The sequence below is a fragment of the Odontomachus brunneus genome, unplaced genomic scaffold, assembly GCF_010583005.1.
Source record: "Odontomachus brunneus isolate Ranch 3 - 2012 unplaced genomic scaffold, Obru_v1 Obru_scaffold_081, whole genome shotgun sequence".
Taxonomy (NCBI): Eukaryota; Metazoa; Arthropoda; class Insecta; order Hymenoptera; family Formicidae; genus Odontomachus; species Odontomachus brunneus.
Genome location: NW_022639531.1, coordinates 482319 through 554407, shown reverse-complemented (window position 1 = coordinate 554407; position 72089 = coordinate 482319). Strand labels below are relative to the sequence as shown.

The window sequence follows — 72089 nt, the reverse complement described above, 5'->3', positions numbered from 1 at the left end:
GGCCTGCGAATCAGACCCTCTCCTGGATTTTCCTCCCCCCTCCCCCTCCCCTGGAGCCCAGCGACGAACTACAAGGAAGGGTCGTTGTAGTCGTCGCTCTGCGCGCCGGCTAACCCGGCATATCATTACCCCTTCGCCGCTCGTCCCTCAGAAGCACCCTACGTCTTCCGTGCAGCTCACCGCACCCTGCTGCCCCTCTGCCCGTCTCGTCCTCTTCCTCCTTCCTCCTCCTCCTCCACCTTCTTCTTCTCCTCTCATCCCGATCTCTTCACCCTTCCATCTTCTCCGGTAGCAACCCTCGGCGCTTCGATTCGCGCGGGCCAGCAACCCCTCTGTCACCCCTCCGCCTCACAGTGGGGGCAATATGGCCGCTCTTGCACGCTGGATACATTACGGCCGCGTTGCTTAATTACGCAAGATACTTTTCTTCGAGGGGGGTGAAGGGAGGAGGGATGAAAGGGCGCGGGAGCGAGCACGCGCGCTTGCTTACACCCCGCTACCCTTCGCGCGCAGAAGACGTGCTTCGCTGGAAGCGGAAGAGGCTCGCGGGGTCAAGAGGGTGTTTCACCCCCTTGCGTGTTCTTTATTTCTCGGCTCGCTCTTGTTCATCGGTCGTCGTCTTCTGTGCTTTCTCGATGGACGAGGTAAGACGAGGGATGCGGTGAAAGCTTGACGGAGCTCGATCGGAGGTGAGAGAGAGAGAGTGAGAGAGAGGGGGGACGAGAGAAGGAAGGAAAAGGAGAGAAAGATAGAGAGACGGGGGAAATATCCGTTCGCAGAAACAGATAGTTAAATTTGTTTGTCCGTATCGAGGTGTCCTGTGAGAACGGTGAATTCGGGATAAGCTGTTTCTGCGCTGAATCTATCGCAAAATTTTGCGACGATACGCTCATTTGAAATATAAGCAATTTTGGATTAATAGAAAGCGCTACACGTAGAAATATATATATATATATATATATATATATATATATATATATATATATATATTGTATTCAAGTAAATGTTACTTGTTTCAAATATTTCATATTAGCACATTTGGCATAAATCTATTATAAGTATTGAATTTATTTAACCTATATTTATATGAATCCTAGCAGGTTTAGTATTTTAAGAAGGTTTAGTATTTCAAAAATATTAAATCAAAATAAAGATTCAGTTTATTTGCTACATAAAGGCGGATTGACTTTTTATTCCATAAAATTTTATAATATTCTTCTAAAGAGAATAAATTCTTCATTTTCAGCACATAATAATGAAATTTCATAAAATTTGTGATGCGTAGTATAGCTTAAGAGGTTATTATCCTAACCTATTATCAAGAAAATATTTTTTGTAAAAGATAACCATTATTGAAAAAAAGGAAAGTAAACTGAATAATCGCTTTTCTTAGCAACTCTGGTAAAAATGGATGTAGTTTGAGTGGACATCTGCTCAGTTATTACGTAGTATTAATACATTCTCATTAGTTGTAAAAGTACTGTGTAAAAGCAAGAACTGGATTCAGTGGTTGAAGCAGTTTACTATACAATATGTGGACCGACTCTCTTCAAATATCAAATAATATTAACTTAGTTTTACAATATGCACATATTATAATATCTACCGTAAACAAGTGTAAAACATATTTATTTAGATTGTTAGAAACGAATTGAAAATTTCATTAACAATAAATGAATATATAGAAAAACATAGAACAAGAAAAGAAAAATTTGAGGAAATAAGAAATCTGACAATATTAAGTCCTATGACAGAAATGACAACTAAGGTTAGAAATGAAAGTGAGCAAAAAACAAACGGGATATATGTTAATAATATAGAATATGTTGCCATGAGAACACATCAGGCTGTTCTAATAATAAAGACTGCCATGATAGCTCAGATTTAGAATTTGATAAAATAGTACAACTACAAAAATGAATAAAAGAATATATGTTGTTTGCAAACGATGTCACGTAAACGATGAAAAATATAAAAATATATATTGCGCTTTAAAGATTTCCTACACTATAACTCTCACTAGGATTAAAATTTTTCAATTAGAGATTATGTATAAAGTATGAAATACTATTAAAACGCGCTTATTTTATAAATAGCAAATTTGATTTTTAAACCAAATAATTTTGTGTTTATTTTCTGTTCTGTTTTCGTACGGTAAATGAATTCAGACTTTGCTTATCTCGTACACAATAACTGCAAGAAGAACGTTACACTTTGATTGAGATCCCAAAGTTTTACTTTTCAATTTCTAAATAAAAATAACGTAACTGTCCAGTAACTGCTCGAAAACTATATTCAACTTCTACCAGAGTAGCAGAATGGCTTTTCTTTCTGTATGTAATAATACAGTGAAGATGATTAAGCCTGTTATTACAAAATGACGAGAGTTATATGGCTTTATTCCTTTGAATTTTTAATTATATATCGACAGTACAAAAATCGCTTGCGAACGTTGTATACATTAAATAGTCTGGACAAAAGAAATGAGACACCTTGGAAAATGTGTCGCGGCTCGAAAAACTGCTTTCTGCCCGCGATGCTAGTTTCCCCTGGAAAAAAACGTCGTCGCTGCGAGAACGATTAATCAATCCTTTAAACACTTACACCCCATCGGCGCGACGCGCGTAACCTGGTACCACCCTGGTTGGGACTGCGGACGCATAATACATGCACACGCGTCTAGCTCTCGCGGGGTGCCGAGCACGACTTGCCAACGTCGCGCATACGGCCAGCATTAATCAACCGCCCACCGAGGAGGAGAAAAAAAAACAGAATCCATGACCCATCAACTATTTAAACCACGACGCGGTGCACCCGTCGTCCGATCTCGCGCGCCTCGACGAGCTCGTAAACGCGAGCCGCTGAAAAAAATATTAAAAATTAATATCGCAATTTCCCACCGACAGTGTCTCCCGTGCTCTCACGAGCGGGAAGAATACGACCAACGGTTGGTGGAGGAGGGGGAGGGAGGAAAGGCAAGAGGGGAGAAGGGTGTATTCGCCACGACGTAGAAGAGAGCGGAGTGCTCTCTTCGCGCGACGTAAAGCATAAAAAATAATGTGCGCGTAAAAAGGCTACGCCCGGCTTTTGGGCTGAAAAAGGGTGCGCGAGCGCTGAAGAAGTTCACGGTTTAAGTAACGGAGTATGAATAATAGACAAGGAGAAAGAGGAGAGAGTGAGAGGAGAAGAAAAAGAAGAAGAGAGATCCGAAAAGCAATGCAAGACGGAGCGAGGTTAAATGAGAAGTTATTAGTGAACTCTACAAAAGGTGTCTGAATACTCGAACTACGTTTCATGATCTTTGTATTCCTGCAAAGCGCTCCCATCGGCTTACTTCACCCTGCGATCGACATCTGGTCGGTTCTTTGATCACGAGACTCTCATCTTCCGGAATCGCGACAATCTAAAGAGGAAGAGCTATACATATTTTCGCCTCTTGTTAAAGATATTACATTATTCGAGGATATAGCCGAATCTCCGTCTATCGCCGCATATCTGCCGTAAACAAGCGGCGCAATCCGTTTTCGCCTTTGTATCTCGTTGGACTACCAGTTGGCACGTCTCCAGCCCGACATCTACGACTATCGACGATTCCGCGTGTCGACTGAGTAAATAAAGTCCCCAGAAAATTCGAGGGATCCACGGTAATTCGAATCTCACAAATTGGAATCTAGAAATCGATTGGGATGGATGCGTGGGACACGCAGCCGTAGGCTACGTCGGATCGAAATACTAATTGAAATTCGTTCTCTCTCCGTGGGTCGAGAGACGCATCCGGCACGTGGGACGAACGCTCTGGGCAACCCTTCTTTCATAACAACATCGAAATTTGTCTTAGTTCCTTTGATCGAGAGGCTGCTCGCGTGCGAATCATGTTTTGAGCGAATCCTTTCAAAATATACAGAATATACTGTGTACATCACATAAATAAATTAGGTGCAACGTGCGGGATCTCTTTGGCTGTGAAGAATCAAACGAAAAAACACGGGTCGTCGAACTCTTTCCTAAAGCGGAGTCCGAAGTACAAGAAGCGACACGAGGCGAAAGGATTCGTCCCTTCCATCCACGGACCCACGGATCTGTGCCACGGAGGGGTTGAAAAAAATGGGTTGGGTGATGGTGGGTGAGTCACTACTATCGGCTGGGGTGATAGCGCCTGGGGTGGGTGCAGACTTTTTATCTACAGGGATTTGCAGAGCGGGCCTAGGTCCGGTTGCACCCTCATGCCTAACCCTAGCCGGCAATACAATCGACCCACAGAGAGACAGTGAGTGAGTGAGAGAGAGAGAGAGAGAGAGAGAGAGAGAGAGAGAGAGAACGCAACAGAAATTATTCATGAGATGCGTGCAACTTTTGTGCATATATATATATATATATATATATATATATATATATGTGATCGGTTCGATGAATTAAGGAAGGACTGATCGACAAATTTGCTCTCGAGAATAACAGCATTTCTCATACTTATAATACTCCTCAAAATCGGCTATACCGGTTTTTCGACGCTAAATTTTCCTTAGCTCCCTTCGCGTTTCTAAATAGAAAAAGCGACTTCTTCCTAGCTAGTACTGGTTAAGAATTTTGGTATCTGACTAATTTCTAGCTAGTTTAGGCGACATTTGTTTCGCCAGTAACCAGACCGTAAAACTAATCACTTTCTGGGAATTTATGATCAATTTTTGATCAACTTCTAACCAAATTAATTTTTATACAAAATTCTATCAGATTTCATCGTTCAATTTCATTTTTCTCTATATATATTGTAAAAAAATATTATATTTTATTATTTATTATAAAAATAACATGAAACTAATGTTTTTTACGTATTTTTCGAATTTCTATTAGACTGAGAACTTTTCAGCATTTACTAATTATTTTTATTATCTAATTTCTGATCAGTAATTGGTCAGTATTTTCCTGTCAAGTTTCCGTACAGTTACTGTCTAATAAATCCTAGCTAGTAAAAACTGGTCCTGACTAGTGACAGTTTTTCCTAAAAATTTTCTATTTGATTGTTACTTAATTTTTCTATTTTGTTGTGGAAAAGACGGCTCAAGAGTTGTTGCAATCAGCCGCGTTACCGCGTTACAAACGGTCGATGAGGTATGGAGAGAGCAGCCAGAACTGCTACCGTGTAGACTCTGGAAATTTTTTCTGTGGGAACACGAGTGAGGCCCGTACGCGCGCGAGTTACGTGCGAATACGCCACAGTGGAATTTAAGCGCGGTCGAAATTAAGGTGGGATTACGGTAAGCGCGCGACGAGGGAAAATTATCCCGCGGAAGAGAGGAGACCGCGTTGAAGGTCGCTTTCCGCGGAATAAGTAGCGCGCGGAAGGAAGAAGCCGTCGGTGAAATTATCAAAACGAAAATCCCGCCGGTAATCGCGAGAGGGTCGGAAATAAAGAGGATCAGAAGAATAGCTTCGTAAGGCCTGGCCGCAGCCACTCTCGCTGACCTAGCAGCCGCCGAGTCTCGTCTCGTCTCCTTGGCTCTCCTCTCCTCTTCTCTCCTAAGGGGAAGGCGGCCTCCTTGCCCGGCCAATTGCCAGAAGGAATAAAATTTGGATGAGTAACGAGCCGCTGCCGGCGCGGCGGTGCCGTTTAACATTTCGTAATCAGAGCGCACGTCGCGGGGTGGAAGAGGAGTGTAGGGAGCACAGAGTGGGTGGCCCCATTCCGGTAGCTTTTCCTCAGGACTCAGTTCTCAGCATAAAAGAAGAGACAGAGAGGTAGAGAGAGAAATATGAGAGAGAGAGAGAAAGAGAGAGAAAGAGAGACAGAGAGTATAAGAAGACGGAGAAGAAGAAGAAAGAAACGCACCCCTCGCTCACAGTATTTCTCATCCGCTACCCTATGCCAGGGCCGTTACCGTCTACGGCGAAGCCCCGTGCTCGCCTCGCAAAGTAATTTCGCTTAAAAACGTAATTAGTGTGCGCCGGGATGGGGTTGAGGAAAAAAAATCGTTAGGGGTAGCCGAGTTTTTTTTCATGGCCTGGGGTGCGGCGGGCAGGGGACGGCGGTGCGCGAGGGTGCCCTTCGGTATGGAGCAGCGGGACTGCCTGCACGCTTGCTTGGGGTCCCACCCTTGGCCCCGCGCTCCACTTCGTCGGTGTGGATCTCTCTTTTTTTCTTCTCTCTCCCCCTCTCCCCCCCCCTCTTCCTCCCCGGCTCCTTCTCTCTCTTTCTTTCTCTCGATCAAATCTTCGGGGTGGACTTCTCGAGTGGAGCGCCGCACGGAGTAACTCGGCCGTGGGCCGCGTATCGAGCCGCGTCTTCGCCGCGCCGTAAGGAAGTTGAAAGGATAAAGGATAAGGAGAGGTGGAGAGGAGTCAGCGGGAGAGCCGAAGTCGGAGTCGTCGGAGAGTATAGATTGATAGCTGAGGAAGAAAAAGAAGAGCGGTGCCAGGGAAGACCGGCAGCGGATCCTTCAATTCCAAATGACCATCGTTACTCTTTATCCCGAACAGTCGCGAGTTTGATATTGTGTTTTTTTCGTATTTAGAGAAACGCACGGTAATTTGTTTGAGACAGTCCAGTTAAAGTCCGGCTTTGTGTAAGTCGATATGTTTCGTATTAAGAGCATTCCACATCCTGCCAAGTTATCTCCTCCGAATTATATTCCGTGGACTCCACTGAGAAAAATCGTGATAAATGAGTTAACGTCAGTTAAGACTTAATTGTGACTTAATTGATCTGCCAATTTTTATAGACAGTTTTAAAGATAAACAATTATTTACAAGCCGCTTATAGTAGCCAACGAATGAAATATTATTAACGTAAAACACGATAATACACATATTTCATAATTCAGTAAGATAAAAATAACAATGTCCAAGTACTAATCCTGAATATTATTGATTCTATGTTTAAATACAAATGTTTAATCTATCAACATAAAAAATATATATATATATTGAATATATAATATTAAAAATGCAAATACTTGTATTTAAAGACCACAACAATAAGAATGTTCAGAATTAAATATCTACCTGAGAATTGGTACTTTTACCTTTTAAGAAAGATGTAAAGCTTAATGTTGTATTAGTAACGCATCAAGGGGACTTATACATTTATTATTCACCGAATAAAATTACGTTTCCATATATTCATTTCGTTATTTAAATAATAAATGTTAAGTTGAGAGATAAATTTAAGATATACATGTATTACACACTACAAGTACGAAAAGTATTATTTTTAATTTTTCTTGTTAATGCGTTTTCTTCATTCATGCGTCAGTTGATCTAATTGTTTTAGTTGTGCAAATAATGGAAAGAAGAAAGTTATATATGTGTTTAAATATTGAATATGTATACATACCTCTCGAGTATTACTATAAATTATAAATTTTCCATTGTTGTATACAAACGATCAGTAATTTCGAAATTCGTATATAACGTCGAAATATTAATCTTTGATATCATAATAGTTCTTTATTAAAACCCTGATTTTAGTTTAAAAGAAATTAAAAGTAGCACAAACAATCTCAAGGGACACGTATAAAAAATGTCAACTTCAAATATCTGAACTCTCGAATGACCAGTTTTTTTCTAATTTTCTAATCACGAACAGTTAGATAATATTCCAATTTATATGCAGTACAAGTTTCAATGAATTCTCAGCGAACTCGTTTTGCCTTACAACCTGCTTAAGCGGTGGTAAATCCTGTCGCGATCGCAAAGTATGAAGATCACGATCACGATTATTAATAGCGAACGCGACACGTACTTACATCACGGCCGAGCGGACGATATCACGGGGAATAAACCCCAGTCTCGAAATCGCGGGTGGGCGTGGATACCCTTTAACATCGTTTTTACAACGCCCCGAGTGTTACGTGAGCGTGCAGCCCCGTGACACCCTCTCTCGATCGAGTGCAGATCGATTTGACACAAAAAGCCCGATACGCCGCGATACCCCTACGCCTCTTCAAAGCCACTCCGAAATCATTTTCGTGACTTATTATCGTCCCCACGGTGCGTGTCGGTGATACTAATCCGGCGCGCTTTCGCCGTAAGGTTCGCGATTTACGTCCGACGAAGCTCTCGAAGTAGACGCGACGCGAGAACGCAGCTTTTCTTTTCTCTCTCTCTTTCTCTCTCTCTCTCTCTCTCTCTCTCTCTCTCTCTCTCCTCGTCTTCGGCGAATTCAATTATCCGATGGTGCACGTCCGTACGCGTCGTTAGAAGTTCATTACACTTTATGCGTCACCTGCCTCCCTCCTTTGTCTCTTTCCACCACCATACGAATGGGACGCGCTGTACGTATAACGAAAGAGAATAAATTTTCGGTAAAAGCAAAGTGCTACGGGCTACGGCATAAACACCCTGTCGGGCATACAACACCTGAGGCCAGGACTTATGCGCGTGTCTGTGAGAGCGCGAAAGAAAGAGAAAGAGAGAGAGAGAGAGAGAGAGAGAGAGAGAGAGCCCTTAGCTCTAACGCTGGATTTACGTACGCACTCCTGTTTCTTACACGAAGCGTTGCTTGCTGCAGCGGCACAGGTGGATGTGAGGTATTAATTTAACCTGCGTTTAATATGCTCGATATTTAGTGCTGTTTAACGAACGACCACGTAGAGCTCACTTTAACCTTTCGCTGTCCGCTGTATCTTGGGGCAACATTTAACTCAAGTCGATGCAGACGGCAAACTGATCGATATCTTTCTTCACCAAACTGTCAAACGTTGTTAGCAACATTGTCTCTCATGATTCTAGGCAGGACTTTTATCTTATCATCGGTTGCAGTAAAAACCAATGAATTCTCGGCACCTGTCTCTTCTGCTCCGAGGTTGACACAACTTCTCAAGTAAGTGCAATTTATTAATATTACACTTACTTCTCATCAAAGTGAACTATACAATATATTCTCGTGTATTATTACAATGTATGAGAAACAGAAGATTATTATCATGCAGGATGTAGTTTGCACTGAGAAGGTGATGCAAAGCATAACAAAGAATTCATTTCTCCGCAACGTTCTAATTTCTCCACAATGATTGATTGGAAGATTATTAAAAAACTCAGTCACCTATACTCTATCTCAGTATATTTCTATACTGCTAGAAGCGATCAAGAATAGAGAAAAAAATGTTTGCGCAAATGGAATTCGAGATTAAGCGACGATCAAAGGGTTAAACGACCGCGTCTTTCGCGTCTTGAGGAACTCGAGTCGAACTCTTTCAATCTTCCCGTGTCAATCTATGCATCTGCTTTCTCAGTCACTTCCGTAAGTTGCGACGAAAGATCCCGAAGTGGTAGCGACAATAAAGAAAATCGGGAACGAGAACTTGTTACACAGATTTGTCTTCTCTTTCTCTTTGCAGAGAAACAGATCGCAGAGCAAAGAACGCGACCTTTTAAACTCACTTACGCTCATCGTCTCCTACGTCTCATGCCTCCCTCTCGGTACACCGCGGTGTCGAAGGGCATTCGGCGGAAGCGGACGAGCATAGTGGAGACGGTGAAAAAGGAAGAAACCGGTCTCTCTCTCCGGAATCGCGCCGGCTACAAGGAAGACGAAGCGACGAGGAAAAAGAGAAATCCAGAGAGAGAGAGAGAGAGAGAGAGAGACGAGCTGATTGAAGCGGGCACGATGTTTAATTCAACGAAACCGAAGACACGCCCCGCTAACTACGGAGCGAGCCTTGCCATCGACCCCGAAGAAAAGCCCGGTGGAGGCCTGTGCGCGCGATATTCCTCTCGCCGTTTCTTAAATCCTCCTGGTAATTGCTTCTTCACCGCTACGGCGACGGGCGAGCACGAGCTCCCGCGCTTTCGAGGTCAGCGAATGATTTGTTCGACCTGCGAACGGCCAGCCTGGCGGGGTGAACTGTGATTCAGAAATTTGCGCACCGAAGACCGACCAAGCGGCAATCGAGCACCCACTTATCGTTAGCTGAACGAATTTCCTCTCACTGTCCGTAGAGGAGACCGAAGCAAGATACTACATTTTGGAGAACTTCGAAGTCGCAGCTTTTCAGACAATTAATTCTTGTGATTGACTGCACAGACATGATAAAGACAACTTTTCTTTGTGTTTAACTGGCTTTAAAAAGAGGAGATTCTCAGCCTGTTCTGTACGTATATTTATTTGTTTGTATGTTCCCTTTCATAAGTCAAAAATCGTTAGGGAGAACTTATCTTGGAAAGAAAGCAAAAAACAGAAAGGCAGAAGCCTTGCAATTAGAACTTGTGCTGGTGGTTTATAGCAGTCGACAGTTTCTGCTTTTCTACCAGCTCGGATTCTGATTGGCTTCTGCCCTTCTGTTTTCTGTTTTTCTACCAAGATACGAATTCTCCCTTTAAGACATTAAGAAACTTTTGTAACTTGTTCAATATGTTATGCACATGATTCATAGATTGATCATTATTTGAGTTTGTTCAAATGATCTAGAAATTAGAAAATTTAATTACTTTTTTGAAAATTCGAGGATACCTTTGGAGATACCAGACGAAACTTTTAATTAACTTCTCTACCATTTTGCGAATATCTACGTAAAATTGTGAGTTATTGATTAATTAAATAAGATTGGTGAATAATCGCGCGGGATAAGGTGCATAGTGCGACGGTAAGTATAATTTGCGTTATATGCTTATACATTAAGTCAAACCGAAAAAAAGCCCTTTACCATTGTGCAAATAACCAAGTAAATTTTTTAATTTATAAATTAATTTTTTAATTTTTTAATTTAGTTAATTAAAGAGGATTGAGGCGAATAATCACGTACGATCGTTTGCTTGATTTCCTTTAATTAATAACTCAAAATTTTACGTGGTTATTTGCAAAATAGTAGAGAAATCGATTAAAAATAAAAGTAATTATTTGCAAAATGGTAGAAGAATTTTTATTTAGTTTGACCTAATCTTCACGTAACACATATAAGAGTTCATCAGACATCCTATGTAACTATAAGGAAATAAATAATAAAGAAAAAAATATGATTATTGATTCAATTAATCAGGTTTTAGCGTACTTTTTAGGCCGGTTGAGGTTTTTGAAGGAGCGGTTTATTCTTTTTTAAGATTTTTATTACACCAGCAATGATTTTATGAACTGTACATAATGTTTTGTATTAAAGAAAATAAAAAAAAATGCGTTGTAGCATGGCCATCTTGCATCTTGAAAAATATTTTATCATTTTGGACGATTTTGTTATAAATAAGGTTTATTATTGCCATTTTGTTTCGAAAAAATATAAAAACATGTTTCTATTAACTAGAATGTAGAAATTTTTATTTTTTATTCACATTAACGTAAGACCAACTTTATCTCGTCCACCCATATGCTTGATTCCAATAATTTTGTAAATGAAAATTACTGGTATTGCCCGAAATGACGCTTGTAGAATACTTCATTCTAATTAATAACATGTCACTTAAGTTTATTCTCATTCAAAATAACATTATGAAATGAAATATGATATGAAATATCGAGCTCGAAAATGTATTCGGCAACTCCTAAATCAGTTTTTTCCTCTTTCTAACTGTAATATTATTCCGAATTTAAGGACCTACACCAGAGAATTTTTTGTCATAAAAGGGATAGCTTGCCACTGTTGTTTTCTTCAAATTCTTTCTTTTCAACTAACAAGAGTTTAGATCACTGTCGTAATTTAATGAAACTAATGGGAAAGTATCTGTGTTCTCTAAAAGGAACATTTTGTGATTTTATCTCTCCACTGTTCTTCTCATAATAACTACATAAGCAAAATATAAAGCCAACTAGACCCGATCTCCCCTACACACGTCGCGAGTAAGTCTCTGATCTCGAACGATGAATCGCGAGACTGGACTTAATTAACCCGGACTATCGGTGCAACAGGACTTACTTCCGCACATAATAATTCCCGTGTTGGTGCAATCTACATTAGAAATGCTATTACGCGTTCGCCACTGGACATCATGTGTCACATTCTGCGTATTCGTGATGTGTCGATAACAGATTATCGTCGCGCTTTCGCACGCGCACTGATGCGCGATAGCGACTATCGATGCCAAAATACGCGTCGCGCTCTTTGCGACAAATGACGTGAACAGCGTGCGAATTTAATTCATTTTATTAGCCCATTTCGAATTTGATCGATTAGTCTACTTTTACACACCGAATAGACTCCCGTTCTATCTTTGCCTTTCGTTTACGAGAGTGACGCTCGTTACAATGTCAGAGGAAAATATCCAAATATGAGTTACTATTTCTTTTTTAGTTTATACTTTAAAATGTATAAACTTATTCTGGGCGAACATATGTGCTGTCAAGCAAGTAGGATGTATACTTTAATATTTTTAAAGGGAATTTGGTTAAAATGTTTGGATTTTTAGTTGTTTATATTTTTCTGAAAATATAGATATTTGTATTGTCCAGAAAAGGGGTCCAAATATGGGCTACTTTTTAAAATTTCAAAGTAACATAGGATTCGAAGTAAAGAAACATATTTTACTTCATTTCATTTATTATGTGCTCACAAAAGCATATAAACACTGTTTACATAAACCTACAATTTTTCCTTTGTTACACCAGAGAATTTTTTGTCACAAAAAGGACAGCTTGCCATTATTGTTTACTTCAAATTCTTTCTTTTCGACTGACAAAAGTCTAGATCACTGTCGTTGTCATTTATTAGCCTATATTAGGACCATCTACAGTATTCGCAACATCACATCGTGGATGATATAAGATTATATTAGCGAACAGAATGTATATATTTTCAATGAAATTAATTATACTCCTTAATATATTCACTCTTATACTATTCATACCTCTTAACCAATTATACCAATTATACCAATGGTATATATATTTCTACATAAAATATGAAATACGTAGATACTTGTACAACTTTACAGATATTGAAAGACAGCACGGAGAAAAATAATTTGCTGACCCAGAAAATTTTCTGGTCTAGCAAAATCTTTTCGTTATTATATGGACAGCAAAATTTGCTAAGAATACTAATCACTATTTCCTAGATATAATTCGCTGAATTTACAAATTATTTTGCTATAAGAACCATGATAGATTTATATAAGCAGTTGCAGTTTTACTCCGATAGCAAATAAATTTACTAAGAAAACGTTATTTTATGTGATTCTTAGGACAAATACACTCAACAGATTTATTCTATCCTGGCAACGAAACTACTTCTACTCTGATAACGAATAATTCGTAAAATTAGTTACGTTAACTAAATTTTTTTGATGTCTCTACGAATATGCAGTAGCAACGACGATTTTGCTAAAAGAGCAAAATTATTTTTCTCCGTGAGATATCTTGTTCTAAATCAGCTCAGAAGCAACTGTGCAATCAAACTCCAATATGCATGATTGAAAAAAAAGTATCCAAATGCTTCTGAGTAGAGTATAGTACCATACAGAGCGACCAAAATACTGATAGTATTTGTATTATTAATATCATGACCGATACGTAGATTTTTTCCTCTATTCTCGAGCGAGCGCGCCAGTCTATTTTCCACATCGGGGTCGGAGGTAAATCGCCCGCGGAGTTTGCAACTCCATGAACGCGAATTATTCACGCCATACCTACAAAGGACAAGCCTGCCATTTTGTCTGGGCTGCAGCAATTATCGAGGTTGCATTGCGACGTTCGCTTGCAATGCGCATGTCCTCGAGAAGGAAAAGGGTTAAAAGGGTTCCCCTCCCTTATTGCCCGGAGGGCAGGTCTCCGAGGCTCTCCCATGCCACGTGTAGTATGATCAGGGTGCACGCAAGATCCGCAAATCGACGTCAATCAAGTGCACGCGCGTGCGACGAGAAAAGCACGTTACGCGGATTTTCGACCGCGCGTCGGCATGCATTTTTCATTAAGCTCCCCTCTCTCTCTCTTCTTTTTTTGTAAGCAACCGGAGCAAGCGGAGCAGCGCGCGACGTTCAGCCACCCTCAGGGTGCGCAACCCTTTTTTTCCGTCGTCGCCGACGTCGACAGCGATAAAAAGCGATCCGGGTGGCGCGGAGTTACGCGGGAATGATGGTCGCGTGCGTCCTGTTTTCCACCGTGGCGAGACGTAACAAAACAAGCTCGTGAACGCACGCCGCGCGGCAAGAAAAAGTTTGCCCAGAGAGCCCGAGACAATGACGCCGGCGCAGCTGGTTAAACGCGGAAGGGTTGCCGATTAGCATAAAAGGGCACGATTACATGAACGCTGGGCGGAATCGGATCATGCCGGGCTAGCTGGCTAGCAAAGCGAATGACTTTTTTGCTCCCTGAAATTATATGTATGCGACAATGAGTGGCTCGATCCTGCTCAATGTGTCGTACAAATAAAAGCGAGATGGGCGCTATTAGCGAAAGGCGCAAGCGAAGGCATCGTGAAATTACGCGCCCGAAAAGCGCCGAGAATCACTCCTTCATGTGAGAAGATAGATCAGGCGGGAGGGCGTGCGATCGATTGCGTCAAGCGAAAACCGTATTCTGGACGCATACGCGCGGAGAATTTTCCTCGAGGATATACTCTCTAGAGTACAATCAGCGTATTCGTCGCTGAATAAAATTTGTCTTGATAAAATTTACTTTCGCAACACGTACTGTCATTCCAGTTCCTGTCATAACCAACTAGACTGCGCAATATACCAATAGACTACCACAAAGGGTCAAGTAATCCTTATGCACTAAATTACATCTTTGTCTAAATAATTTTGACATCTTAAAAAATGTTTTATTCCGTGAGCAGTGCCCCCCAAATGTGATTACTTTAAATAGATTATTAACTCCACTAGAAAAAGAAACGATTGTTTTGCTCTTGACTGCACAAACTAATCATAGAAGTTTCAATTATATTTACTATTATCCAGAAAATATAACTTTACTATTACAGCTATATTTAACAAGATTTATCTTTGGTGAATAGTTTTTTACAGACGAAAGTAACTTTTAATCTTAATAGATGTATTTAGATCTTAATAGATTATATAAAGTTTATTTCTCAACTCTGACATATCAGGTAATCTGTTTAAGTGGTAGTAATATAAAAATCTATAAATATGAATGTTCTCTTTCTTTTATAGGATTTATTACTGGAAAAGTTCTGTAGAACATATTTTTATTATTTCTGCAAAGAACAGGGATTTACTTTGAGGAACTACTTGTGCAAGTATACAATAAAAGTATAGTGATTATAAAACTGTACTTGCTGCAGCTTAATACATTAAATATATTATATAGTATAAAAATAGAAATATAAGTATGTTAATAAAATTAGAAAATATATACACCATACAACAAAATGAAAATTAATGAAAAGTATTTTACTGTTTCGGAATGTGCGCGTAAAATAGACTGTAAACTTGTATAAATGATGAAGTGAAACTATCATAAAAAATCGAGTAGTTCTTATACACTGAATTATATCTTTGTTTAAATACTGTATTTAAACTTTGTTTAAATATTGTATACTTGCACAAGTAGTTCCTCAAATCCCTGTTCTTTGCAGAAATAATAAAAATATGTTCTACAGAACTTTTCCAGTAATAAATCCTATAAAAGAAAGAGAACATTTATATTTATAGATTTTTATATTACTACCACTTAAACAGATTACCTGACATTTTATAAAATGTTTCATATACTTTATGAAATTACTAATTAAATGGCGCGAGCCTGTTTCAGTATAAATAAAATTTAACTTAAAACTAAATAGTAGAGGGTATCTGTTATGTCTACAGAATATAATCCTATGCTCAAATAAGATAAGCAACAGTTACAGCAACGCTTAATCGATCTACGGCTGTCAAGGATTAGACAAGAATCTGTCTAGTACTAAATAATTATTGATAAATAATCGGACATTATCTGCTCATATGGTTCAAAATTTATAATATTTGTAATTAATTTCTCTTTACGACAATTTTAGCAACGTAATCTATTTCACGTGAATTGAATACTGTTGCAAGCAAAAACTATCCTTCCATGAAACGGACTGTAATAGATCTAGAATATAGAGTAATAAATCTTTATATATTCATATAATTGTGAAAGATTTATGGAAGGTATTCATATAATGAGGCGTTAAATGAAATAGTGTATAAATTGAAAATTATAATTCATTCTTATATTTCAGTAAGACATTATATTATCTAAAATACGATTTGTTTCCTTCTTAAGCTCGATTTGCTTAATCAAAACCAAATTATATTCTTATGAATTGTTATTGGAGATAATCTTAAGAGAATCTTAAATATAAAATTCGGTTATGAATATTGTTTTATCGTAGATTGACTTTTAGCTTCAGAAGATGATTGATTTATTAGGTTAATTATTTCGCAAACAATATTGCTAGAAAGTTACCTTAAGTAATGACTAATACAATACGAAAAAGCTCTATAAATCTCTGTGCTAAACGTTTATAAATATAATTTATTATATACAGCTTTGGCACCATACAGAATATTAATCAAACTTATATAATGTTTAAAAAACCATAAAGAAATAATTGTTTTTTACACTCTTTGATGTATTAATACTTTTGACTGCGATTGCCTATATATGTCAAGCATATGTTTGTGTATATATCATATGTTCCGCGATAGACGCACACTAATGCACGTACTAAAAAAATAATCGTGATGTTGGGTTTCATTTTACCATGCATTTTACCGTAATTTTCGCATTTTTATATATTGATCTGATTGAATATTTATATATTCATTTTATATATTGATTAAATATTGATTTAAAGATCTTTAAGATTATTTAACGATCTTATCTTTAAGAAGATATTTAACTGAGGGATATCACGGGAAATATAATACATAAAATATTGCAAAATGACGAAATGCTATCAGTTATATACTTCAACTATTAGATTAGTTGTCATATATTTCAATTATTATCATAAACTGTGTATTTTACATATCAGTTTCTTGAAAATTAGATGGTCAACTATGTACTAATTTTTTTGGTTGCTATTGTTAGATTAGTTTGCTTAGTTTAGATATTAGATTAGATTGCTGTATTGTTAGATTAGATTGAAAGTTATGGTTCAACTTTGATCGAATGTTGAACCAGTACGGGTTGCCAGTACAGAGCCAATGTCAAAAATTTGACACCTAGTAATAGCACAACATAAGGCCGCTCGTAAAGCCTGTATGGATGATCGGAAATTGTGAAGAGGGAAACCGAAAATTGTCGATGGAGTCATAAAAAGTGGGCTCCGTGGTCTCTCGACGCCCCTCGCGGCCCTTCGTACCCTATGCTGCAAAAAGCTGACGTGGGGTCACTGGATCCCGAAATACGAACAACAGAGTATTATTTATGTGTCAGTCGGATGACACTGTGTGTCGGCACGCGCCCGCTTTTCCTTTGGGAAAGATGATTTAATTAATGTTGAGGTGAGATGATGTTACTGTAAAAGCAAATTTCTAAGAGTTACAAATAACTGCTTGTCTCAGGTCACCCTCAAATTAGTTTCTTCTAATTCTTCTATTTTCGATTTAATTTGTTTTAATTCCTTAATTCCTTAATTTCTCTTCTTTTTATTTTAATTCTCTTCTTTTTATTTTAGTTTCTTCTAATTCTTCTATTTTCGATTTAATTTATTTTAATTCCTTAATTCCTTAATTTAATTCCTTAATTTCTCTTCTTTTTATTTTAATTCCTTAATCCTTATTTTAATTCATTAATTTCTCTTCTTTTTCTAATTTTCTATTAAGTAATATAAAGGCGATCATTTTCTGCGCGACTCTTTTGCAAGTGTTATACAAGAACAACGAACATTGAGAACGACGATTGGGGTGAGATTCACTGGAACGACCGTTGCGAGAAGATCGCGGAATCCGAGTCAATGTGTGTATCGTTCGAATTACAATCTATCGGGTGCTATTCTAATTCTCGAGCTGTTGCGTCACGTCATGCACCCTCTGACACATGAAACGAGCCATCGACTCGTTTGCGCGTTCGACTTTCTCACTCGCGTTTTTTCATCTTCGTTTCCGTTGCAATTCGATCGAGGAAGAAAAAACACGATGAACGTAGCGCAACGAGAAGGAACCGCTTTATGCAGAGTAACAGAAGAGGAAGGAGACCTGGGCTTCGCCGTTGTGCATTCTCGCAAGCAGCCTCGGCGATGGAAGAAAGAAAGGTGCTCGTTAAATTATAACAACTACCAAATTCCGTTTCCGGATGAAAGCGGCGTAACGGAATGCGTAAGAAGGAGGGAGTGGACGAGAGATCGCGGGATGAAAATAAAAAGAAGAGAGAGAAACAGGGAGAAAGAGAAACAGAGAGACAGAGAGAGAGAGAGAGAGAGAGAGAGAGAGAGAGAGAGAGAGAGATCACGCAATGGAGGGCGGCTCTATATGCATACGAGAACATTCAGGTGTCAATCAAGGTTCGGGATCTTTGGACTTTGGGGTGCTGTGCTCGGAACACGATTTTTCCGCTAAAAATTTACGTATTCATTCACGCGAGGACCGCGCGAACGAAGGACGATGGTAGGCAGGGGCAGATTACGAACGGGAAGTCTGTTTGCTTTTTCATCACTCTTGACTTCATATTCGAGAGTATATTTTTTGCGCCAACCGTCACGCATTGTTAACGTCAACTCACACTTTTTTTCATACGTCGCTGCCAATAACGGCGGAAAGCCGGAAACGAGTTTATATCGCGGTGTAGAAAGTTCGACATCACTATGAGATCCTGAGCGAGAACACGCTCGTCAATCTGTACTGGAAATTCGTTTTGCTCGGAGGGATTTTCGGTAAGATATCTTTCATTAATATAACTCGTGATGTACAAGTTATTCTTGGTATATAATGAATATATCTCGATTTATATGGTAAGAGATGAATATCATATTGAGAAGATTATGAATGCATGAGACGTCTGTCTGATTTACTGGAGTCTCGATTCACGAAATTTCAGCTTGTTATATTTTCAGGAGTAGTATAAATCGGGCTTTCCATTCTAGAGAAGACTTTATTCTAGCAATCCTGATTTTCTCATGACACAATTGCAAAACGGTTTAGACACATTGAAAAATCATTAAACTGCCGAAATTAAGTCATTACTCAATGACAAATTTTTCATACATAATTACGTAAAATTACATAAAATTATATATAATTTTACATTATTATATATAATTATATTTGAAATTTGTCCATTCATGATAATACATGTTACTTATATATATATCATGTATAATTATATATATAATTTCATGCATAATTTTACATAATTACGCATACAATTATATGAAATTATACATATAATTATACATAATTATGTATGGGCAAATTTTATATATAATTATGCATAAAAATTTTTTTATCCGTACCGTGATGGGCTCTTGCTCAGTAATTATATATTATTAATTATTACTTTTCATTATTATTGATATTATTATTATTTGGTACTATTTAGCGTTCCTGATTATATTATTATTGCGTAAGAGTACGTCCGTAATGATTCTCAATTCTGACAATTTGGTGAGCTCCCAACTTCATAATATCTAAACCGTTTTACAACCCACTGTACACGATACTTTCTTAAATATATACGTTTTTCCTGTATTTTCTAAAAAAGAATTTTCAGATAACGTCCTTTCTAAACTGACAAGTTTAATTTTTAAGATAATTATGCCAAAACTACTTTTAAATCTCCATCGGCTTTCTAAGTTAATCGCGGCATTAAACGATCGATATATGATGAGCGATTATAGAGAATAGGAGGAGAGTCGTATTGTTTAATAAATTCTTTGATTTATATTAAACTGCGCATAATTTATTGTGGCTTGCAACGATATTGTTCCACACAGTAGCGTGAATATACAAGAGCGTGAATATACAGGAGCGTGCATAAGTTCTCATACGCGGCAATATACAATAACGTAACGGAATTTTTTTATCACATAAAATTATCATAATAAAATTTCTCATGGATCTAAGAGATCCATGAACTGACAAAACGATTGAAATCGGTAGGATCAAATCACCGGCAGATCAGATCATGTCCTGCATTCTTCGCGATCGGCGTTGGCTGGCCAGTCGCAGATGGACTTGGACGCGTTGAAAATCAAACCTGGTGCGCATTTTGTCTTCACGGGTTTGCCGTGGTTGCAGATGTAATACTGTAAAGAGATAAACATAATGACGTAAAGAGTGTGCGAATATAAAAAAAATCTATTTTTCTATATCTATAAAATCTATGTGTATGTGTGTGGGTGTGTATGATTTCGCATGATAATAGTGACTCAACTAAAAAATTCTCATCTAACTCTAAATTCATATCTGAGTATCTCAGTTTTAAAGTTTTAAGCAATAACTATTAAGAGAATGCAGAAGTCGATGACGAATTTGAACAATGTTGATAACGCAGAGGCGATCGTCACTAACATAACACTTATCATATTTTTTATGCATATAGAACTAATGTAAATGTGTGTTGCTTTGTTTTACCATATTCAGCGGAAAATCTAATCCCACACATATGTAGAAATCTTTCTGCAAACTTTTCGGATATTCTTAAGCTTCTGAATTTAGATGCGAAGGTACAACAATGTCCTTCAAAGTTTTTCTGTTTAGAGCATCCATACGGTATATACAAGTTGCGGAACTTTTAGATTAGGTAAATATTACGCTGACAGCTTGACATTTTACATTAAAAATTTTTTTTCGTTTTTGTAATATATTGAGCAATGTTCTTATTTATTTTTGCACGTACTTTCATTGCGTAAAAGCATTTGTAATTCTGTGCAATCAATACGATGTAAACTTTGCAGAAAAATGTCAGTATTCTGTCGGTAAAGTTTTCAGCCTCAGCATCCTCTTAATATGAGCCACTGTCATATAGTAAAGTAAAAAACATTTGACTCGAACGATAATATAGCGAGACAGTTGAAATTCTCTACTCGACTTCAACGTGGATAAACGAACTTACCGTTGAGCAATCCTTGCTGGGGATGAAAGTATTGCCGTTGCAAACGACCTCGTCGTCATCAACTGGTTTCGAAGTAGATTGGGTAGGTCTCTGAGTTTGGTCGGTGGGATTAGGAGGTGCCTTAGTAGTTGGTTTGCTGCCGTCCGAGGGTGTTGTGCTGGGAGGTCTGTCCCAATCGGGCTGAAATCAAATCGCAATTGTCACACTCGCAGAGCGCTTTTACGCAGCCCAGCGATATTCTCGTCACCCAAATAAACATGTGTACGCAAATTTGACAGCAACTTCACTAGTCAAAGATTGTGTACCTTATCAGTGATTTATCTAGCACTCATTTATCACATAAAATGATAAAATATGAAAGAAATATAGCAAAAATGACCAAAATTTCCATTAAACAATGTGTCATGTAAAACGTAATATGAAAATTCAAGTGTAATTTTTACTAAATTTGTCCTGCATCAATATAACAAAAGAATTACATTATTGTATGATGTAAATTTAAATGATTAAATCAATTCAGTATATTTGTCTCATAAATATAATTGAAAAATTCTTAAGTTTCCATCATCGAGTGTTTCACGTCGTGATAGTCATGTGAGTCTATTTGGATATTTGATTTTCCCGCGAGTGTCTTACCCTGGGGGTGGTCTTGTAGTCCTTAGGCTCTACGGTGTAGCCTTGCAGGCCCTTGTAAATAGTGTCCATGAGATGATTCTTGGGACCACAAATTCCATGGAAATCATCCATATCGATGGCCCAGACCATAGCACCGCCATACTGCTTCTCCTTGATGAAGTTTATCTTATGGACGATACTGTCGGCGTCTTCATAGCCAACCCACTGAGGTGCGTTACCTCCTGCTGTAAATCAAGTTAAATATAAATTATCAACTACTGTCACACCGGATTTTTCATAAGTATCAAATTGCAAACATTATGTTAAATGTATTATAGTTAGGATCTCAGATATTTAGTCAATTAAAGTATAAAACAGCCAGTAAACTGTCATGGCGGATCTTGGCGCAAAATTGGGACTTTATTTTCGGGAGGATAATCATTTCTAACAGAGAGAGAGAGAGATAGATAGATAGAGAGAGAGAGAGAGAGAGAGAGAGAGAGAGAGAGAGAGAGAGAGAGAGAAAGTCAAATGCACACTCAGAAGAATTCTCAGACTAATATCCATCTTTTAGTTCTCAGACTAGAATCCATCTTTTAGTTACCCTATATTAAACCTCGATTTAATATTGAAAATAATTTTACCCGATAGTATCTGCCTCTACAATAAAAGAGAGTGTATATAAAGTGTCAAAATAAGATTGATGAGTATGTCACACATATATTGAATATGATCATCAAAAACTTATTTTTGTGTACACAATCGCGCAAAGTAATTGTACTTTCTTTAATAATTCAGATATGATACTTGATTCTATCAGAACTCTAATTGATGTCCGCCTCAATTGAAAAGTAAGGATGCGTCTCACAAATGATATTACTATTTAATAAAGAGATCAAATTACAATATTTTCAAACCAATCGTTCATTAGTACATTCACTCTATAGAAACTCCGAACTCGCGCCAGGAAGAACAAGTGAAAGACACTTTGTCCTAAAGCCGCGAAGAGTTTCCGTTTCGCAATATTTCCTTGAAGCTAAACTCACGCTTGTATGCGTAGGGCACTTTGCCGATGTCATCGTAGTCTTCGATCCATCCGTTTTTGTCTGGCTGTGTAAACTGCATGCAGATCTGCAAATAGTAATATCAACGTAATAAATGTGACTCGACTTGCTCTCATTTTAGCTTATCTCAGATCGATTACTTACCTCGTAGTAAGACAAGAATCCTGCTGCCTGGGTGAATTCACCGGGCGCGCCGCCACCGGCTTCCTTGTTGATCCAGGTTCCAGGCTTATAGTTTGTGTTGCCCTGACTGAGGGTGAAGGTACGTCCGTACAACGGAATTCCTACGATGAGTTTGTGAGCGGGGCATCCCTTGTCTTCCCAGAGTTGAAGACCATCGTGCTGCAAACAAGGACAGCAATCGGCCATTGATAACGAGACCATTAGTCTCTTCAACACGAGACAGATCGTCAACGAGTGAATTGATTGTGTTACGTTCGCGGCGTGAGAATGTAAGTTACGCTTTTGTCGAGATGAAGAGATCGAGTATCAAAGTCATACCACATTCAGTTTCTCGTAAGCGTACTGATCGTGAGGTCTTTTGTACAGCGGACTGTGGACATCCGCGAAGCCCGCCCAGTTGCCACGAAGATCGTAAGACATCACGTGGATGGCGTCACATAATCTGCGCGTATGTAATTAAAATAATTATACACATGGAATAATTATATTACATGGAAAAAACAGTATAGTCAGCACACATATAAATCTGGTTATGCCAATCAGATTCAGTAATATAACTAATTATAAGTAATAAATAATTGGTAGCAATCACGGACCAATTATTGAGTTACTGGCGTTGCAACAGTGATGATATTTTATTGCTTCAACCAGACTTTATCTATAATAAATGTCAGTCCAACTGACTTCTGATTGCTACAACTGAATCACGCACAACTACACTGAGAAAAAAATAGTTAATCTAACTAAAATTATAATTATTTTGGTTATTTTAGTCATATTTTCTTGGTTGTTCTAACACGAAAATAATAGTAATAGCATGTATATAAGATTATTATTACTATAATGTTATGATAAGACTAATAAAAAAATGATTTTTTACTATAATTTATAGTAATTATTTCTCTATATGATTCAAGACACAAATAACAAACACGTTTTTCTCAATACACATTGATATAGTTGATGTACCAAAGTAACTGTAAGTAAGTGTCAATCATACACATTGCCATCACATAAAGGTAAGTAGTGTCATGCAACTATGCTACTCATAATTAAATATTTCTGGTTAAGTGTTAGTAATTTTCTTGTCCGTACTTACCATAAATTATGATTAAGTGAACCATTTTTTTTTTATTAAACTCTATTATAACGTTATAGTGATAATAATCTTATATGCATGTTACTACTATATCTTCATGTTAGAACAACTAAAAGAATATAGTTAAGACCAAAAATAACTGAAATAATTTTAGTTAAATTAACCATTTTTTCTTAGTGAAGTTGTGCGTGATCCGGTTATGGCAACCAGAAATCAGTTATTATTTATTATTTATAATTAATTATAATTAGTTATGCGCGCATGCACGAACTTTCGTGTCAAGCATTGTATATTTTGTTGCTCGAAGACGTTAAACCATTAGCAAAAACGATAAGCGGTCACTTACTCGCATAACTCCGGCACATGGTATCCCTCGTTGAGACGGAAAGTGGCCATCGGCACCGCCATAGTGATCTCCCAGCCCTTCTTCCTCTTGTCGAATGCAGTCCTCAACTCTTCGACGAAATAGAAGAAGTTGTTTTTGTCACCGAAATTGCCGCCTCTATCGGTTGCACCTGGATATTCCCAGTCGAGATCGAAGCCGTCAAAGTCATATTTATCCATAAAATCTGCGAACGAAATCGAGAATTAAATTCTTCGCTTAAGAAAATAGTATATATACAATTTCATATAGGATATTGTATTTGGTATTATTTTTTTATTTAGTTGTACACGGAAAAAAAATGTATTTGAATTAACTAAATGTCTGTTGAAACATGAATATGATGATCCGGTTGAAATTACCAATTCTGTTAAAGTTGGAAGAGTTCTGTTAAAATTAACAAAATTTCTGATTAACCAGAACTTGCAACTATTTAAGTTAACCAGAAATCTTGTTAACTTGAACAGAATTTTGGTAACTTCAACCGGGTTTCTAGTTCGTTCATATTTCACCAGACATTTGATTAATCCTACCAAACTTGTTTTCCGTATATAGTAATTGCAAATGCTTATACAAAGTAAAAATATAAATGTTAATGAATGACAAAATATCTCAAGTTATATAAAAGATTTATTTAAATTTCTTATTTTTTTACAAAATTTCTTCTGTTTTTTGTATAATATGAAGTACTCCGGAATTGAATTATTTATACTTTTACTCTGTATAAACATTTGTAATTCTATATAACCAAAACAGTGCAAAATATCAAAAGTGCATGTCGATATCCAACATCCCTTTAATCCACGATAGACGTCAAACTTAAATATCCGTGAAATACGAGGTATTCCCTTCATCTCATTTTTAGGTGTATTAAAATTTGCAACACACAAAAAAAAGAAATTATGTAAATTTTATTCAGCGCATTTTCATTTACTCATGACTTTCGGAAAAATTATCAAAATCAAATTCTTTTCTTTTTGAATCAGTGTATAAAACAACAAGGGATATGGATCTCTTTCTATTCATTGTTTTGCGATTCAAAGTTAAAGAAAGTTGTAATAAAAAAACAAAACACATGTTTTTTAGGAACAATTACGTTTGAAAAGTTAGTAAATGGTACTGGGTAAATTTGATTTGTGCTTAGAATATTAGAGTTAAAGAAGATGTTTGTAATACAGTGTGTCTGACAATTATTAATATTTTCATTGTAAACAGGTAGAACTCATGAAACAAAATTCCTCTACTATTTCGCAAACGACCACGTGAAATTGTAAGTTATTAATCAAAGTAGATCAGTGAGTAATGCGTGTTACAATAAATGAGCTGTGATGATGGCGTCTCTCGCTACGTGTTTGAATATTAATTCAAATTGGGCAAAACTGTCTCCTACCATTTTGCAAATAACCACGTAAATTTGTAATTATTAATTAAAGAAGATTGATACATTATTGATACATTACCAATCTACACATTATCGTAGCTCATCTACCGTATCATGCGTAGTCATTCATGAATCCTCTTTAACTCTAGTACCTTAAGCACAGATCAAATTTATCCAGCAAACTTTTCAAACGTGATTGTTCTTAAAAAAACATGTGTTTTGTTTATTCATTACAACTTTCTTTAACTTCACTGAATCACAAAACAATTAATAGAGAGAGATTCATGTCCCTTGTTGTTTTTTACACTGATTTAAAAAGAAAAGAGCTAGATTTTGATAATTTTTCCGAAAGTCATGAGCAAATGAAAATACGCTGAGTAAAGTTTACATTTCTTGGTGTTTAGAGGATTCTAGAGTTAATCAATAATTCAAAATTTCACATAGCTTTTTGCGAGATGATAGAGGAATTCTGTGTTCAATTTGACGAGCTCTACCTACTCATAACGGATGTGTCAATAATTATTAAATACCTTGTACACATGTATATGATTCAACGAGTTTCCTTAAATAAATGTCACAAAAACCAAATCATGTTTATTATTATTAGTTTATTTTTCATATTTAGCGCTTTATATCATGAAGACTTACCGCAGATGCCGTTGATGAGTGAAGTTCGCTTGCTTCGATCGGCGACCATAGAGCTGTACTTTCTGCCACCCTCGGCCCAACCACCGATGGCGATCTGGGTCTTCAGATGCGGATGTTTATGCTTTAGGGCGACGAACTTTTCGAAGCCGCCGTTTGTTACGTCGAGTTCCTCATCGAGGATGAGGACGCTCCAGGTAACGTTGCTCACTCCAATGAAGGAGTAGACAATGTGCGTGCACAGTTCATTAGGAATGTCGTCGATGCCATAGCTGCCTATGCCCGGGCGATACACAGCCCAGTTACTGAAGTAGCAGACTATCCTTGGTTTTTCTGAAACATAAATTTTGTAATTAGCATCGCCTCCAAATTACACGATCCGAATGGACTTTCACGATTTGACTTTCGACTTGCATCGATTGATGGCAACTTAAACACTTTTTTCATTATTCTTATGCAGACAAATATATTCTGTATTGAATCATAAATTATTATAAATTTACATCATACTCAGATAAATGGATGCACGTAAATTTTGTGGCTGTAATCCGTATTGTTTCCACAGGTAGTACGAAATGTATCTATATTATTTTACATAAAAGTGGCGCAGCTCATAACATTGACAACTTAAAGTCCAAAGCTCAAAACTTATCAGTTAATGAAATTTTCAAATGCGACATAAACTGAATCAGTTAAACGGTACATAATTAAGGACAATATAGTAAAAAAGAAATAATAAATAGAAAGTATGATTAAAAAAGGCAACGTGAGAACTTAAGCACTCGTGATGGGAAATAATAATTTCAAATAAAAGAAAGTAAATATCTCATTTTATTTCGTTTGTCATCTACTAGTATAATAAATACTTATTATCTTGTCCTTTTTACAATTAATGAATGATTTACTCAATCAGAAAATAATTTTCTCGAAATAAAAGAGTATAACTGCTTGTTTTAAGAAAAGTCGTTTACAATGTATTTAAATTAATAGTTTACTTAATGCATATATATCGCATATGTGAATCCTAAGAAAGCTTTTATCATCATATTATGACACAGACTTGAAATTCTTTTATGTTCAATAAGAAAGACAACATCCCTTATAGAAATATCATACTAAGAATCATTAATAATTACTTATTTTCAGTATTAAAAATACTGGATAATAAGTAATTATTATTATATAATTATTATTATCATATAGTTATTATTATTATATAATTATTATTATAAGTAATTATTAGTATGATATTTCTATAAGGGATATCTAAATTTATTTCTATTTTTCAGTAAACTAATTATGAGACACGTAGATAACTTTGTCGATAACATTCATATATATTACGCGATTCAATACGGAATAAAGTTGCTGCAAAATTTACGTATATCTGTCTATATGGAGATAGACAGTAAATTGCTTGAATTATTAATAATCTTGCTCCTAATTTGTGTCTACGAGAAATTCAATTTCTTCAAACATTAGTTTGCGATACAAAGATCGTAAAATTGTAACGTAAAGCGCAAAGTGGATAACTGCAAGGCCGCGTTATGATTAAAAATAATAAAGAGCAAATATTCGATTTGTATTAACGCCGATATTTTTCACGATAGCGCGAAATGATATTTCTCGTTCATTCATCTTTATCTTATCATTGAAAGAGCAGATAGCTCACCAGTTAATCCGCACGCCAGGAGTGCCAGGAATAGAGGAACGGAAAGTAGCAGCTTTCCCGCAGGTATCATCTTGGAGCCTGCAATTAATCCAATGAGAAATGCCATTAAATATAACTAATTCATAACAACAATTTGTAATAATAACGCACTGGACTCGCCACTCGCGCGCTTCTATATTACATCGTTCCGTTTCTGCCTCGTAGACATTATCTTTCATACATATTATCAAATTAATAATGTTATTTCAGTGTTCCAAAATGATAATTTTGAGATTTTTATACCGATTTTTTTTACTTTCTTCTCTTTTTCTCTCTCTCTTTTAAGAAACTAGCCGCACTTATTCTATTCGAAAATACACTTTGAAGTCGCGTGTTCGAAACTTCGTGCGGTTTCCCCGGCAATCGACACGTTTCTGCATCGCGGCCGGTCACCTGAGCGCTTCATCGGACCTCCGCGGAAACTCCTTCGAGCGTAAACCGATCGATTTATCGCGGTGTCGTCGTGCTCAAGGGGAATGATCTATAACGACCGGTTCTCTGGAACGGGACAGTGAACATTGACACCATCGTGAAATCTTCAAGCGGATATAGTGACGATGATACCGGCTTGTTCGTGCATAAACGTACAACTAACATATGATACGCGGATCTCTCGGGATCAGCGATATCGATCTGGAAATTAACGTAATGCGAATATAAGAAAACACAGCTTTCAAATAATCTTTAGATAAAAGGCCAGAATTTAGTATTTAATGAATATCATATCATATTTTCAGCTTGGAGAGAGAGAAAGAAAGGGAGAGAGAGAGATATTATTTTTGTATTTGATTAACAACATGAAATAAATCTTGAATGAGCTCGATCGTTTAACGCTTATAAACGGCTGCATTAATAAATTTATTAATGTAAAACAGAATCAGCACGGTGTGCGACGAATCTTTTATTATAGTACGTATATATATATTTCCCAATAGTGCATAATAATTATAGCGGCTCGGTCGCGTTATAGTCATCGCTTTAATCGGCGATATGAATCTTGAATATCTAACTGTTTCCGCGAGATTATATATTCAGCTATTCCAGTCCGACGAACTCATCGATCTATCCTCGAATAGAATTAAGCGAGTGCGCGGATAACCGTTATGAGACCGGTCATATAATTATGTTATTTTAATACATATCCATTAATATCAAGTGCAGATTAAAGCAGAGCTGCACGGGAAATTTTTTTTGTGAAAATTACGTGGAAAATATGTCCCTACGATATTTTTTGTAAAACTAAAACTGTAATATGAATCACCGTGAAAATAGTAAATTTGATGAGCTATCAAATATCAAGAGAGATATAATTAAAAATTAAAATACAATACAATACAAATTGTACCACCAATAAAATAATTTGCTGTATTCTTTAAATTTCTAAAAGTGACGTGACTATCGAGTCACTTTTCATTCATATAGAATCAATTCTCTGCTCTAGATTCGTTGAATGGATATTTTCACTCGAAATTGAAGAGCGAATCTGGTGTACTTTATTGTTACATAAACATATTTACTCGAATTGATTAAAACATTTACTCATATGAAGTAAAAAATATTTCTAGTTTAATGAATTATATCTTTATTAAACTTGCTACATTTACATTATATTTTTCGTTATAAATATAATATAACTACTTCCGTATTAAATGTAATTGCACAAAAATTGCAAAATGTCTTTTTTATTGTAATAAAATTTAGTTACTTTGTGGAACAAAACATTAAAATAATTATAATAATTTTGTAATAAAAAGTCAAACAATCAACGGATTCGAAAAACGTTTGAATCGCAGTTTAAATTAATTCTCGCGTTGCGCAACGATTTGTCCTCCCTGTCGCTGCTTTAAGCTGGATGTTGACGGGTGGAACTCGAGTTACGAGAATTTAGTTGCGAGCAAGCAGAGAAAATCGTTCAGATCCCAATGAATCACCAGATGCGACACTCGTCGAGAGACGCGCGATTAAAAATTCCCGAGAACACACTTGACTACTTTAAATGAGATTCCGTAATTAAAGCCGGCAATCGCTATTGCTGCACGTCGCGTATCATGTTCTCTGCTGAGAAACATAAGATTACGCGCATCTGACGTCGCCCCGAGAATTCCTCGGTGCAATTTTCGCGCGATACGGAGGAAACAGAATTACGACTGTAATACAGTTTTGTGGCATTATAAAACGTACTGCGGGAAACCCTGGACTTATTCCTGCGTAAAATTGCGCAACGCTCGTGACTGCCGTTACCATGTAAGAAATGCAGACGGAAGTAACAGACGATCTCGTTGGTGACGCGCTCGCGCGTTTTATTCACGACTTCAAACTTGGGCTTCGCGACGAACGAATAGTCGTGCGAGTATTATGAAATTGCAAGAACTGAAAAGAGGAGAAGGGAGAAGGTTTTTGTTATAGAAATTAATCAGGACAGGTCCTATAAGTATATAGTGGTCTAAGGATGTTTCATAATAGGCATTACCCCCATTACAGCTCAGCTACGACCACAATAGACAAATTATGCATATAATTTCATAAATAGGCCATGAATTAATGTTGACGTGGTGTCTTAAAATAGGGTGTCTTAAAATAATTCTTGATTCAAAATAAGTAGTTTTGAATAAAAATGGATAATAATGGAATAAATTAGTTAAAGAAAAAGAGAAAGATGTAAGAAATATTGTAATATAAGCGTGTTAAAAGAGAATTTAATTTATTATATTTTAAGAGATCACGCCACTCTGGAGGAGCTGAGAAAACGTCAGAAATTTTTTCCAACGTAACTATAAGTGATCAACAATTTTCTTTAATTACAATGTTCAATATATAGTTTGATGAAAATTATATGGGAATAGTTCGAAAGAGTATTAAAAAATAACTAAATTATAGAATGCCCCGCAAAACTGTTTTGTTGAAATGTGCACTGATAATATACTTGATATCTCGAAAACTAATAATCTCATTGATTTCTAATTTGACACGCATATTCTTAACAATATTATTTAGGGCGCAACGTAGGGATCTTGAGAAAAATGAAAAATTGTAGAAGTTATAACAAATTGAAGATAACAATATTCGATTTTTGTTTAGAAAATTTAATTTTAAACATTTATTATAAAGAAATGATTAAAACTGTATCTAAAAAATCCTGTGTTGCATCCTAAATAGTCTTGTTAAGAATATGTGCTAATTAAAAGTCAATCGGATAATTAGTTTTCAGGATAAGGTACAGCGGGATAAATTGAATAACGGGGGAATTTAGATAATATTAAGCGTTTGCGACAATTTCAGAAAAATATGACATATAGCAGAAAAATATGAATATATAGCATGCTAACATAAAAGAGGGTGCCTCATATTTTTCTGAAATTGTCGCAAACGCTTAATATTATCCAAATTCCCTCGCTATTCAATTTACCACGCTGTAGCCTATCTCTCGTGTAAATCATCATTACGCTTTTCAGCAAAGGAGTTTCGCAGGATATCCTGTAACTTGGCTATTTTTATTGAATGTACAAAATTCGAATGTATATGTATAAAAAATATTATGTTAGAGAAAATTGTTCATAATTTATAATTGCGTTGAAAAAAAATTAATGATTTCTGACGATTTCTCTTGGTGACGTGCGATCCCAGTTTACATAAATATGTCAAAATAAGATCTTAACACATCACTTCAATCAAGGTCTAGTTAGACATACTAAGATAGAGCCTAGTCAGGTTTACAATGCTAGATGCTAATTTGTAAAAACGTTATATCTCTGTGTAAGACATAAGTGGATTAGTCTTTCTCTCTTCTTATAGGATCTTGATAAAAATAATATAAAAATTGTCAAAGTCCTTTTTAATCTTCATTTTAAATTTCTACCCATGTTTAATTGCAAGCAGAAAACGAGAGAGAGAAAGACAGAGAGAGAGAGAGAATCGCGTTTGCGTTCTACGCGTGTTCGACAGTAAGGAATACCGGTGTTACGAGTTTATCACGAGGCGTCCATAAGAGAGATTAACGACCAGGGTCCGCGAGCGGCAAAGGGGAGGATAGTGTTTTGAAGTTATAAAATCTTCGTCGAGGTTCCTTCTCTCCTCTCTTTTAGGCAGAACCGGCGCCGAATAACGATCCGGATTAGGCGACGGTGGAACGGCGCGTGAGCGCGAGCCCCCTTGGGAGGAATCAAAGACCGTCCTTCGGATTCTATGGCCACCGTGACAGGATAAGGAGATGGGTAATGTCACGGCGGCGGTTAAAAATAAACGAACGCACCGCGCGCGAGCCATGGATCCTCCTGGCATCGCGCGCGGGCAGATCCTCGTGTGAATTAAGATGCGCAATGCATCGGTACCCGCGACTTCTTGTTCCGCCCGTTACACTTTGAATACAAACTCGCCGCGCCGGAGCCGACGAGCGAGTCCTCGGAACGTCCGTCGTTGCTCCACGGCGTGTGCTCGTGTACTTTTGCAACGCTACGATATTGCACGTTTAACCTCTACATTGTTATCGATTAGTCAAATTCGCCGGCTTGGAGCTAATTTGTGCAGCGTGCATTAATATCGTGGGCTTTTTTTACAGGGTGAAGATTTCCAAATGAATCGAGTAATTTGATATTCATGTTTCATTTTTTAGACGTCCACCCTAGAAATACGCGAACTATTATCGACGACCCAGATAGATTTTCATGATAGCCACGACGTGACACAGTCGATGATGGAAAAGTGTGTGTGTTCTACAATTATTTTAATAAAATTTGTGAAGCAATAGGTAAATCATTAAATTTATACTTACGAAACAATATTGAATTAATCATGAAATTTACATTTATGAAGCAAATATATTGAATTAATCATTAAATTTATACCATACAGTAATGTAAACTCTTTGTTATATTGATGCAGCAATAAAGTTATTAAGAATTTTATTCAGATTTTCATGCTTCATTTCACATGAAGCGCGGTATGCAGTATGTAAGCTTAAACTTCCATCTTCATTTCTTTTCAAACGTAGTTTACGTGAGTTGGTTTATAACTTGTATAGTTATAGCCAATTTACGTATAGGAGAGAGTTGTTTACTAGGAAAAGCTGGCAAAACTGATTATTTTTGCTATTTTTTAACAAGTTACAAAATTAAGCAAGTAAAATTTTTAAACATATCAAAGATAGCTTTGAAATTCTTGCTTGGTTGAATCTGTCGAAAAACAGTAGAAATAATTTATTTCACCAACTTACTCCAGTCAATTAACATCGGTCTATCCTACTTGTCTATCTGGGAAGCGAGAAGATTTGATTTTTGTAAAATAAGAACCGTCTTGCGGTTTCTGTTTTTATCTTAGAACTCGAAAGAATCGATTGGAACAAACGGTATGAATCGTTTGGCCCGCGAAACTATTATTGGTGATGAGACGAAGGATACACAGAACGACATCCGTATTTGAAGAATCGCATGCCAATGGGATGAAGTTACGGACGATTCTCAGAGAACGGCCCTCAGAGAAGCATCCTCGTTAGAAGTATCCTCGCGTGCTACGACCACGTTGTTCGCTTTGTGCGAGACAAGGTAACGGTTTGATCCGGTCGCCCGATGTTAATTAATGTTTTGTTATTCGACATCGATCACGCAGCTCGCTCATCGGTAACGGTGAACTCTTACGAAAATCTCAGTATTTCTTTTTTTTTGTTATGATAATATGGCCGAAGGAGTAGTCTCGTGACTTACGCAGGCACACCTCCTGGTCTGACCTTCGCTTCGACCGTTGGAAAGAAAGCAAACGAACCTGAGCGAGTTTCGCCACACGGCAGATTCCAATAAAAGTATCTAGAACGACATCGCGTCTTTCATACGGAAAAGAAGAAGAAATCTAACCATAGAAGTGACGTTTTGGTGATGAGAAATTTACTTCGTGAACCGTTTTAACCGGAGTAGCGATGTAACTTGTTGATCTGAGCTAGTTGTCAACTACTGTAGACTAGATTAAATTTTCTAGCTTGTCATTAGTTTGTTACTGACTGATTATTCACTGAAATGTAGAATCGGTTTTGTGAATCTAGCAAATGTCCGACTATTTCATATAAAATATAATAGAATAGATATAATGCTGTCTATTCTAAAATAAAATCTAGCTACTCTATCAGCATTTCAAATTAGGTAGCAAATTAAAATTGAAGTTCTGTTATTTTATAAAAGCGGAAGTGAGCGTTACGTTACTTAATTGGCAACTACATAGAAATGAATATTCTGGTTTGAGAAGTATCTTTATTTTTGACATGTTAATCTTCAAATGAGATTACATAGTATTAAACGAAGATAAATTACTTGAACGACTATATTATTTAACACATAAAAAAAATCTGTTTTTATTATTTAAAAATAAGTGTCGTTAATAGAAAGTACAAGATATAATGTTGATCATCAATCAACGAAATTATTTGTGATCTTATATATGACGACTGATTAATATAGATTGTTGATTCTCCGATTATTTCAGCTAAAAGAAATTTTAATCGATTAATCGCCCGACATTGCTAGCTAGTGGTGGCAATGTTAGGCATAAATTCACCACCTTCGATAACCGTTCGATAACCGGCACGGCCCTAGCGAATAACGACAGCGCCGAAACGACGGACACTCGTAAATGACAAAGAAAAGCTCGAGACGGAAATTTAACGAGCCGTTGTCCCAAGTGTTTCCGACGTGGGTGTTGAACGGGTTGACCTTCGTTTCGGTCGACGAGGGGCAGAAAGAAAAACGAAATAATTAAGGAGCGCAGGCTCGGTAAGCGTCCCCGTGTCGACGAACCCTTCGAGATTCCATCAGATTCGCGCGTAGGCAGAGCGGTGTCGCGCGAGTTTTACGATGGCGCGATATCGTTGATGAACTTGCTATCGACAACGGGACCGGCGGAACGTGGCTTAATGGAAAACGACGATCGAGATGACAGACGCGATCGTAAATCGGTTTTTAATGAGCGATATAACTCGCAGTAAAAGAGCGCGCTCGTTAAACCCAGAAGGATCGTTGGCCAACGTTCTCTGGCGCGAGAAATAGTATTGTCGTAAATAAATTAAGATACTTGGATAGGTATTATTAGCACACATTGTCGGTTGAGCTCGGCGTCGCCATCAAACTATCGTAGGTGAAATAATGGACTTCAATGGCAAACCCGTGTTCGTAAAATATAATTACATTCGTTTCTCTCTCTCTCGTTCTCTCTCTCTCTCTCTCTTTCTTTTTCTCTCAGTTTCAACAATTTTTCACGTTAACATTAATCAACTAGTGCGCTAAATAAACAACTGCTATAGCTCGCCGCGTTATGAGAAAAAAGAATATCGTTCAAAAAAAGAATATCGCATCTTAAAATTGCAAAATCGGTGAATTGTCCAAACTGGTTGATTTTTTCACGAGGTTAAACCACTTCACTTCCATTGCGAGTATCGAAAAGCAAATTAAATCCATCGCATGTTGTATTTAAACTGATATATTCTTGCATGTCCCCACAATATAACTCACACAATCCATTGCTTCTATTACTTTTCCGCGGTAATACGCGAGATCCACGCAGTGTCACGTGTATCAAGTCTGACTATTATCTGTTGTCTTCCAAGGAAGACTAGCGATCGATGGAGTAAATTGGCTGTCATGAAGCCGCGAAACTAATTATAGGCAATGCAATGTTTAGATGCTGGAAACAAACCGGTAAACAAGTTGTCTGTTCACATAATTCTGACTTTCTCACCGTTTCTAACGACCGTCCCCCACTGTGTGCATCTCGCTTAAACTTTGAAGTAAGAATTATTAATTCACGTCATGAAAGCAACGCGGCAATCGACGGGCTAGAATCAACTAGTTAAAGAACGGGACGCGATGATCGTCCTGTTGAATGAAGAACTTAGTGAAGTAATGAAGTATTTAATGAAATAATAATATTTATTTCGATTTTTGCTCAGAATAGAAACGCTCGCGAAACGATAATGTTGTTCATCGATCACACGAGTGCGCCATCGTCAAAGATGGATTTTATTAGAGAATATCGCAAGGGCTGCGAACGAAGAGAGAAGAAAATGACTCACCTGTGCGACGGACAGATGCCTCAGAAAAATCGCGACTGAGCCCGTACGAGCTTAAGCTCATATATATCCAAGTGGGCCTCATTAGAATTCAGGTGCACGGGCCCCCGCACGATTGGCTGGTTCGTCGACCCTCTACCTCCCGTTGACGACGTCTCGGCCACGGGGACGCAATACGATCCCTCATCGCGGCCGCTCGTCATTCGCATTTTTGCAAAGCCAAAATAGACACCCCACCGGCACACAAACGTTATGTAGACGTTTGATAGATGTTCGAAATGTAATGTTCGTAGAACGTGCGAATGTCCACCTGGTCAAACGTTTGCTCGCAAACGGTTATCGCGGAGCGTTTGACAAACGTCCTTGCGACGTTTCTGAAATTTTCCTAAGTAACGCGTCCCGCAAAAGACGAAACGTACATAGCAAGACTTATTTTAATTCGTGTATTTAAATGTAGAAGCCTAACCGAGGGCTAAAATTTACTTAGGTCGACTTTCTAAATGGTACTGTTTCTAAAAACTGTTTTGTGTTTTGTTTTTCCCTTATAACCTTTTCCAACTTCATCGACTCGCAAGAACATTAATAGATATATATTTCTCGACATTGTCTACAGCAGTTTAAATAAAAGGCGTTGAATTTTTATCGTTTTTACGGAAGTTATGAGCAAATAAAACTGCGTTCAGTAAAATTTATCCGTGTTTAGGATTTACGTAACTTTTTGATGCTTAGGGTTTTAGAGTTAAGGCAGAATTCACTTTAAGAAACATTTTGTACGACTGACTTTCGGACTCTGGGATCACATAGCAAAAGAAGAACAAGACACTTCAAGAAAAAACTTCAAGAAAAAACAAAAGAAACAAGAAAACAAATTTTGAGAACAATAACTATCTGTAGATAAAAAATACAAAAAGAAAATGATTTGCTACTCAATATTGGCAACAGCATTGTTCTTGACAAATTTTCTTGATTTCAACCAGTCGTTTATTAAGTCTTGAACTGTGTCTGTGTTCACATCATTGCGAAGTTTTTTTATTGTAACTGCGGACAGGTTAGCTGCCAGTAAGGCGCATTCGTGTCGTTTATAGGAAGCAAGAAAGAACCAGAGAGAACTGGCTCTTTACTCAGAGCGTGCAGATGATTCCCTGGTATGGAAAAATATCTTAGAATTTTTTATACAATTTCTTCGAATTTTTATAAAAATTCTTTTATAATTTTGTAAAAAAGAGTTTTTCTCAGAAATTTTACAGATTTTTTTATACGAATTATAATGTACTTTAAAAAAATTCAGATGGAAATTATGAAAACAGTGCAGTATATATATTTTTCAGCATTTCTAAGATATTCCCAGAGTTCTACATTCCTAAGAAAATCTAAAATATTTTTGTGAGGTTTCAAAGTGGCTAATAAAAAATATATATGTCTATGCCCGAAATTCGACGATATGTCACACCCACGTAATCCATGTGTGCCCTTTCCTTTCTCGCCGATAGTAAGAAATCTTCCCTTGTAATTTAGGAGAAATTGAACGGGGGAAACGCTCGCTTACCATCGAACGTCCACGAACGGTAAACATCAGAGAGCGAACGTTTGGAAAAAATTGCAATAGCGCGATATACAGGTAGGTTGTTCTCGATAACACCCACTTTATTTGACACGTCATTCAGATACTGTGTTATCGACATCAAAACTTCACGCTTAGCTTCTAAATAGAGCACAGTGTCATGCGATACAATCATCCTTGCAATTCTTTCTTCTATACACGAGAAGTGTTGTGTTATGATTTTACCGCAAAATTTTCTTAGCAAATAGTCTTATTTCTTAGTAAAATCTTAAAAGCCTTGAATTCTAACTAACAATAGAAATAGGTGGCTTCCACACAATAAAGCTCTTGCGGTATATCGTTTATTAATACATTATACAATTATTGCGATTCAATTCGATCATATATACTATACCACTTTTTCTTTAATAATAGAAGTATTATATGTGATATTACCACAAAGTTTTCGTATTAATTAATTTTACTAATTAAGCCTTGAATCTTGACGAATAATAGAAATATGCGATTTCTTCAATAAAGCTTGCGGTATCATATATTAATATCTTATTTCATTACTGCGAGGTAATACGATTACTATGCGATTCTTTCTTTAATAGGAGTTAAGTTACGATATTAGAAATTTATTATTAATTAAACTTACTAATTAAACTAAGTAGGAATTTACTACTGACATCAAAGTGGCCCAGTACCAATTTATGGTAAACGTCACTGGCATAGTACCAGATGTAGTAGTAGTGTGATAGTACGGGTTTAGTATTGGTATAATACTGGGATGATAGGAAAGAGCCAGTATCGGAAAACAGTACTGTCACAGTACCGAAAATCAGTACTGTACCAGTAAAAAAGTATTGATTCCTAGCACTGGGGAAGTACCTATTCCCAGTACTGGGCCAGTATCAATTACTAGTAATTTTTATTATTTGTACAATTGTTAATATCACAACTATATAGTATGGAAAGAAAGATCAGACCATGGCGGGGCTGTTCTCTCATTTATACCTATATATGTCTATTTTTAATAGTCATATGAGGAAATAGTCTTTGGGGCGACGGCTGGAATCAAGAACTCGAGTTTTCCGCTTCTTACCACTGAGCTATCTAGGTTTCGCGTTAGTGAACTCTTCCATTTCCCCATAAAGGACATTGGTATCGTCCATTTTTTAGTACCGACACAATACTGGCCCAATATCCTCTATTGGCAGATTGTATACGATTCTTACTTGGATATCCAGTATGGACTTCTACGAACAGGGCCAGTAATAGCCTTTTTAATACTGGGCCAGTACTGAAAACGACAAACACTTTTCAGTAACGCCCCAGTACACGTACAGTACGATTATCCAGTACCTAACCTTAGTACGGAGTCAGTACCAATAATACAGCTTTTTTATATTAGGCTCAGTATTGAGCCAGTAAAACCGGACATCCGCTTTTCGGTATCGACCCAGTATCGGACCATTTTTCCGTACTGGTTTCCGTACGATTCCTACTTGGGAAGTGATTTCCAATAAAGCTTGCAGTATCATTTATTAATATCTTTTTTAATTATTGCAATGCGATTTGATTATCACGCAATCTTCTTTTCAATATGAACTGTTATGTTGCGATATTATCGCAAAATTTTCTTAGTAATTAAATTTTCTAATTAAGTTATGAATTTTGATGAATGATAGAATAGAATCAATATATATATAGGTGATTATTTCTTTAATACGCAAAAAGAATTATATTGTGATATTACTACAAAGTTTTCTTATTAATTAATTTTTAGTTTTTTAATTAAATCGTGAATTCTGACAAATAATAGAAATAAATGATCTCCAATAAAGCTTGCGGTATCATTTATTAATATCTCATTTAAATACTTCGCGTGCGAAGCACCGTCGCACCATTGCTTTCAATTTCCATCGGTTTGAAACAATAACAGAAATATTCTTCATAACCACCTGGCAGGTAATCAAACAGCTGTTAATATTGACGCATTCGATTGTCGTTTACCATTACGCGTTAATGAATGCGTTTCCAACAACCAATGGAACCGTGCAAATTCGGAATGTTATCTACTGAGGTGAAATATGAGCGATACAACTTGCAGGTGTATTCTTCTCCTTCGTGACCTCTTATGCAAGGTGTGTTCTTGCTATTGTTATCAACACTTTTCGTAACGCTTATCTTGTCAAGTTTGCAAAACTTCGCGTGAAGTACTAATTAAAAAACACGAATAACAATTTATCGTGATTAACAATCGACGAGTATAAAGGAGTTGATTAACAGTGCTACATTTTTCGCGACTGTTTATTCGTTCTCGAGTCAAATACTTCTCACTTAATTGTCCAAATTACGCAAGCGATCATATAATGTTGGTACAAGTGAAAACATCTTTGACCTCCGTGGTAAGACATTATTTCAAGGCACCTCTGTTATTGAGTTATGAGAATTACGTATTTTGGCTTCCGCTGCATTGTTAATGCATTATTGATTAGCACAAGATGCGGAAGAGTCAAGACACACATATAAGCGAGCCATAAATTATTAAATTCTATTTCTGTAATTTTGTTCCTACATAGCCATCTATAATTACACGTAATCATACATGAACACATGTATAATAAATTTCAATGTTTTTTAAGTCTGAAACTTTTCCGCTATTATCTTGATGATTGATTTACTATTTGGAAGTAATTGTCCCTTAACGGATGTTCTGCTGTATCACATTGGATATCATTGTAGATGGCAGAGACGAGATCAAAAGATTACAAAAATTTAAGAAATTCGATAGTTTTTCCTCAATCATTTCAATAAGGAAAAAAGGTACTATTGCGTTCATTATAAACTTTATAGCCAAAAGGACATGCACGACATTCTGCAAGTATCTCGAGAGTAGTAACCAGTTGTCACAGTCATGCCTGAACAAAAAAGAATATATATATATAATTACACAGAAAAAAAAGTTTAACTGTGTTCACATGAAATTGGTTGTAATGATATATATCTACACGGAAAAATTGCTGTCTGTTTGGAAAAAAAAGAAAATAGTTTCTTTCAACTAAACGTTGACATCACGCGCTGCTACAAACATAAGCAGTTACTTTAATTGTACTTGCACAAGGATATTTCTTTCCATGTATACATATATATGATTATATATAATTATACGTGACCGTGTCGAAACAAAATTACAGAAATAGACGTATAGAAATTCACGTATAATCATATGTATAATTGTTTTTTGCTCGGGTAGCTCGAGATTTCCTATATTTCGAGGTAGTGTGCCCACAGAATTTTTGGCCTATAAATTCACATGTTCATTCACGCGTGGATCGCGCGAATGGAGAATGATGGGGACAGATCGCGAGCGAAAAAGTCTCTGTTTGCTTTTTCATCTCTCTTGACTTCATATTCAAGAGCGCGTTTTTTGCGTTCAACCGTCACGCATTGTTAACGTCGCTCATGTATTTTTTTCCCTTCCTTTTCTTTTTACACGTTGCTGCCAATAACGATGGAAAGGAGAGAACACGAGTCTATCGTGATGCACGACCAAAAAGACATCGCGGTTTTATCGACGTCAATTTGAGGAAAAAGGATTCGACGGCGATACCGTTCGACGCTCGGAGGATGATCGCCCGGCTGCTTTTCGCGCATTGACAATGAGCAAATTTGTCAAATCTCACCATGTTGTATGGAAGATAAAATTATACAAAGTAACATCGACAATTCCAACGCGTTAAGAGATAAAGAGTTAACAATTGCAATAAAAATCGCGTATAATAAAGAAACTGTATGTTAAATGAAGAATAAGATGCGAATTTGGTTGAAAATGAAAGAATACTTAAAACGAAGAATACATGAATTTGTGCTAGCGTGACATGTTTAAAGAGAAATGTTGTTTAGAGTTAAAATTTTGTAGAAAGAATTAATAAGCGTTTAAATGTGAATGGTGAATAGTTCGAATATTTAATAAAATAAAAAAAAAAACGAAAATTATGAAGCCTTTTATTTAATTTATGATTTTATATCATTAGTTTAAATACACTCTACTCTAAAGTTTAAATGTTTATAACTTTTAATAGAATCATTTTTCAAAGAAATGTTCCAGATAAAATTTACTTCTTTTTCCGTAAAATTCAAATATGTAAAATTTTATAGGAGATTTTATTTGAAATTACAGTTACCCCTCGCCGACCTTGAATACATAAAACTCTCACGAAAAACTTTTTGATACGACAAATATTTTTAGAATATTTGGGTTGTCACACTTTATGTGGGTCACCCTGTAAATATATATATATATAGAGAGAGAGAGAGATAGATAAATAGATAGATAGATAGATAGATAGATAGATAGATAGATAGAGAGAGAGAGAGAGAGAGAGAGAGAGAGAGAGAGGAGGAGAGAGACAAAATATATATATAATTGTATGTAATAATTTTTCTCCGGGAATTGAATTGAACCACTGCGTGACTCCGGGGGAGGATATTCCACCGCTGCGCTTTGTTACCGCCAACAGCACAATGACGTAAATGTGGTGTGCGGGTGTGTTAACGCACGATATCGCATTAAACTTTCTCGATTAAGAATGAACGGAGAGTTTAACGCCGCTTCGTTCCACTCCGGAAACATAATTTGTAATCGGCCGGGAGGGTGGAGCGCTTTCCCGATTATCCCGAGAAGTTTTCGGGACTGGACACATTATTATCGCGCGCGCGCGCGCGATGCGTATTTTACGACAAGTTGGAAAAGCGGCTGACGGGCCGACCTGTGTTCGTCTGCCACGGACGTTTTCACGGGCTTTTGAATGTGGGATGAATATCGGCTCGCTCGCTCGCTCGCTCGCTTCTCAACGCCGCGGAGTCGAGCATTATATCGCCTTCGCATTTACGGAGCTGTCACTGTCGGCTCGCGCTCACCGCGTTATGAAAGGGGTATTATGTTTTAATAATGGACAACATCGCGCGTCGAATTCATCCGGTAGAGTGAAAACGCGTAACATTTATGTATTTTGTTCGACCAGCTTCGAATCGCATCGGCGTGATACGTACGAAGTGTGTGTACCTATGTGTCGGCCTTCGTTGCTTGTCGAAAGTTACGACGCTGGAGCGCTCTTTTTGTAGCCGCGCACATAGTCGCTCTCGTGGTTCAAAGCGGTAAATTAATTGTAGATTTACAGGATTAGCGGATGCGCCCACTTATTCACGCCGATGAACACCCGTTACGCAGTTGTTGAAAATATAAAGAACTCACGAGACTAAATGTTACTTTCTAAATTTCTTGGAGTGAAATTCTATTCGAAAGGCAAAGTAAAGGCAGGATCATTTGAATTTGAGTGATTTTTCGATCGTATAAAATGAACTCTCCACCCTGAATCGTCGAGTGAATATTTTCACTCAAAATTGAAGTGCAATTTTGATATACTCTCCACCGTTACAGAAACATGTTCGCTCCGATTGATTGAAACATTCGCTCATATCAAAATCCACTCTAAGCTTGAGTGCAACATCAACTCTTGCGATTTCTAGTGACAGTATTTTCGCTATCGCTTTGAGTGAAAATACCACCACTTCTCACTTGTTTTCAGTGAGATTCCGCCCCAAGAAATTTAAAAAATAACAGGAAAGAATTAACTAAGCAGTAAGGTAAATGTACTAATTTCCAAACACTTAATTCTGGATATTCTTATTATTTTTATTTTTAAATACGAATATATTTAAATTTTCAACACAATGCATGTATATATTTAATGCTTGTATAGTGGCGTAGTCAGAGGAGGCTGAGGGGGCTGCAGCCCCCTGAAATTAATTGTCTGGGTTACGCTAAGTACAAGAAAAATTTTTTTGAATGACCTTTTTTTTATTCGAAAAAAAATAAACAGCCCCCCCGAAACCTTTTTCTGGCTACGCCACTGCTTGTATATATATTTTATGTTTAAAGTTTAAATATTTATATTTTATATAAAAGCAAAACAAAAGAATGTCCAGGATTAAATATATGTCTGGGCACTGATATTTTTACCTCAATATAGGCGAGTTTTTTAATTCATCGATGGCTCTATCGCATGATGCGTAAATACAGCGAAACATTGCATTTGCGTATCACATGCGACGGATCCATCAATGAATTAAAAAACTCGACCTATATAGGAACTGAAATCGCAGATGGCGTGTGCAGAATGTACATATGACGTAATGGATGTCCGAACATTCTCTAGATCAAGAGTTACAGGATTTTTAGTTTTATATGTGTACTAATAAGATTGAAATTGTTATAATTAACGCCATTATTAATCGTTATAATTAACCCTATCATTATAATCAGAGTTACTTATACGATTTTCAACCTCAAATATTATATGTAAAGCTGAAAATCGTATAACCCTCGATCTAGTAAATGTTCGGGCATCTACCGTGTACATTGGAATAATAACTAATATATAATTATTTAATGCGAAAAGTTTTATCCTTGTATTTATTATCAAAGCCACATTAAAAATACACGCTTCAAGCGCTACAAAATAAAGCTCGTTTCAGAAAAAATATAAATTACAATATCTTGTAGTATTGCTATAGTTATCGCGTAAATGGCTTAGTAAATATTAGAAAAATAAAGTATAATGTACGTGGCTAGAATAAATAAATTACACGATAGTAATTATTAGAGATATTTTATATTGGGAATACTCAATTGTGTAAAGATACTGAGATGATGTTGCAGATATTTTTAAATCAATATCATTAGTTAAAGCTTTTAGAACAAAGCTCTGGAAACATAATTTTATATTTAATTGATTCAAGCAATATCAAATATCCAAATAATGATAAATAAAATTACTAGTATTAAAATTTAAATACTACTCAATACAGAATAATAATGATTATTTTCGCGATGAAGAAGTAGCGATATTGTCGAGATAAAACCGTAATTCTCCATATATTATAGGTTTATAAATAAACTAAGATTTTCTTGTATATAAATTATTATAGACCATTTTGTACGGAAGTTAGGTATTCATTGTATTTTTTTTCCTGTGCCTGTTGCAGCTTTTGCAGCTTCTTGAGTAAACCTTTACTTATCTCTTTACCTTCGGCATCGTGCGTTGGCAATCCCTACATAGAAAAAAAATAAAATGAAAGAAGTAATACGTATGTCACAATAATGATATCAATCTATATACTAAGACGCTCACTTTATCATCAAATTGAGAATATTTGTCCTTCTCTAATCTGAACATATCACTCGGTGATATTTTCTTTTGCGCCTCCTTTGTCGCCGCTGCAGCAGCAGCCTCCGCCTTCCTTCTCTCTTTTTCCAAGGCTTTCTCGTGTTCCAAATTCTTCTTCATTTCTTTCTCCCTTAATAACTCCTCCTTATTAACTAATTTCACTTTGCAAGTTTCCTCGTTGCTATCTTCCAATCGCACCCCAACATTCGGTAAAATATCGTCACGCAATGAATCACACTCTTGCAGAATATCATTTGCCTTCAAAGTTTTCGCGCAATTTCGTACTTTCTCCCGGAAATTCGCGAGGATTTCAAGGTACGGCATAACTGTCTCTTCAACCTGAAAGATTTGTACACAGAAATTTCAATAATTAAAAGCTTCTCAATGTGAGTATATGTCAATGCATTTGTCTTACATTTGCACCAACTGTCTCATCATCGATTGGAAATCCGATAGGATCGTATGTTGAAGATATGGCTCCAAATATAGCAAATATTTTTGTAATATACACAGCAATATCCCTGAGAAGAAGCGTATTCGGATTTTTATTTTGACTCATATACACATTGCAATCCGTCACCAATTCTCGTATTACATCAAGGACAGTTCTTGTATCAATATTATCTGTAACAGATTATATTTTGTTACTATATATTTAAGGCTCTTGGCCTCTCGCATTGTCTATCTCTTTTTAATGACGTCAGAAGCGAGAAAATGGAAGCTAAAAATTCTTGCAAAATACATTAAAATAAAAATATATATATCCATAGAGTAACACTTGCAATTAATTAAACAAATTTGTAAGATATTCCGTGCACTCCCCTTTTGCTCTAACAATCAATAATTTATTATAAATTAACCTAAAAAGAAATAGGCGAAGAAATAGGTTAAGAAGATGAATTATATATGTTATTGGAAGCCAAGGAGCTTTAATAATATATTTAATATTTAAATTTATCTAGAACTATTATTAAGGGCACAAAAATTACCGAAATATCTAAAAGACTTACCACACAATGCTTTATGTACGGAATGCTTAGCAATATGAAACTTCTTATTGAGTTCCATTTCAGAATCAGTCCATTTAGCAAAACTATCAATAGAAGTTTTCCTGCCTAAACTCCTAATTCTACATTTGACATTTAAGAAGAATTCCTGGAAAAAGGAGCATTGATATCGTTAGACGTTCACATTTCAAAAATTATAAATATATCAATAATGAGACATTAAATACACATTGTAACTTACGTTAAGGAACTTTTCATATTGTACAGCCATACTCATAGTGTTATCGCTGTAATCTAATGTGTCTTTCCACGAGTGCAGGAGGAACGCAAGTCTCAACTGTCTCGCCGAGTGTTTCTTCAAAACATCTTGTATCGTCACGAAATTCTTCAGCGACTTGGACATCTTACAGCCGGCTATTGTTAAGTGGCCCGAGTGTAAGAAATATCTCACCCAATGTGAATTGTCAAAGTATGCTTCCGCTTGAGCAAGCTCATTATCGTGATGGGGAAATTTGAGATCCACACCACCCGTATGAATGTCCAGACTCTCTCCGCAAATAACAGACGCCATAACTGAGCACTCGATATGCCAACCCGGACGTCCTTTGCCCCAAGGGCTGTCCCACCAGGGCTCACCCGCCTTTGAGCTCTTCCAAAGTGCGAAGTCCGTCACGGATCTTTTCTCGGAGAGTTTATCTTCCGTAACACTCAAGTCGCCTGTCCGAATAAGCGAAAAAATAATATTAGAAAATAACAATGAATTAAAAATACAAAGACTATCTCAACTTAAAAACTCTAACTTACCTTCACCTTCCTGTAAGCTCGACGTATCACCGTATGCTTCAGGTACAAGCTTAGCATAAGAATGCTTCTCCTGTTTGTCGAACTTGCTCACATCAAAGTATACCGATCCGTTACTTTCATAAGCAAGTCTATTATCAATTATTCGCTGTACAAACGCTACTATCTCGGGAATATATTCACTAACTCTTGTCAGGACATTCGGTTTTAATACCTGAATAATTATGGATTAAAGTTAATATTCATAAATTAGCTTCGTCTTAAAAATATCGATATTGTATTTAATCTTACATTTAAAGCATCCATATCTTTATGAAATTCTGACTCCCAATGTTGAGACAACTTATTGAATATCGAATGCTCTGTGATAGTACTGCCTTTCTCTTTATCCAACCAATCAGATAACAGATCTTTAACCTCTTTCAACAATACCTACATACATACAAATAAAAAATGCAAATAAAATTAATATTATAGAATATTATAGAAAAAATAACTTTAGAAAGAATTATATATATATATATATATATATATATATATATATATATATATATAAAATTATGCATTATAAATTAATCATTCTTACTTCCTGAAGCAACACAATTTGACTTTCATCTTTTTCTGTTACAGCTTTCTCTAAATTTTCAATAACTTTTGTTAGTTTGCTGAGCATCTTCTCTAACATGCACTTCTTGTCGGAGTCAGTTATAGTTTCCATAGTATTTTCAAAATTAGACATTACTCGTTTAGCATCGGCTAATATATTATTAAGGTTGTGATTTTCTTTTACATACTTTTCATACAAATAATTCTGCCTTGCTCTTTTGATAATCTTATCATCTATATCAGTAATATTCATTACATACAAAACATCGTATCCAAAATAGTCTGACAGTACACGACGTAGAATATCAAATGATATATACGATCTGAAAAAGAAAAAGTAAATCTGGATATTAAACATTCTTTTTTTTTCTATAAGATTGACATATCAAAGTCTATAGACTATCGGCAAGACTTATTATGACTCCTATGCTTTACGAATGCTGCACTGCCTCAAAGAAGTTAGTAAAATCTTCTTAGTATATTATGAATACTTCCTCAAATGCAATCTTTTTCTTTCTATAGTGCAGAATTTTTGTGAATCATATATGTCTCATAATAATACTCATACATAGTTACATATATTATGTTATCAAACATTTTACTTATATATTGAGAAAAATATACGTATTTAAATTATTACATCTACAATAATATAAAACACAAATAAAAGTCACATAAGAAATACATTGTATTAAATTAAACCATATAAATACTTTTAGGAAAAACAAGCAATATATATTTGTGATACCTTGCATGGCCCATATGTGATGCATCATAAACAGTAGGTCCACAACTGTACCATAGTACACGGTTTCCAAATTGTGGGACAAATATTTCTTTTTTTCTAGTTAAACTGTTGTATAATTGGAGCACTGTGGTATCTTTTCTGTTTGGCAGATGCCAAGCTGGTTGCGTCCGCTTTGCCATCTTAAATTTCTGAAATACAACATATTGTAATTTTAATAAAAATATCATTTATCTTTGTAGTTACTGCATGAACTCCTAATTAAATTAATATGTTTTCTTTGAAAACTATAAAACATATAAGTTGTGCTTTTCCAGATGTTTAGGAAATTATCTTGCAGTTTTCTTTAAAAGAAAACCTTAATTTATTATAAATTAATTTATTTTCAAATATATTTCCGAAAAAAAAATTAAAAAAATATTCTTTTATTCAATATACATATCTAACATACCACAGTTTATTCGATTTCACAAAAATCCACAGTTGACGTATATGATGTTATAAAGTAGGAAGTTGTACATCATACTAAAAAGAAGGAAAGAGACTGAGCTCATAGGCTGGTTTTAAGGCCCTTGCACAATGCCAGGCTACAGGCAATAGAAATAGACATTAGCCAATAGGAACAGGGAATAGAAATAATTGACCAATCCGAATTCCTATCCCTTTTCAATTGCCTGTTTCCTGACATTCTGCAAAAGCCTTTAGCCACTGAAATATTGCTGCGTTCCGAAATTCACTGCCAGTACTGAAATTCTATAATATACGTAACATAAACTATAGATTTTCAGTACTGGCAGTGCATTTCGGAACGCAGCCATATACTACCTGTAGAATCCCTATATAAAAAGGAGTGTGTGGCACACACACTTACATCAAAAAAGCTTCGGCTGACCAGCATGTATTACTACTTATTCAGTATTACTAATCCACAGGAATTTAATTTGAGTTACCTAGGGATTTTCGCTGGTACCAACGCTATTCTCTTCCTTTTTATGGATTTGTCGTGTAACCGTTGGATTGACAGTTTTTCTAACCTTAAAAGTGATCAACTTTATCAATTAATATCTCGCTTCACCGTAAAGAACAACGATTTTGGCTTTTAGATTCGGTTTCTACGTGCAAAAATATATTATCCTATATAATTACCACTTACTTTCCTTCTTAATTACCCAAAAATATTTATTTTTTAAGTAAAAGTATAAATGAATTGTATATTATTAGAAAGTGTGTGAACATATGTCTGAGAAACAAAATAGAGAATTTTTACTATATAGTCTTTATATATAGTAAACGTTAAAGCCAAGTCTAAAGACAAAACTGTATATTTATGGGAGTACAAATAAGTCTTCGCCGTTTGACAAAAGATGGCCCCACCAGTAAGTTATGATTGAAATTGTCAGATGTAAAATCGTAAGGTCTTATCGTAAGGTTGGACATCTGGCAACACCATAACCTTGAAATATTAGCGATTTTGTATCAGCATCACATAATTTTTTTCGTGCGAAAATGTCGAGTTTTGAGCCGAATAAGCGTCATTTGCGGGAACTTTTGATTTACTTCTTTAATTTGAAGAAATCTGCAGCTGAGGCGCATCGATTGCTTGTAGAAGCATATGGTGAGGCTGCTTTAAGTGAGAGAAGTTGTCGTGAGTGGTTTCAAAAGTTTAAGAACGGTGAGTTTGACGTCGAAGACAAAGAACGTAGCGGAAGACCGAAAATGTACAAAGACGCGGAATTGGAAGCATTGTTGGAGGAAGATTCGTGCCAAACGCAAGAAGAACTTGCACTTACACTAGGAGTGACTCAACAAGCAATTTCACATCGTTTAAAATCGTTAGGAATGATTCAAAAACAAGGACATTGAGTTCCATATGAACTGAAGCCGAGAAACGTTAAACGCCGACATTATTCATCATAACACTATTCAGATAATGTGCGATATTACTTCTGAGAGAACAGTGTCCAGAATGTAATGCTATAATATTTAGCATATTTGAAAGATGATGTTGCAAAAATTTTCTGATATTTTTATGCTTAATAATTTTTATTCAATTTTAATTTTAGTTCAATAATTTACTTGACACAGTTTATTGTAAAGGAGGTCTACTGTTTTCTCCAGATAGGTCATCAGTTATTTTTCTACCTATGCAAATTCATGATACATTTAGACTTTTACTTTCAACTAATTACAATAACGACAGTGATTTTAGTAAAATTTGGAAAAAGTGCCGATTACTAGATAATACGTACGAAATGTGTTAGTGACAGGTCCTAAGTACAGGACCTATCTTATTACAGTACTTTCCTTAGTAACACTATCGGCTGATATATAATGACAAAAAATAGGAAAAGTATCGGAAACACAATTCTGCTGTAACAATCGATCTTCTGAGAGTATGTCTTACGCGATTACGTTATTTGGCACTCAACATCCAGCTACACTGTTGGCAGTAGATGCCGATTGCTGGTTTGCTTGTTTTTCGGTTTAGTCGCGTAAACAAATTGGTCCTATGGGTAATAGAATTACAATTTATGACTTAAAGAAGTAAGTACAATGTAACTAGTACAATGTACTAATGTTTATGTAAATTACAACTTTAATTGTATATTATAGGTTATTATACAAAGCAAAGGAAAATTTGTGATACAAGTGATATAAGAGCGTATATTTTACAGAGAGTTTGCTACGAGATAATGATGTAGAAGGGGAAAAGGGTACAGAAGAAGATGCTGCAGAAGAATGTTCTTGATGCGGCTAATGAAATCAAAATGCTAGCTTACAAGAAGTTGGCGCGTCATTACTTAGCAGATGAGCCTCGAAAGTATGACAAGGATGTAAGACTTACTGCAGCTGCCTATCATCGAGATACACATATATTGATTGTTGGATTCAATAATGGTTTCTTTTATTTATACAAAATGCCTCAATGACGTCAATGTGATTCATTCATTGAGATACGAGATAATATCTAATTCTTAAAGGAAAAATATATAATCGATATAATGTTATCTTTATATAGAATTATATTGTGTTATCATATGTACATATATATGTGTATGTATATGTATGTATTCATATATGTATGTGTATGCATATGTACAACTTATACAGGATGAAGCACATACACATTGGAATTACTTTGATAATACTATAAATATTGATTTTAGCGAAAGTTGATTTAAATGAATATTGTTTAATTTAAAGGGGACTATGCAATGTATTATTTTTGCAATGTAAATTTTTTGCTTGTAGTTTTCAAAATTTTAAAATCATCCATTTTTTAAAAGGAAAACAATTTTTATTCTGTAACAAATGATATAGATGATGTTAAAACAAATTCAACCATGTTAAACATTTAAAACGCCCCGATTTATTGTATTTTTAAATATAACAAAATTTTTGAATGTAACCATCGTCACTTCTAAAACAAAGTGATTTCAGTTGTGTGCTTCATCCTAATAGATTTTATTTATATCGTTTACACTCAATTTACACTAATGAGTTACATGTTATTATTGGTTTTGTCTTACAGTATTTCTCGATTTCATCAATTGCTCTAAATTCTACTGGTGATTGGATAGCTATAGGATGCTCTCATGCTGGACAATTATTAGTTTGTGAATGGCAGAGCGAGACATATGCCATGAAACAACAGGGACACCGAACTAATATGAATTGTCTGGCATATAGTCTTGACGGCCAGTACATCGTGACTGGTGGCGATGAAATGAAATTATGAAATACAGTGAAAAAATGAAATTATGGAATTATGGATACAGTGAAAAAATGAAATTATGGAATACCAGTGTCTGGATTTTGTACGCTCACATTCCACGAATATACCTCGGCTATTTCGGATGTGCTACTCAGTCATAATCGTAAATTCATCGCGTCTGCTTCGCTAGACGGAACTATTCGCGCATATGATCTAGTGAGGTACAGAAATATTCGTACTCTCACTCCGTCACGATCAGCGTAATTTACTTTTGTGGCGATCGATGCGAGTGACGAGTTTCTCGCGGCGGGTGACCAAGATTTCTTTGAGGTGTTCTTGTGGAGCATGAAACTTGGAACTCTCTTAGAGGTATGTATAATATTAGTAATCTGGATATATCAAATTATGATAATATTATACTAGACGGTTTTTTCGGTAAAATCTGCTGTAAACTTCAGGTATTAAGTGGTCATACGGGACCCATTGCGAGTTTGGCATTCAACCCCAATATTACTATCACAGAATTAGCATCTGTATCCTGGGATAAAACGTTGAAAATATGGAATGCCATTGAGCATGATTCCGCACATGAAACTATGATGTTAATGACTGACGCGTTATGCGTAACTTATAAACCAAACGGGGAAGAAGTCACGGTCGCCACGTTGGACGTTCAAATTTTATTTTTCGATTTAGATATTGGATTGATGTTCGATTCCTTCGAGTTACATCAGACACGGTAAAGGAAACGCTTGAAAAGCAAGACTATGCCAAAGGTATAATTTTATATTAGATTAGCTTAACATTAATAATAATAATAATAATTATACATGCAATCAGTGACGAGCGTAACCAACGATATTTTTCTTTTAGCATTGATGATGGCGTTGAAGTTAAACGAGCAGTTATTGACGCAACAAGTTTTAGAAACTGTTCCATACAAAAGCAGTAAGTCCATACATGAATATCTTTGAAACGCGCTATTGATTTCATTAATAATTTCATGCACGATAGATATTGGTTTCACCGTTTTACTATTACAGTTGGATTAACGACAGCGAGTATACCAGATGTTTACATAGAGAAGTTATTGAAATTTATAGCATCCGAACTGCAATCAACTAGACATATACACTTTTATCTTCTCTGGGTAGAAGTAATCCTGACAAAATGTGGGTCATAGATTAATACTGCGCTTCAGATGCCAGTGTTGTTAATGTTGCAGAAGAATATGCAGAAGAAATACGACGACTTGAGTAAAATGTCGGTTTTACTGTATATTTGGAATTATCTACTGCACGTTAATATTAAACATTGGATAGATTTGGAATATTATTCTTGCAAGTGCGATTTTAACCAATATACGTTGAATACTGAGTGTAGGAGAACTAAAATCGACGGAAGACGTATCCGAACATACATGGAGTGACAGTGAGTCGGATAATGACGATTCGATTAATATCTTGAAAGATTCTTCCACGGATCTAGTAGATTGGAGCGAAGAAGAAAAAGAATAAATATTTTGGAAACATAAAATAGATTCAGCAACATGAATATTCTTAGCAGAACGAAGTGAGACAGAGGATCACTGATGTTTTGTCTCCTTTTCCGTTCTGCCAAATTCAATTTATTTCCTAAAGAAGTATATATGATATGTTGCATCTATTTATGTCTATGGAAGAGAAGTCACCAATTAGGCTTTTCATTGAAATTTTATAGAAAACGTTCTTTAATACTGTATATATATAATGTACATATAATAACTTTTTTATAAAATATATTTATTTTTTTTAATAAATTTTTATAAAATATAAACAACCCGAAAGAGAGAAAGAGAGAGAGAAAATATATATTTAATTTTTCTACCTATGCAAATTCATGATACATTTAGACTTTTACTTTCAACTAATTACAATAACGACAGTGATTTTAGTAAAATTTGGAAAAAGTGCCGATTACTAGATAATACGTACGAAATGTGTTAGTGACAGGTCCTAGGTACAAGACCTATCTTATTTATTACAGTACTTTCCTTAGTAACACTATCGGCTGATATACTAGTATAATGACAAAAAATAGGAAAAGTACCGGAAACACTACATTCTGCTGTAACAATCGATCTTCTGAGAGTATGTCTTACGCGATTACGTTATTTGGCACTCAACATCCAGCTACATTGTTGGCAATAGATGCCGATTGCTGGTTTGCTTGTTTTTCGGTTTAGTCGCGTAAACAAATTGGTCGTTCCAGACGCTCCTCTCCGTTGACGTCAGTCGCTGAAAATAAAATTAAAAAAATCCGAATGAAATTTACACAACACATTTCTCAAAGGTTTTGCTAGTTAACTCATTTTTGCGTAACATTATTTAGTTGATATCGTACGAGACTTTGAGATCGGTGAATAGACTCTTTTTCTATAATGAAAATTAGACTAAATACCAAGAACGAGCGAAATTTCACGGAGCTCGAATCATTTTTTACGTGTTACAAGTCGAGCACTTTGACTACACGAATTCGTCCAGGGCCGCGAATACAAACATCATACTGCCGGCCATCCAACGCCTACACGAGTAGTGTGTGAAGCTTTGTATCGAAGGAAAAAGTAGGTACTTACATAAAAGTAGAGATATTCAGCGCGTGTAAGGCCATTACAACGCTGGAGTACGTGCGTAAACTTACCTTGATATATGCTACGGGCGGGATATTGCTCTTAAGACCCGTGAACATCGTCACCAGAGTAAGGATGCTCAAGATCAGAAGAGCCACTCGACTAGGGATTGCATCCAGGCCCAGCCAGAAGCTGAACCAAGAGAGCATAACCATCAACGTCGACGGTGCGAACGTTTGTATTAAATGATGACCGATCTGTCTCTCGAAACGAAAGAAGACAACCAATCTCGAAAAATTTTCTGTAAGAATGATCTCTTAGATTTGTTTTTCTTTTATCTTCTCTCTTTCACGATCTTTTTATGATTAAATATTTATTACGATATAAATCATCGTGTTTTCCCACATAGCACAGAAGTTTCAGAAACATTGAACCTTTCTGAAATCTTCTTGAAATCTTTCTGAAAGCTTTTTGAAACTTCTGTGCTGTGTGGGTTCTTAAATTTTTTTAATTATACATGAATATGATAATACGCGTATGTTTATTGTACTAAAAAAAATAGTCTAAAAAAGGTATCTAAAACAAAAAATATTTAGAGTAAGTTACTAATAATATATTTACTTGAATCTTTTATCTAAGGTCCTTTTATCTAAATGGAATAAACATTTGGTTTTATGAAAACTACAGTTTTAAGGAAGTTCTTATTTGAACAAAACTTTTTCTTAAAATGTGTAATTACTGTATAATGTACCGTTTATACATCCGCGGAAAATAATTTTATCTGTTGTCTTTCTATATTTTATTTTTAAGTATCTTAATATATAGTAGTGAAAATACTGAATATTCTTGATTTTTCTTTCTCTTAATGTAAGAGTAATTATTGATAACCGAATTCGCGCAAGAGGGCGAATCCAGTTCTCGATTGAATCTCTTAAATATGAACTAAACAGTACGTGAAAATTAGATCTTAATTGCGCAGATATGTCGTATCGTTTTTTTTCTAGCATGTAATTTATAGTATCTTCGTGTACTGCAGGCTTCACAATGTCGTATTGTAACAACTTTAGCTCGGGATTCACTGTGACACCATCCCATTTTAAACGTCTTCTTTAAGCTTCTTCTTATTGTAGGAAGCTGCAACAGGTAACAACTCGACTTATTGTAACAGACGAGCGATTTATCGAGTTTGAGGATACGTTTTGCCTCATACACTTGTTGCGCAGGAAGAATTTGCACTTTGGAACATTGCCCACTTTTTCCGATTTCTTACAAACGAAACGAGGCATGTAAACTTGTAAGTATATGTAAGCGATAAAATACTTCATTCCAAATAACAATTATCTGCACCAAATTACAGGAAAATGATAAATCGTAAAGCGAGTTTATTGATCATTTCTACAAATGCAATGATAAATTTTGCTGTAAACCCTAATAGCACAGATGTCCAGAGACATCCAGAATATATTCTGAGGAAGTCCTGAAGATATTTCTTCGTCCTCAGGACGTCCTTAGGACGTCCTCAGGAGATTTTATGCTGTCTGGGAAAATACATTCCTTTTAACAAACGAATGATGATTCGTCTAAACATCTATCGATGTTTACATTACACCGTTTAAATTTTGCAAAAATCTTGAAACACATTTTCGTATTACAAAATTTTTTATCCAGTTGGAAAAAAGGAAATATTAAAGTCGAGTATATATCCTGCTTAAAAAATCCGATAAGGAGAGAAACTGATAGAAATATATATAAATTTCATTGAAATACTATGTGACTTTTAATTTGAATTCAAATTATTTTTATTAGAAATTTCAATTTCTCACTTTTCCGTTCATATAAAAAAGTTTCAAAAATTTTTCAATTGAAATGAAAGTCTATGATAAGTTTTAGAAAAATTTTCTAACATATAAGATAACTAATCTGATATTAATGAATAAAAAGCACGATTCGGTTATATTGATTTTTTATATGTAACTATCCGACTATTTTTTAAAACAAGATAGGTTTTTCTTGTGTAATTCTATCAAATCTCTTTTCAGCAGAGTGAAGTAACATTTTATCTAATATACATAGAAAGTTTGTGCATCACTGTTTGATTATTGTATAAATGCATTTTTCACTTTCGCGCTCACTCACAGCTCTCTATGTAAATCGGGCAGATCTGAATGTTCATTGGATACAGGTGAAACTCCATTTGGTAAGCGACAATGGCGTTAAGTTGAGTATAAAATTTTACTCCGAGACCAGAACCATTGGGAGCAATAACATCACCTAAAACAATCAAAATCAAGGTACACCTACCTCAAAATTCGCAAAAAATCATCTTCCACTCACTATATTTCGAGAAAAAAAATATTAAATATTTTTCCAACGCACTTTTAGTCGGTATATTGGATGCATTAGGAAAAATATTAAATATTTTTATCTCGAAATATAGCAATTGGGAGATGGTTTTTTTTCGTTTTATGCGATTTTTGAGATGATTTAACATAATTTTGATGTGTTTTAGGTAATTTTTTTGATTTCCTATAAAAGGACCGGTCAGAAATTCTAGCGTATTTTTGTGATGGAACAAGAGTGTTTTTGAGCGTTTTCACAGTATAAAACATTGCTTTTTTTAATAGTTTTGCTCTATTTTTAAGCTCTAATTCTTACAATAAAATAATTATATTTTTATCTCAATATATATCGATTGGGAAATGGATTTTTCTTAGTTTTTACGATAATTTTGAGGTGATTTGGCATAATTTTTGATGGTTTTTAGTGATTTTTATTTGTCTTACAATATATCGACTAAAAGTGCGTTGGAAAAATATTTAATTTTTTTTTCTCGAAATATAGTAAGTGAGAGATGAGTTTTTCTTAGTTTCTTTGTGAATTTTGAGGTAAGTGTACCTCGATTTTGATTGTTTTAGGTGATTTTATTGTACCCAATAATTCTGATCTCGGAGTAACATTTTATACTCTACTGTGTTAATTCGCGCGGAATACTTCACAGTTTTGTTCTGATATAACGTAACCAAGGAGAATTTATGACTTAAGGTTGCGATCTCTGAAAAAGAAGCAGCTAATTTTGTAGTTTTCGCTGGGACAACTTGTTGCATTATTTGCCATTATATACTTATCAGACACTTTTGAATTCAAGAAGTACGGGTCCGGTTGCCAAAGATTGTCGAAAAATTTTGGCGGCAGTATAATGTAGTCGTTGTCTTCCTCGAATATGTCCCAAGGCGTGTTAAGTCGAGACTCCATCCAACTCTGACTGACGAACATGTCTATACTAATACATGTATATGCACGATAAAAATAATTTTGTCAGCGTAACTGAATTTTGCGTTGCCTGGTAAGAATAGAGACCAGATAAAAGAACTCGATTGTAGGAACAGGAAGATTTCTGTAAGAGGTTTCTATTCAGTCAATCGTTCTCAATTATTGCAACTGAGTTTTAATATAGTTCAAAAAAATATTCAGATAAATTTGATTGTGATGAAAGAGAAATCATTTTACGTTGCTGAATTTCCATCTGGTCTTTATTCAGTTGCGCGAATTGAAATCTTTTTCCGTATGTTTATGAATTCCCAGATAGTACGGAAATATTTTATGAATGTTCTATGAATATTTTTTACGAATATTTGTACTTTCAATACATGGAAAAAACAACTTTATCAGTGTAATTAAACTTTTTGTTATCTGAAAATATGATAAAAAACGTACTTAATAATTCGCTCTTTTTGTTTCGTATGTACTAGTTATGTAATTTAAAAACTGAAATATGCTATTAAAACGCTTGTTATGTTTTTAGTGAGACCTGCAATGTTCCTAGAAAAAGGAAGAGGATCCCTAAGGCCGATTCATTTTATTATGTTCCGTAGCAAGATAGATTTTACTGTCTATTTCTAGACTACTAGAAACTAAAATTGAAAAGAACTCATATGAAAAAAAGAAAATATAATATGCCGTACACTCAGTCAATTGCTTTAAGTACCGACAGAAAAGTACCGACTTTTAATGAGTCTGAATATTCAGACGAATGTTTTATGTGTCATAGTAACAGAGATGTTTTTTCCTGGTCAACGAGTTTTTTTCGTCTGACTGTCATACAATTACACGAGCTGAATTTTTTTCTGTGTGAATATACTAAAAACACTGTTATACGTTTATAGTACATTCATAATATGTTCGAATGACAAACTATAAATATTCTATGAATGTGCATAGAATATTTACAAAATGTATTAGATGTACAAATGAATAATCCACATTTTTCGGAAAGTTTACTTAAAAAAAAAAGTAAAACAAGTTTTTCAATCGAAGTATTCGCCGTTGCTTTTTCTAATTTTAAGCCATCTTTCGGGCAGCTTATGAATTCGGAAATATGCTATGTCTTTAGACACAATGAAGTCGTCAATCCATTCTCGGATTTTATCCATTGATTGAAAGTGTATATTAGACAAGGCGTGTCGCATTGACTGGAACAAGTGGTAATTGAAAGGAGATATGTCTGGTCAATGCAATGCTGCAAAATGTCCTAGCCAAAATTTATTATATACAATAAAATAAGGAAAAAAAAGAGCATTTAAGAGCCAGGCACAATTGTAAGAGTGTAATCTATATGTTACAATAACGGCGGCAAAAAATTACAAATATATATTTTACGTTTCGACCCGATTTGGGTCCTCTTCAAAAGTCACAAAAAGAAAGATAAAGGTACAAGCGCAAGAGTCAATCTTTGCGGAAGATCAAATCTTAAAGTTAAGCAACGCAAATAAAGTTAAACGCTAATTAAAATATAAATCAAACTCAAAATTTATTATAGAGTCTTTTGTGTTAGAAGTAATGTAAGTAGCCTGACATTGTCATGCAGTAATTTCACAGAACATTTTCCTTTGCTAGTATACAAACGTTTTCATTCAAATTCCTGTTTCAAGTGGATTAATTGGCGTTGATAGCAGTCCGCAGTAATTGTTTTATTCGTTTTTAAATCACGCTCTTGATATTCTACCGAATGCAGAGCAAAATTTTCTTTCCAAAGCGTTCGGGGTTTGCGACCGATGTTGATGATTCACCGGGATTTAATTATAACTTTTAACATTTTAGATTGTTATAGAGTATCTTTTTATCACCTTTAACAATTTTCCACAAGAAAACTTTCTACGCTGCTTATTAAAAAGAGAAAAACATTTTGCCATTCGTTGATTTTTGTTGACTTCAGTGAGTTCATGCGGAACATGCATTTTCCTTATTTTTAGGTTTTTTCCATCTTGTGTAGATGTTTGGTAATGGTTTTCTTCGTTCCCAATTGTTCTGCTCTTCTTATGTTTGTGCCAAATTCTCAGCGAGCAATTACTTTAAATCATGATTATCGCATTATTTTGAAGGGTGTTGTTTGTCGATCAGACTGAAATTACCGCTTTTAAATCTCTTAAATAAAAATGTGCATAAATCATACGATATAACACATTCGTCAAAAAATGAACAAATCGAATCGTATACTTTTGCAGCATTTTTCCTTGTTGGAATTCGTAAAGAATGTATTGTTGCATAGTGACATTTTATCTTATTTGTTGCCACTTTTTACGTTTTTTACTAAATACTTTTTAAGATTTTGTTGGATCTTCCAATAAACTAAATATAATTTTGAATAACTATATCACACTACATAACCGCAAATAACGGGAAAATTAATTGATTTTAAAATTATCTTCTTTAACTATTTTTAAAAATTTTGATTATTTATACACCTATTAGATTAATATAAATATCATAGATTTTGCTTTCACAATTATAAATTAATAATTTAAGATTTCTATTTTGTGAATATATTTTGATATTAAATTGTAATAAATATATATTACTATTTGGAACATTTAAAAAACTTTTCAGTTATATGAATGCATTAAGTATATGCACATGCGTAATAAGTAGATTTTATAAACGTTCTAATAAACATTTTTTTCTATTATAAATATATGAGTATCTCTGTCAGAGAATATTATATGTATATTCATAAAATATTTGATTGAAATATTCTGGAATTGAAAATATTCGTATTTTATAAGAATATTTTATCTGTGTTTTTATGCTATTTGTGCTATCTGTGTATTTTGAGCAATTGAACTTCACATCCCGAGTAAACAGTTGCACATGTAGATATTTTAATTAAATTTTACATTTCTAGATACTTTTTGGAAATACTTCGGCTTATCGGAAATCCATGTCTTCAACATTGATTGAATTAATGTCAACCACTAAAATGTTAAAGTTCACAACTACAGGTGCGCCTTTTGTTGACGGTGATTTAACCTCTGTGTATTGTTTTATTTTCTTATTATTTATCATTATTGTGGTTAAATTCCCAGTAAACATAAAATAACAGTAACATAACATCAATGTTACATTTTCCTATTCAACAATGTAACTGTTATATAACGCACGTGTTGTATAACAGTTACATTATTGAGTAGGAAATTATAACATTGATGTTATGTTACTATTACTGTGTGTTTATTGGGTTCTTAAAAAGTGTTTACTGCGTTCTTAAAGAGAGATAAGTTTCCTCCTATATGTTGCGTATTACCTTCGACATAATGTTCAGGTAGAATTAGTCTCGACGTCACAGTGCAATTGTTGACATCCTCGTTGAACAAACTACGAGAGAGATCCTACGTCTCATTATTGTTTAAATTGCCTTATTTGTCAGCGTCGAATAAATATGCCCATTTATTACGCACTCGTTTTTCTTTGAATTTCCATAGTGCTTGTTTACTCGAACCATATAAAAGATTCTTTTCCAATAACTCTACGCAATTCATGTTTCGTTATTCATGTTTCGTATTGACTCATTGCAAATTCTGCAAATTATATTAAACACAGGAAAAGAAATAGTTCCATCCGAAGAAAAATGCAAATTATTCAAACAAAATTAATAGCGATTCTTTTTATCGCGACATGGAAATTGACAGCCGTTATCGTATAATTTTCCAGTAATCGCACATGAGAAACTTGCTAATTTTTTTATTTGGTTATATGTACAGCTCATTTGTGACAGTGAAGTCGGGAATATGTCGAAATCATCAGTTATTTCGAACTTATCCTAACTTACTTAAAATATTTGAAAGAATTACATAAAAAAATCTGTAATATCTGTAATATTGATAAATCTGTAATATTGAATTGTGTTTCCGGCAGAAAATGATAAAATCTATTTAAATCTTTCATTTGAATGGAATAAATAACTGTTTCATGAAAAGCTGCAGTTTTAAGGAAATGTATATTTTCTTATTTGAACAAAATTTTTCTCAGTGTATATATACATAAAGTATATATGTTAATATAAGTATGTGCATGTATGTGTATGTGTGTGTGCAATATCTTATTTATAATAAAATTTATTTTTTATTTTTTCATTTAAGACATAGAAACCCTGGAAAAAAGTTCATACATGATCATATAAAAATATACATTATTATATATAGCTATCTATGAATTTTGTATACATATGTGACCTTATATATGATCATATCTAATTATATATGTCCATACATAAAATAAATATTGTTAAATGATAAAAAGAAAACATAATTTAATTTAATTAAACGCCGACATCGTGGGTTACCACAAACATAAGCATTTACTTTAATTATATCTTCACGACAACATTCCATGCAACACAACAAAATCGTCGTCAAAAATCGGGACATAAGACATCTCTTAGACGTCGAAATATAATACGTCTTTTAGGGCTGATTGTTCCAATCTCTTGGTAAGCTACCGGACAGTTAAATCATATGTCTGTCTCTGTCCAATTGGAAGGAAAATAGACATATGATTTAACTGTCAGATAGCTTACCAAGAGATTGGAACAATCAGACGTGTTCAGACGTAGGAATATAAGACGTTTCTAAGACGTCTTTAAGACGTCTCTAAGATATCTTTGAGACCTCTAAGAGGTCTCTAAGATCTTTTTAAGACATTTTTAAGACATCTTATGTATGATTTTAGATGTTGTGTTATGTTAGATATTCTTCAATGTGGACATATATAATTATATATGATCATATATGGCTATATATACACAAATTCATACATAAACTTTCTTCCCAGGAAAACATGTGTATTTAGATAAATATTTAATTATTTAATATAATATTTGATCATCAAAAGTAAGTCACGCGCGATATAAAACGAAATAAATTGATAACATTTTTACATAAACTAGAATGTGAGAAGTTAAAATTTCCGACAGAAATAATAAATTAAAAAATGATAAAGTCCTGCTAAAGTATTTTATAGTATTTCAACAAAATTTGTATGAGTTCTATGAGTTCTTATCGGAAATTTGTATATTTCTATGAGTTCTTATCGGATCTCTTAAGGGGACTGGAGGGTCAGATTGCCTGAAAATCATGCTTGTTTTTTCACAATTTTTTACCACTGTAATAGAACCACTATAATAGAAATTGAGTAAAAGTTAACAAAATTGCAAATATCTTAATGGAATGTTATTAAATTTCTAGTTTTTTTATAATAAAAAAATTAATATTTCAAAATTAAATTTTTTCATGAGTTTGTCAGTGGTTCACACCATAACAACAAGCTCACGAAAATTTTCTACCTAAAATTCAGTTTAATTGAACCACCGAGAGTCAAGATATTACTGCAAAATGACGATCTTGAAAAGAAAAACGAAATATATTTTAACTGCATGTACCATACACTTATATCGAGTATTTGATCATTAAAATTATATTTTTCTTCTTTTTATATGTTGTATAAATACACGTCAAAATAATATACGTCAAAATATAATTTCGCATATTTATTCAGTTTGTCATAAAAAATTATGAAAAAACAAGCACGATATTCAGGCAATCTTACTTCCAGTCTCCTTAAGCAGGATACTCCCTTCTCTACCTGTTTGTCACGGAATTATTCACAGACGTTTTTTCTCGAAAATTGTCGAAAGCGATAAAAGACGCCGCGACGAAACGCATCGTCGGCTCGTCGCTGTGCGTAATGATGCGAAAATGACTTTAAAACGAGTACGACGATGTCATTTACTTCGCGGAGCATACTTCCGGGAGAGAATCTCAACACAGGTGAAATAAAACCATCAGAGCTGGTGCGCTCTTCATCTTAGGTCGTGCTTGACTGACGATGTATTTTCAGCGCCCTTCGCGACGTGCACGAGGGCAATTAATCAATTCCTCATCAATTAACACGCGAGTCCAATTGTAAGTGCAATCATCCGCTTATGCGTGTACGCTAATTACTTTTCGCGAAATGGGCGAATTGCCCAATATTTCGCGAAACACGCCATCAGGTCGAAAAAGTAAATAAGAAAAAAGTGGACGAGGAAGCCGATATATATATATATATATATATATATATATATATATATATATATATATATATATAGCGAGGAGTATACTTCATCGTGCGAAAATGCACCAAAAGTCTTAATAATATCAAGTGCGTGCGTGGACGATAACGAGATTCTTTCAAGAGATGCTCATATCATCTTCATACGCGTGGATACGCTCTTGAGAGGAGAAAATATGAAAAGATACGGAGGGAAAGAGAAAGGTGAGAGTGAGAGTGGGTCAGTACAGGCGTCTGGTATGGCTACGGGTAGCTTGTCCCGATGCAGGCAGGCAGGCAGGCTTCGTAAATGAGGAAGAAGCGCGAAGAGATCGCAACTCGCTACAGCATACGTTGACGCGTCCTTCCCTTTCCTCTCGATCGCGTCCTGAGCGGAACAACGGTACTATTCATTTAGACCTTGACGTCATGCGCGTCTAAAACCTGACCTCGATCGCCGACCTCGATGAGATCTTTCGTACCTGTTCTCTTCGTTCGCTCGCGAGTCTCTTCTCTTCAAGGACACAGTACAGTAGAATGGCAAGAGGAACCGTCAGCTTCCAGTCGTCCCCTACGCATGATACGGACATTGGCGCGATCCCGACTTTCCCGTTATAAAAGATTAATTGCTATTAATCATCGATCGGTTCGTCCAGTACGAGTCGCAAAGACCTGATTCGAGCTCTTCGGAAGATCTGTACGGAAAAACAAAATCTAGTTGGATCAACCAAATATCCGATGAAATATGAGCGAATCAGAATTTCGGATAAAGTTATTAGAATTCTTATTAGTGTTCAAGTTAACAAGATTTCGATTAACCCGAATCTTGTTAACCCAAAATTTGGTTAATCAGAATCTTGTTAACATGTGAATACAGAATTTTAGTTCGTTTCTCACCAGACATTTAGTTAGTCCAGCCAAATTCTTCTTCTGTGTGAAAGACGCCCGCGAAGGAAAAAATGGGTCCTTCTTCCGAAGCCGTTTTTTGGAAATTGCGGTACGTTTTGCATTTCAATCGAGTCATTGTTGTAGCGTGTCTTACGCTCCTTGTGTTAGACTTATAACAGTATACTGAAAGAAAAGTGATGGAATAGACGAGACTCGGACAGTCGGTATCATGTACCAGCTCTTCTCTCGTAGAAATTTAATGCGGTTTCTAATTGGACATTTGTATTAACTTTTTTCTAGTAACTGAAGAACAAAACTACTTGGTATTCCTATCAAGATGTAACTCTTTTCTTACAGTTACTGTGCACGAAGGATGCGTAAAGTCGAAATATATTAACTAGAATGGAAACAACAGAAAATGAATAAAAGGCTATTTGATTGATTAATAAAGATCTTGTTTTATTATATTTATCAGAAAATATGTATACATAGAAATCTTTCTGCAAACTTTTCGTATATTTTTCAGTTTTCAAATACGATTGTGAAAGTACAGCAATGTTGTATGAAATTTTCCTGAGCAAAGGAAAACACTCGATTTGTATAAACTGCAGAATTTTTATATCAGGCAAATATTTACGCTACCTGACAATTACAAATGTGAATTTTAAAAATTTGTTTGCATTGAAAAATGTTTCAATGCATTTTGTATGTATTTTATTGTGTAAAAGCACTTGTAATTCTGTACAACTAATTCAACGTGAGCTTTGCAGAAAAGTTTTTAAGTATCTCCTTAACGTGGTTCTTATTTTAATAATAATTTTGGATTCTTGAAAGTAAATTAAAACTGTCAAGATTAATAAGTGTTTTTACGTAGAAATTCGTAGACTTGAAAGCTTCTCACTCCACGATTCATTTCTGCATTAAACATGAAATTTCTACTTTTATTAATTGGCAATCTTGGTTGTGAGGAATTCTTTTTGTGCCTGACCTCAAGGTAATCCTGCCTTGACTTTGAACTAACTTATATTTGGACACATAATCATTGATACTATTAGGAGAATCTCTCATCGCGTGGGTGAGCTGGCAAACAGTGATGTGAATACCAGGTGAGACGAGGAAGAAGAAAAGAGAGAGATAAAGAGACAGGACTGCACATAGAAAGTCCTCTTGCGTATCCATTTTCTACCGTCTCGTCCTCGTTACTCTCTTCCAATAAATACAACTCAACATCTAAGGCCATACTGTATCTGCGTTTTGCAGTTCAGCAGCGCTAAAGTACTATGGTACTTTCAAGGTATGCCTCGTACATCGCAGTTTTGATTCATTACATCCGTGCACTACTTGAAAGTGTGATATTCGAAAGTCAATAACTGATAACGTTAAAGTCGCGACAACATTTGCGTAAAAATCAAATGTTTTGCCCACGGGATGAGATCGGGATTTAGTAATTTATTAAAACTGAGGGAGGGGATTTATTTGTTTGTATATCTCTCTTTTTCTCTTTTTCTTCAATTGGCAATATCCGATTTTACTGGTTGCCTCTCTTATAGTGAAAGTACACAAGTGCTTAGTCTATATATACACGTTGGTTATAGCGGAAACAAATGACGAATGAATCATTAGTAATTGGCCGCCGCTTTTTCTGACCTTAGATAATTCCATCTGTATGATCATCCGTTACTTTTTGCCTGTATATTACAGTTAGCGCTTACTGATCCAGGAAGAGTCAAAGCATTTATTTTCTCCTTGACTTTATCATCCAGTTATCTAACAGCGAGGAAGTCGAACATACATTTAAAGATACATCAACCAGCAAGATATCGATCGCATTATTTGAATAGGTAGGAATATTGAAATGTAATTAGGCACAAGTGTGACATATGCGATCTGTAAAGGTAAAAACGAACGCAAGATTCGACGTCCCCGTAGGCGACAATTGATAGTTATACGAAATCCAAATTTAAACGACGTCTTGGATATTGTAAAATCGAAATTGACAGTAACAAACTCTCAATTTCCGACGCGCTCAAGATAACTAGGGAAGGAATCATGAACGCTTTAAGAGTTCATGACACATTTGTAATTGTCAGATAGCGTAAATATTTTCCTGATATAAAAATTCTGCAGTTTATACAAATCGAGTGTTTTCCTTTGCTCAGGAAAATTTTAGACAACATTGCTATACTTTCACAATCGTATTTGAAAACTGAAAAATATACGAAAAGTTTGCAGAAAGATTTCTACGTATACATATTTTCTGATAAATATAACAAAACAAGATCTTCATTAATCAATCAAATAGCCTTTTATTCATTTTCTGTTGTTTCCATTTTAATTAATATATTTCGACGTTCCCCTGAACTCGTGAAAAACAAAAAGTCTTGAAAATACATGAAAATATTTCACGAAAATACTTTTCACGAGTATCAGAGGGAAACAAGATACTGCAAAATTACTAATTTTTGGCTCAAAAAATGATATAATCCGCGCGTTAAATCTAAAAACACAGCGTTACTTAGCGAATCTAATTTATCAATAATAAATAAAGTTAATTAAAACTTTATTAAACTTTAAGTTAAATAAAACTTTATTAAAATAATTAAAACTTAATTAAACAAACTTAAGAGTAGTTAAACACATTATCATAACATACATGATCATAACATTTTATCTGAATATGTTTATATATTTAGAATATTGGTTTACATACACATGTAGATTTTGACTTCGATTTCCTATCTACTTCACTTAACAATATTTTGTATTTCACACTGTCGACACATTTCTCACACATGGACATTGGTACGTTAATTATTTGACTTTTGTCTTATGAATTTAACTGGTTTTTCTAACTTTATCGTCTTCATTGCATGTTATTTCTGCAGGTTATTTGATCTCATCCTTATTTAAAAAGATTTGTTCAGAAAGATGTTTGAGTTACATCACTGAACATATTACATATGCTAGTTTTTCTAAGCAGTGACACGAGCATACTCATTGTCCTATGTGTGAATAAGAATATGCCGAGTTTTATTTGTTAAGATATACTATTGATCGTTCTCTTGTGCCTTTAATACGCAAAGATTCTGTTAATTTTTCAAAATTATTATTCGCAGAAAAGGACCAGCAATTGGTCGAAATATACCTTATTGTATTATCAAGTAAATATAAATTTTCGCTGGTACTTGTCTTTTATGTTTATCACTTATATCGATTAAATACAAAACATGCGATGTCATATATGACATATATCGTAATACTATAGTATTTGCTAGATATTTATTCATTTTAGTAATCTTTCATATCTAGATAATTTAGATAATTTTTGCTGTGATCGCAAGGACACTTTTTTGAATGGAAAAGTTATATGATTGATACCTCCCGGAGTTGGCAACTTGCGTTTGTTCGCGTCGATGGAAACGAATGGCGTGAATAACGCAATCATGACTAAATCCTCGTTTCGTCCGTTTCTAAGCAGCGTCGGAAATCGGCTTCGTCGAGGCCGCGATAGGGTTATTGTCCAACAGCGAGGAAGTCGAACACGCATTTAGCGATACATCAAACAGCGAGATATCGACCGCGTCATTCGGACAGGTAGGAAGGAACGTTGAGATCTAATTGGACAGAAGTCACGTATACGATTTGTAAAGGTAAAAGCGAAAGGAAGAATCGATGTACCCCGATGGTCGCTTCCATTGACAGTTACACGAGAACACGAAGAAGTCGATTATCGACTTGCGAAGCGACGAAACTATCCGTCCGTTCACCCGCCTCATGAAATCCCATATACACGGTGTAAGCTCCCCTTAAGGGTTGTATTGATTTCTACGATGGCGGCTGGTTGGCGCCTGCACCCTCCGCGAGATCGGGAAAGGCTTGGCAAAGAGAGAGAGAAAGAGGGAGAGAGAGAGAGAGAGAGAAAGAGAGCGTCGCTCCTGCGTTGGAGTTTTCCCTTTTCTTTTCCATCGGCGACACCGAGGAGTTGCGCGATTACGTCGGTGGTGCAACGCGCGAGCTGTGTGAAAGCTAATCGACGGAAACGCGAAGTCGGTGCGCCGGTACTTTCGTTTCCGCGCACCCTGTAAATTCGTCGAGAGGCTGTATCGCGCGACACCGAGGCCCGTGGTCATTCGCGGGCGATGGTGACGGTGTCTATATGCGTGTGTGTGTGTGTGCGCGCTCGCGTTTGCGGGATCATTGACATGGGTGGTGATCGTTGAATAACGCGCGGATGTCGGGATTGCTCGGTTGAGGCGTCGGCGACGACCTGGTGGGCCTTAGCTTCACCTGTACGGACCTCCTTCGGATGAGAACCGCCAGTTTTGTTCGACGGGATCTCCCTCGCGCGATAAACGGCAATACCGACCGGAGAAGAGGCTGTTGCCTGAGGGTGGCCGACGTGGTGGAGAGTCGCGCGCGGCAGCGATCACGACAGAGAAATCAGCGGGGAAGAGCGCTACTCTCGGGTAAGAAGCCGGCGATACGCGAAATAACTTCACCGGTGTAATTGGATTAAGCGTTGAACTGGAAGGCTTATCGGAGGAAACAGCTCGGCTATGGTGCTCGTCAATCTCGTGCGATGCATACTGCACTACGCGGCGACAGCTCGCATTGACACACGCTGCTAGATGCACTGCTCAGAAGAAATATGGCATCGAACAATTGTAGGTAAAAACGAGTGAAATTCGAATGAGCATTATTCTGTGAAAAATCATTGTCGTGAAAACAAAAAATACAAATAATATGCCGAAAATTAACACAAAAATGTAACACTCGGACATTATTGTGTTATTTTAACACTTACATATAGTAAATATGTTTTAATTGACATTTTTTTATTGGTTTCAAGGCTTCAGTACCTACTGTAACAAGCTATTGTTGGATTTTTATTTTATAACATTCGCTATCTCTAAAGTAAAGACGTGAATTTTATAAAAATTGTGTATTTTGGCGGTATCCATAGAATTATCTGATAAAACCTTTTTCGTAAATCTCATTTACGGGATCATAAAGATTGATTTACATCGGGTAATGTCAATGTCCATGGTAGATGATAAAAATATACGGACACCTTTAGAATGTGTATGTGTAGTATCTCTGCGAGAAAAAATCATAGATAATGTATTATCTTTTTTTATTGAAGGGAAAACCAATTTTTGATCCTGTAAGTGAAATTCACTAAAAAAAAAATTTTGCCAGTTCTATGAATCCCGCCGCAATAGCGATCTTAGCAATCAAGCGATGCTAGAACTGAAGAAGTTCAAAAGAGAGTATAAGTAATTCAAAACAGTAAAAATATGATTTTGATTGATCTCCTGGCAATTATTCTAAATAATACGAGATGTAGGAGTGATTTGTAGATATCTTTGAAATATTTTTAAAATATTAAATGGGAATACGTTAAAGAGATAAAATAAAAATAAAATAAACATGTCAAGATGTTCATCTAATATTCATTGTTTATTGTGAATACATTGAAATTCGCAATTTTCATTATAAAAATCACGTCTATATTTTTGGGAAAATAGCAGGACGAAGATATAAAACAAAAATCCAATAATGACTTTTTGCAGTAGACACTTTACCCTTAAAACTAAAAAAAATATTCGTATGATTTTTTACGGAATAATGTTTGTCAAATTTTACTTATTTTTGTCTATAATTTTTTTGATGCTACATTTCATTGGAACACTGTGTTCGAACATTTGCTTAAAACGATCCAAAGTCATATCCCGTTGGACGATTGAAATGCCAACAATGGACCGAATTAAGGAGATTCTAGCGTTTTACCAAATATAAGAAGAATCTACATCGTAAAAATTTTTATGTTGCATTTATATTTTTTTATATATTCTATATTTATATTTATTTTTATACTTATCATCCATTTTAACGTAACATTCATACATTTCCAATTCAAATTAAATGAAACTGATCATTTATTAAATGCAATAATGATGCATTTCATGATTATATATTTTTTTTTCTTGCAATTAGTATAAAATTATTAACATCAAATGTAAGTGCCTTTATTTTTTTATTTTTAAAATATTTGAGTACGTTTATTAAAATGAAAAACAATTACATATGACATTTTCCAATTGTATCTCACTAATATCGCCGCAAAATTATTTTTTTAATCGCTTTAAATGATTTTCCTAATAAAATATCAATTGCCTAGAGATTATCACTAGAACCTCCTTAACAGAATTAAATATTACGTTTCCATAAATGTGTTCATTGGAAAACAGAAACTAAAAGGAATTATTAAGGTAATGAATGCTTGTTAAACAACTTGTCTTAAGTTGTTAGAAATATGTACTCATAATAAACAAAGAACATTAGATCAATATCTTGAAATGTTGGGTTTATTTTTATTTTATTTCTTCAATGCGTACCTCCATTTAACATTTTAAAAATATTGCAAAAACATCATCAGCTAATGTGATCATGTATGACTCGTAGTTTTCATTAAACGGTACATAATACATGATGTTATCATTCTGAATAATTGCCTGGAGATAAATCAGAATTATATTTTTATCGTTTTGAATTATTTATACTTTTGAACTTCTTCATTTCTAGCATCGCTTGATTGCTAAGATCGCTATTGCGGATATGGTAGAACGGATTATAATTCTTTAACTACCGAGTTATCTTTTTCTTTTTATGTCTTTTTCTTGGCAAATTTAATATAGAATCATATAAAATAATTTGTTGGAAACACGATCAATTTTACGTAAGAAAAGGAAGAGTTATAAGGTCTACATGCCATCGATTTTTATCCTTATATAAGCCTACTAGTTATTTTAATGAATCATTTGAATTTTAATAAGTCACCTCGGTATTATTCCATCATCTCGCAGGTGATAGAATAAACAGTTAAAAGATCCGAGTATTGTCAACGCATATACAAATCTAAACGTTATTTATGACTATCATTGGAGTTTTCATAAAAGTTTTTGCGAGATTGCAGGAAACGCGTTGTCGTTATACTACGAGAATACGTGCGTTCAAATAATAATTAAATTCGAGTTCACTTGACATCAATATTTTCATAGTTATTCAAGCCTGACTGCATATAAAGAGATAAAGACTATATGTACACACCTGTCACTTGCCTGTGAATGACTTGTCAGCTATATTTTACGCTCCATCGACCGACTTATGCGCTCTTTCATCATTTGTTCATGTGTCTTACTTTGATATCTCGGTCATCGACTTACGCGTTTGCCCTTCCAGATTTGCTCGAGATTCATATCTATGTATTTGGTTCGTCGAGTTTATGTCGAGTTGCTAATGCACGTGTTGAATTGCGCGTTACTTTATCTATACAAGGCACGCTAGTAGCACAGTTCATTGACGTTACATTGGCCCAATATTAGTTGACATATGTTAGCATACATTGGGCCAATACAGCCAATATATAGCCAACATTGGTTATAAATAAAATTGCCAATATTGCACAACATGATTATATAGCATATATTAGCATATATGAGCATCTATTGGGGATACATTGAGTCAATATAACTCAATATGCAGCAATATTGGTAACAAA

The 72089-nt window shown here is 35.3% G+C and overlaps 4 protein-coding genes and 1 pseudogene across 5 annotated transcripts in view; 2 read left to right on the top strand and 3 right to left on the bottom strand.

Moving 5' to 3' along the window:
* Positions 1 to 19719: 19719 nt before the first annotated feature.
* LOC116847613 (endochitinase) lies at positions 19720 to 36178 on the bottom strand. Of its 2 annotated transcripts, none has more exons than XM_032822767.1 (10): positions 36024 to 36178; positions 27938 to 28015; positions 26269 to 26598; positions 24204 to 24426; positions 23077 to 23200; positions 22720 to 22917; positions 22558 to 22642; positions 21533 to 21756; positions 20897 to 21076; positions 19720 to 20087 (listed from the first exon to the last, which is right to left on the bottom strand). In XM_032822767.1, exons 1-10 carry the CDS (start codon positions 36103 to 36105, stop codon positions 19965 to 19967), a joined length of 1647 nt encoding a protein of 548 aa, XP_032678658.1. In that variant the 5' UTR covers positions 36106 to 36178; the 3' UTR covers positions 19720 to 19964. The 2 variants fall into 2 exon arrangements, with proteins under 2 accessions (XP_032678658.1, XP_032678659.1); XM_032822768.1 differs by lacking the exon at positions 36024 to 36178 and adding an exon at positions 28220 to 28358.
* A 7832-nt stretch (positions 36179 to 44010) lies between these two features.
* Positions 44011 to 48660, bottom strand: LOC116847616 (cysteine--tRNA ligase, cytoplasmic). The gene is made up of 10 exons (XM_032822771.1): positions 48409 to 48660; positions 47961 to 48148; positions 47193 to 47535; positions 46898 to 47038; positions 46610 to 46820; positions 46047 to 46522; positions 45809 to 45953; positions 45214 to 45422; positions 44763 to 45137; positions 44011 to 44682 (listed from the first exon to the last, which is right to left on the bottom strand). The coding sequence occupies exons 2-10, from the start codon at positions 48137 to 48139 to the stop codon at positions 44554 to 44556; spliced, it is 2208 nt and encodes a 735-aa protein (XP_032678662.1). The 5' UTR covers positions 48140 to 48148; positions 48409 to 48660; the 3' UTR covers positions 44011 to 44553.
* A 1410-nt stretch (positions 48661 to 50070) lies between these two features.
* LOC116847618 (glycine receptor subunit alphaZ1) lies at positions 50071 to 60619 on the bottom strand. Its single transcript, XM_032822772.1, is given in 11 exon segments — positions 50071 to 50464; positions 53907 to 53948; positions 54112 to 54182; positions 54185 to 54234; positions 54338 to 54585; positions 55276 to 55389; positions 55392 to 55414; positions 56417 to 56497; positions 57258 to 57338; positions 57412 to 57561; positions 60487 to 60619. Coding segments are annotated over 11 exon segments (1209 nt in total). The 3' UTR covers positions 50071 to 50248.
* Positions 50304 to 53414, top strand: LOC116847615 (annotated as a pseudogene).
* Positions 60620 to 68484: 7865 nt separating the features above from the next.
* The window catches only part of LOC116847593 (elongation of very long chain fatty acids protein 4-like), a 38377-nt gene continuing 34772 nt past the window's right edge, over positions 68485 to 72089 (top strand). The window contains exon 1 of the mRNA XM_032822731.1: positions 68485 to 68994. The gene's annotated coding sequence lies outside the window, so the exon portion shown is untranslated. The remainder of the gene's footprint in view (positions 68995 to 72089) is intronic.

What these genes read in the sequence shown, in the direction of transcription:
- LOC116847613 (XM_032822767.1), bottom strand. Translation starts at nt 36,105, where the DNA reads ATGAGGCCCACTTGGATATATATGAGCTTAAGCTCGTACGGGCTCAGT. An exon ending in GGCATCTGTCCGTCGCACAG is followed by an intron (nt 28,016 to 36,023) that starts GTGAGTCATTTT and finishes GATTAATTGCAG; the next exon opens with GCTCCAAGATGATACCTGCG. An exon ending in ACTCATCAACGGCATCTGCG is followed by an intron (nt 24,427 to 26,268) that starts GTAAGTCTTCAT and finishes TTTCGTTCGCAG; the next exon opens with ATTTTATGGATAAATATGAC.
- LOC116847616 (XM_032822771.1), bottom strand. Translation starts at nt 48,139, where the DNA reads ATGGCAAAGCGGACGCAACCAGCTTGGCATCTGCCAAACAGAAAAGAT. An exon ending in AAGATATGGATGCTTTAAAT is followed by an intron (nt 46,821 to 46,897) that starts GTAAGATTAAAT and finishes ATAATTATTCAG; the next exon opens with GTATTAAAACCGAATGTCCT. An exon ending in ATGAGACAGTTGGTGCAAAT is followed by an intron (nt 45,138 to 45,213) that starts GTAAGACAAATG and finishes CAAATCTTTCAG; the next exon opens with GTTGAAGAGACAGTTATGCC.